General features: G+C 51.4%; 1 protein-coding gene across 2 annotated transcripts; it reads right to left on the minus strand.

Moving 5' to 3' along the window:
* Positions 1 to 11519: 11519 nt before the first annotated feature.
* On the minus strand, positions 11520 to 53843 carry HRH2 (histamine receptor H2). Of its 2 annotated transcripts, XR_002799509.2 has the most exons (4): positions 53473 to 53804; positions 34466 to 36051; positions 26312 to 26500; positions 11520 to 14348 (listed from the first exon to the last, which is right to left on the minus strand). XR_002799509.2 is itself a non-coding variant. In XM_023617200.2 (3 exons), exons 2-3 carry the CDS (start codon positions 35557 to 35559, stop codon positions 14156 to 14158), a joined length of 1287 nt encoding a protein of 428 aa, XP_023472968.1. In that variant the 5' UTR covers positions 35560 to 36051; positions 53473 to 53843; the 3' UTR covers positions 11520 to 14155. The 2 variants fall into 2 exon arrangements, 1 of the variants encoding a protein (XP_023472968.1); XM_023617200.2 differs by lacking the exon at positions 26312 to 26500 and having other exon boundaries at positions 53473 to 53843.
* Between the last annotated feature and the right edge of the window lie 17099 nt (positions 53844 to 70942).

Consider the following 70942-nt stretch of genomic DNA (forward strand, 5'->3'; position numbering starts at 1 on the left):
CCCGGTGGGCACATCCTCTTCTCCTCTGGGACTCCTGACCCTGTGAGATGGAGCCTGAGGGCCAGGGCAGGATTTTCGAAAGCTCAGGGACCACAGCAGGGGCCCCTCGTGCCTCAGTCTGAGGGTGGTCCTGAGAGACCCCTTGTTCCAACCTTCTCAGACAGGGGTGAGGCAGCCCCAGGGACTTGCCAGAACCAAAGCAACCCTGGAAAGAGAGGGAGGATAGAAGGGATTAAATAGTACCAGTGCAGAGGTCATTGGGGCCCAGTCTGTGCCAAGCACTTGCCAGGCCCTGGCCATCATGGATTGGAAGGACACAGCCCCGCTTCCCAGTTAGCAGGGGAAGACGACGCTCTAAGCAGACCTAGGCCGTCTCTCCAAGTTTGCGGTTTCTTGAATAGCAGAGGTTTTGGCTCGACGGTCTCTCATCAGTTAGAATCCGCTGAGTACCTATTACATGCCAAGAGCTGGGGATGGAGCAGGAAGGGATTTATTAGCACAGGGGCTATTAGAAAGCTCACAGATTTGTGACAGAACTGGCTGGCCAGAGCTGTGGCTGCGTCCCGCCCACCAGCCTGATGCACGGCTGCCTGAGCCCATGGCTTTCTGCACGGAGCTTATTTTTAAATCAAAGGTGCTCACTGCCTTTGATCAGGAGCTTCTAATCCAACCACGTGTCTGCACATGAGGGGCGAAGGAGGCTGGGAAAGGCAGCTGTTTAGATTCTACATTGGGCAGGAGGAATTCACAATAGGGGAAACTATGAAAAAGTGAGCGAGGGCTCGCAGATTTGGGCAGCCATGATTGACAGCTGCCTGCCACAGCAAGAAGGATGTGGAATAGCAAGCTGAGCAGGAGTAAATCCAGCAGCCTTAACTCAGCAGCATGCAGAAGTGAAGTATTTACGTTTTCTTCTAATAACATGTCACTTTTGATTTTCAGAGGCCACTGATTTGAGGAAGAAGGATGGATCTGATCTTGCCAAATAAAGGATTTTCAATCCCTTCCAATTTTTTGAAAGTCACATTCTATTTCAATTCTGGATAAATATTTAAACAACCCCACGAATGAATGCTCACTCTGGCAGTTGCCGCAGTTTATAACCTCCAGCTCAGGACTTCCTCCCCCTTCTCACTGGTTTGTCACCCTCCCCCGTCTAGCTTTTGCCTGCATATTACCATAAAAAAAAAAATTGATTCCAGAATATAAAAATAAGACTGCAAAATCAAAACCAATCAATGTTTATATTTAAACATATTCTGCAAGCAGTAACATTATGCCAGCTGGTGAATGCACTTGAATAAAGCACTAATGGAGTCATTTAAGGCTGCGTTCAAAAACATTTTAATATGTTGATGAGCTGTGGGGCAAGTCCTTCCCAATGAGTGTATCTGAACAGAAAGGACCTTCATCAGACGTCAAACTACAGGGTTTTTTAAACCTGGAAACCTTTACTATCTTGTTTGGTGACATGGGAAATAGTGATTTACTTTAAAATTGTGTGACTTTTAAAGCAAGTATTTACTAGGTACACAGAGGTGCTGGCACTTTGTATACATGACCTCATCCGATCCTGACTCGATCCTTAGACTAATGGTCCCTCACATTTTACAGATGGGGAAACTGAGGTACAGATGAATAAGTAACAGGCCCCAAAGTTCCCTTAGAACTTGAACTGGAGCCAGAATTCAGCTCTTAGGGTTTTGAGGTCGAGAGAGGAGTGAGGGTCCTTCTTGGTAAAAACCTTGAGACCTGCAGTTTGCGTATTTGTGCTTTCTTCTTACCTTGCGTTGAAATAGAATTTGGTTTGTCAACAATGGGATGGTGGGCCTGGCCACACTTTCAGAGAAGTGAAGACAGGGGCCCTAATCTTCCCCCACAGCCTTAAGAGCGATTTTGGTCTGGTTCAGTTTCTTGAGCTTGAAACAGGTCGTGCTATTTTGTATGTCACTTGCTGTCCATGGCAGACCAGAATTGATACTTCTAGGTAATCAAAATCAAAATTAGAATCTTTAAAAAAATGATTAGTGAGGCTGGCCCTGTGGCCTAGTGGTTAAGTTCAGCCTGCTCCACTCCCGCAGCTGGGGTGCGGCTCCCAGGTGCGGACATATAACACTTGTTAGCAGCCATGCTGTGGCGCCAACCCACTTACAAAGGAGAAGAAGAATGGTACAGATGTAGCTCAGGGCTAATCTCCCTTAAGCAAAAAGAGGAAGACTGGTAACAGATGTTAGCTCAGGGCGAATCTTCCTCAACCAAAAAAAAAAAATTAATTTGTGACCTTGTGGATATGGAGATATGAAATCCCTGTTGAGACATCTTCTTTGCCTCTAGGGGTTACCATGGATACCAACCTATGAATGGATTACCCAGAAGACAGCTCAAAAACAGAACATTCTTAGTATTTCTTAGTGCCAGGTCCTCACAACCTGAAGCAAAGATTTGATGAAGCCAAATCAGTGGAATTGCTGTTGTCACCGGGCAGGACACTCCTACCGGTATGCTTTCCCATAAAGTTTGGTGGGCTGTGCAGAAGGGGAGCTGGATCTCTTGTTGCCCAGATGGACTGCTGACTAGTGTCAAGACCGGGGCCCACCTCTGTGTCCCTGAAGCGTGACAAGGACCACAGAGAGATGGCAGAGCGTCTTGGTGATACAGGAAGTCAGTGAGAGCATGCATGTGCCCGCCTTCTCCCAGCACGTCCTAGCGAGCCCAGGTGGGTTCAGCCAGTGTTTTCATAATGTGGAGTCAATCTCATCTCAGAAATAGGGTGGGTGGACCGGCTGCCCCTCCAAGAGAATGTCCCAAGTGCATAGGTATTTTTATTTCCGTCTTACATTTGGTGAAATGACACACACAACATGCCTTCCTCTTTTGTCTTGACAGATTGACGAGATCAGAAGTCGTGACCACTAAGAACATCCCTTATTAAAAGTACTTTTTATATAATCTTGAGTTGAGCTGAGCCATGGTTGACAGGTTATACTTGGTAGACATTGAAAGTATTGTATTTTGTAGATATTTAACTAAGCATTTATTAATTTTTTTAATTTACATTTTTCTTTTCATATTTTGGAGGCTCTGAAATTTTTTTTCAGGTCCCAAGTATCTTTGTAGTCTTGGAAAATCTTGTGCCTTTAGCGACTGATCGAAGGGGTGGCCCTGCCAGTAGGGGGCATTCCTGCCCACGGGCTGTGGTTAGAAACTCAAGATTTTGTCCAAGTGTAATTTTCAGAAGATTAAAAACATGACTCGTAAAAATGTATGGTCAACACGTGACAGAGATTAACTTAACCCATTAATGAGGGAACAAGCAGGATGCTGGAGCCGGCTCAAAGAAACATCTGAGGGACAGCTGTATATCTGGAAAGAAAGAATTTTGAAATAAGATTGATAAACTAGACACAAAACTGGGCAGTGTCCTACAGGACAATAAACCGTCCCCTTTGGTGTTCTTTTCTACTGGACAGAGATCATTTGCATTTCTACTGGGTCCAAAGAAGATCATTTGCAACTTATCGATCTTCCACAAGTTAACATGTAACTTCCTGGCCCCTAATCACAGAAAATAGTAAATCTACAGAGAGACTTTCCCCTGGAGAATCAGATAAGCCTGGTTGGGCCTGCTAGATACCCTCCTGGATGACACTCAGTGGACATGCTGTCTCCTGTTAGCCTTATTTCCAAATTTTGGATAAATTTTTCCAACAAGAGAAAAGGGCTTTTCTGGGGCAAGTCCTTGCAGGGGTCAGGGCTGGCCCCCGAGCGAGGGTGCCTGGCAGGTACACGGTTTGGCAGCCCTTCAGATCTATGCCTCTCACGCTCTGGTCAACATTTATTCAGTGGAGTCAGGGAGAATGGATTTTCCTGTTAATAAAAACTATACATGGAAAGAAAGTCATTACTCCTTCCCATCATGGTCCCAGTGGAGTCAGTGCTGAAAATACTCAGTGAAACGTTTCTCAACTTTTTGTGGTTATTCTTCCTTCTTTAGGCTGCCTTTGAGGAGTATCCAAATCAAATAACCTAGCTGGAGGCATAGTAGAGAGTTCCAATTTTAGGTAATACATGTTTTTGGGTAAGCAGCGTGATTTTCATTGACAAGCAGCAGGGACGTCACTGTGGACGCCCAGCTCACTCTGACTGCATGTGTCTATGGCAAAATGTCCAGAAAAGGGAATCTGTGGAGACAGAAGGCAGGTTAGTGGTTGTCAGCGGCTGGGAGAGTGACTGCCAGTGGGTATGAGGGTTCTTTTCAGAATGATGAAAGTGTTTTGGAATTAGAAGTCGTGATGGTTGCACAACTTTGTGACTATACTAGAAAGTTCTGAAGTGTATACTTTAAAAAGGTGCATTTTATAGTCTGTAATTATATCTCATTTAAACAAACAAACAAACCCCGAGAGGGGATTTTAGGAACACCCCATCAGAGGGCACCATTTGCTTTGTTGTGAGTGTAGGGATCAACGAGTGTTTTGCCCACTAAGAGAGAGAAGGGCTTTGAAAGCCTCGTTAACATATTTGTGGTCTATTTCCACATTGTTTCGGGGCTCCCTACCCCACCTGGCAGGCTCAAACCACAGCTTGGCTTGGGCTGGCGTGTTTCAGCAGAGACAGTTTCCAAGAGCCGAGCTGACCCTCCCACCTCCTCTTCTCGTGGTGACATGAGTCTCAGCTATTTCAGACTGCTTGAAGCACCTGCTTAGATCTGCTCAGGGCTTTAGCATTCTACGCTGTGTGAGAGCTGATCTTCAAATCGGAGATTTCTATCATATTGTGTCTGGCATTGTGAGGCAGCCATTTTCTGGAGGATGTAACCAGGAGGAAAACCCACCTCAAATAATTGTGTCTCTAGGTGTCCATCAGATGCTTTTATTCATCAGTTAATCCTCACAGCAACCTACAGGGTAGACTTTATGAACCCTGTGTGACCAAAATCACATCTGAGGTCTCCCGACCCCTTGAGAGACGGGCAAGGTTGGTTTGATCCCATCCATTCCCTACCCTCTCGGTAGTCCAGTCTTCCCCGAGACTCTAGTGACTTCTCAAAGGGCTCGGATTCTTATGGTCTCCCCTGCCTCTTGGCACTTGCCTCCTCTAGGACACCTTCTGTTGTGTTCTATGTGGATACACATATGAAACTCTGTCTCCTTCCCAGATTCCCCACAAACGCCACTCACAAAAATATGCATGAGTGCAGTGAACTCTCCTGGAGATATTTTTGATGGAGGCGAGGTGGAGAAGGGTTTAGAGGATACAGTGCACACAACCATAAAGTGAACACTAGGCATTCGCTTTTCCTCAAATTGTCGTTTTGGGAATTTGCATGGTTAACTTCATCCTGTTCCCATCTTAGTGGCTCTTGTCTCTTTCCTCTTTTCCCATCCCTCCTCCTTACCATCTGCCACCCCAGACTGTGCCTTAGGGACTCCAAATTCTTCTCCCACCATTATGCAGATAAATGCATTTTCAGATTCATCCAGGTGCTCAACAGAACAGGGGACCCAGTTACCAGTAAAGGGTCTTTCTCTTGAAAAGGCTGTTTAGGTTATAAATAGCATTAAGGAAAATGTGCCCAGTACTACTATTTCATGGGTGAGAAAATGAGAGTCAGAGAGGACTGCGTCTGTCACTCCCACTGTCCTGTCTGGCTCAGGCCCCTAGATCAGATGCACACTGGGTCCCTGGGAGAGAGCTCGGGGTAAACTCAGAATGAGCTCTGTCTTTAGATCTCTATGAGACGTTGGGTGCCCAGGGCAGCCGACTTGGTCTCACATCCTGGACTGAGTTTTGAGGGTGGTGGGGGATCTTCCCACCTTTGGGAGAGGGGTCATCTGCCAGGTCTTGGCATTCAGAAGGCTCAGAACTGACAAAGCAGGAATGCACAGCCATTCAGAGCAGCGTGTGGACATCTCATGGCTGGAAACTACGCCCACGTGAGATCACGGGGGGATGAAGTGGCCTAGGTCAGGCAGGGCTGGAAATGCCATGCGGAGGAGCATGTGCTCACAGTTGGTGAGAGCCACGTGGGTGTTTAAGCAGAAGAGTACTTAGAATGACTTGTATTGTCTCTGTGGCAATGGTTGACATTTACAGACCCTGTACTAGGACCCAAGTTCTTTTATTGCAGTGTTGTCCTAAGCACCTTGCAGGCATATCTCATTGAATCCTCCAACAACCCTGTGAGATGCTGTAGTTATCCCCATCTTATGGATGAGGAAACCGTGTGCAAGGATGTAAAGTAACTTTCCACACAGCCAATCAGGCACTGTGACCCACTCAACTCTGGGGTGCCTTTAGTGGTGCAATGAGATGGCCAGACATGTTAGAGGAGGAGAATGGGGACTGGAAAGCTGGTGAGGAGCTCAAGAAAGCCACGGCAAGGCCTGTCCCCCAGTGCTGACCATGGAGGTGGGAGGGGGACACACTGAAGACCCTCTCTGAGGATCTGGAGGCTCGTTAGATCTTTCTGGAGCACTGCAGAGAAACCTTGGTCAAGAGAGAAGAATCCACATCCTCTCTGCACTTCTTCTCTGTTCTCCCCCCTCCCTCTCCACCTCGCCCAGAGGGATGAGGGATGCACGGAGGGCTGGCAGTGTGGAGTCTGCTCTGGGTGGCAGGCCATGTGCCACAACCCCACTCCTTCCTCCAAGGGCTCCCCCAGGTAACAGGGCACTTATCCTGTATCAGAGGCTAGGAACTCGCAGCCTTCTGGTCAAATGTGGCCTGTGAAAAGGCTTGGTTCGGTCTGTACAGTATTTTAAAAAAATTTCATCAACTTTTCAAAGATCGATCGATCTATCTGTCTATCTACCTATCTATCTATGTATCTATCTATCTGTCTCTATCATATCTATCTATCTATCTATCTATCTATCATCTATCTGTCATCTTTATCTATCATCTATCTGTCATCTATCTATCATGTATATCTATCCATTCATTCATTTATTTTAACACTTCTATAGCATTTACTATGTGATGAGCGCTTTTCTGAGAGCTTTAGAAATATTAATTCATCTAATGTTACTAAAAGAAATCCAGATTCATGGCTTCTCCTAAAGACGAGAACCTCAAACACATCCCCACGAGGCAACATCGTTGTGCAGCAGAGTTGCTGCTGCCCCTTTGGCCACCCCTTTTGGCCAGGTGATCCTCAGAATATTTACAGTAGTGTGGCAGGGGCATAGACAACAGCAGGGATGTGGGTTAGAAACCGCTGATGGTCTTTTCTGTTGTCTTTACCAGGGAACTTTGGTGGCCCCTGCAGGTGTCCAGGTCTGGGAGCCCCTGGGATGTGTGAGATGTGTCCGGTGACAGAGGCAAGCACCAGGAGGAGTGGTGAGCTATTATTAGGAAGCGGGAGGGGCAGTTTTGAAATGGAGGCGATGCCCAAGCTGGGATTTGAATGATGACTAAGGACAAACCAGGTTGGGAAGGCAATTCTGCTAGAGACACAGCCAGAGAGGGAGAGGACGTGAGAGAGCGTGGGCAGGGTGGGAGCATGGAGCAGAGGGAGAGAGGTGTGAGACGAGCCGGGATCGTTCGGCAGAGCCACACCACGGGGCAGCACTGAATGCCCTGCCCCAGTGATTATAATTTAAGGGGGCCGTGGAAATGGCGGGGGTGGGAGCATTGAAGGGCCTTCAACCAGGCGGTGCCAAGGCCCAGGTTTGAGTGCTAAAGATACTGCTGCAGGCCAGGGCAGAGGATGAACATAGAGTGTGCAGGAGACTGGAAGCAACTGTAATACTGGGGAGTGGGGAGACTTCAAGAACCCCAGGGAACTTCCAGTCGCTCTGGAGACCCAGGGCTCCTCCCCACGAGGGCCCCGCTCTGCAGAGCTCTGGAGCCAGGCAGCTTTCAGGTCCTCTCCAGGCTCCCCCTCTGTAGTGGACTAGATGGTCATGCGGGAACGTTCCCTCCCACTCCACCTCGATTCCATGGTAGGGAGATTTACTCACTCCAACCATGGCTTGGCCGTGGGATGCACTTTGGCTAATGGTGTGTTTGTAGGCCAGGTGCTCAGGAACTTGAGGTGCACTTCTGCTGCTGGGCTTGCCCTCGTGTGTCCCTGTCATTTCCACACAAAGCCTGCTGGTCCCAAGAGACGATGAGAGGCTCGTGGAGTGAAGCCCAACCGCTCTAGCAGAGCCCATCCTGGATTCACTGGCCTACAGACTAGTGAGCTAAATGAATGTTTACTGTCATATGCTGAGAGATCTTTGTGGATGTTTGTTATGCAGCACTGCTGTGGCCATCACCAGCTGATACAGCTCTCACCAGCTGTGTGTCTTGGGCAGGCAGGGCTGGCTTCCTTCAGCGAGACCCCGAGGAGAAGGCAGGGCTTGGTAGAGCTCATGGAAAGCCTGGGGTGAGCCTAGGGAAGGCTCTGAGAATTCCTTCTGCCTCCATATCCTGTCCTGCACTCACTGGAGGTAGGACACCTACAGGAGGAATATTCTCACTTCTAAGGGATAAAAGAAGCCACAGGCCATGGTAGAAAAGGCTCAGGGGATGGTTAGGCTGTGGGGAGCCAGCCCCCTCAGTATTGTTGGTGGGAGCTTGATTGAGCCGTGCCTCTTGGGGGCCTGTTGGACAGCACGTATGCCCCATGTCCAGAGGTACACTTGCAAGCATGCTAAACACATGTGCACACACACATAGCACCAACAAAGCCCACGTGCACATGTGTACAGGAAAACATTGTCAGATGATCAACGTATTGCTGTTTAAACAGCTAAAAATTAGAAAGGATTCAAATGCCAATGGGTGGGAGGACAGCTAAATGAACTGTGTGGTACCCGTCGCCTGGAACACCCTCTGGAGGTTACAAAGAGTGAAGGAGGCCTCTACGTCCTAATGTGGTTGAACCTTGAGACAAAAGATTGAGCTCAGTGCCTTAGGTGCAGCATAATTTTTATGTTTAAAACCAAACAAAACTAAACAGAACATCACACAGCAAACTGGATACAGTGGGTGCCCCGGGGGAAATTGCTAGGGGAAAAGATGGGGAAAGGTGGCCAAGGAAACTCAGGCTTTCTCTGTAATGTCACAATTTTGAAAAGAGGCTGTATCTATATATCACTTAATCTTTAAGAATTAATTTTATAGTATGAATGATAAAGAAAAGACCTGGATTTGGAGTGAACCAGCTCTGGGTTGGAACCCCAGCTAGGTCACTTACTTGAGTTTTCAACTTTGGGTCGTCGTGTCCCTCTTCAGGCCCCAGTGTGGATGTCACGTTTACCTGGTAGGGCTGCCCAGGGGAAGAAATGAGCCAGTGCCCATGGAGAGGCCGACACAACGTCTGGGTGCACTGAGGGGCTCATAAATGTCAGTTGAAAGTGAAGGACAGGTTTATCTGGAGTCACACGGCCCAGGCAGCATGTCCCGCTGGGGCCCTATTTTCTTGGGAATCCAGCCAGGCCCCCTGGACTCTTGAGAGCCTTGGCAATGCCAAGTGAGGGCTGTGGTGCAGCCAGGCTGGAGCTCCGGCTGGCACGGGGGCATCTCGGGGTGTGGGAAGCATGTCCGCTGCGTGACCCTGAATCGGGAAGCCAGAGACATGGCGCCAACATCTGTAATGACCTCCAAAATCAGGAATTCTGAGCCCCTGAGGGCAGGGTGAAGGAGGACTTCTTCTAGTGACCCTGCAAGCTGTTGGTGATGGTTGAGAGCTTCTGAGTTATCACCGGAATGCTTGGAATTCTGGTGGGATTTTGGAAATCTGGTGGGAGATGTGTGTCCTCGGCTATCATTTCCTCCTTGAGTGACCTGGAAAGAGCCCCCTCAAATGGACACTGAAGATAAACTCTCCCAACACGCTCCAGATGGAGTTGAGTCAGCAAAGTGTGAACAGCTGGCTACTTGGCTGAGATGGCATTCCAATGGGATTTCCTCAATCCAGGCTACTGAGCACTCCCCACCACCCACCACGCTTCTAACCTGAGTTTAAATGCAGCGTGGGCCAGCGTGCACCGGGTCCAGTGAATACCAGGAACGTTTCCCTTTAGAACTTGCAGGCTGCCATGGCACATGTCCTCCCACACTCCACACACTACCCCTTCCTCCTGGCCTTGGCGACCCCAGCACTTGTTCCCATGTCCCATCCCTTCCCTGATTCCCTGGTAATATTTAGGGACAAGGCCATCTCTTGGGTGAGGAAAGGAAGGACTGATTCCTTTGGGTTCCCAGCATGCAGCCCGACGTCTGCAGCAGAGTCCGGGTGGATCCTAATAAACTGTGACTGTGGGTCCCCCTGGGAGCAGGGCTGCTCACGCTCACTGTGCCTCCGCCCTGCTCCCCCAGTTCATCTTCCAAACTGGAGTCTGAATGATCTTTTCATAACACAGACTTCCTGGTCCTGATGAAGACCGTCCAAAGCCTTCCCTTCATCACAGGTTGAGACAATGGTCCTTCATGCAGCTCTCTCTGGGGCCCACTCTGCTCCAGGACTCCCCGCAGCAGCCCCTTGCAGCCTCCCTGCCTCCTCTCTCTTCTCCCAGCCCTCCCCACCTTGCCTACGTAGCAATAATGGCTTTGCTTCTCTTCCGCTTCCCACTGGTGGAATCTAAACCTGTTGGAACAGGAGTCTGGAAATTGTGGCTCCCAGGCTTCCACCCCTGGCTTGTTGCCTATAATGCACCCCAAAATTCATTGCACCCACGGTTATAGCCCAGGGGACATTTCCCTGTCATTTCTTTCCATCTACACAGAACTGCTGAACATCACCTACTGACTCAATCTTCCACTTCATCTTTCCCAAGTCTCCCTTAACACAGCTTTGTCTTTTCTGCCCTGAAATATATTTAAACCTGTTTCAGGCAGATCAGCTCCCGTAAGCTCTGCTTGCGATGACTCACAGTCTCTTCTCCGCTTCCTGTGGAAATTCACCACATATGTTTTTACGGGTTCTGCAGTGAGGCCAGAAGTTCAGAACACCGCGGTCTCCTACAGCCTCCTCCTCCCAGCCCGGGGACATACTGCGGGTATCAAAATGTGTCGTTGACTCCGGCCAGCTCCCTCCCTCCATTTTCCAAACCCTTTCCTTGGTGCCTTTGCGATCATTCCTTATACGGAATCCATGAACGTTTTCTTGACCTGGTTTCTCACTAGTGCCTCACCCACCTACTCTCTATTGCAGAATTCCTTGATTGACAAGTTTTCCATTTTTAAGATGTCTTTTTCCCCCATTTAAAAAAAGGCATGTCTGAACACGACACCTTCAGAAACATTCCATTCCGCAAACACATGCTGAGCATCTGCCATGCACCTGGCTCGCCAGATGAGCAGGATGAAGGCCTGGTCCTTTTTGTCAGCCCATCCCTCATGTCTAACATGGTGTTTTAAGATGAAACTTAGTTTCCTGAAAACTCCTTTACTTTTTAAGGTAATTTCCAAGTTGTCCTTTACCCCAGCATTTTATCATAACTTTTTCTAAATCAACACGTACCGTATGATGAAGTTTGGGGAGTATTCCCTCACCAGGGAGTTAAAAATAAAACCGTGAGGCAGCATCTGTTTCGATAGCTTTATTGGAACATCATGAGAACATGGATTTGGGGGCCCACTGCAGATGCTCCTCTCTAGACAGCATGCACCCCACTTCTGCAGCCAGCAGAGGCTCAGGCCTCTGGAAGGGTGGGGGCAGCTCAGAGTCAGAGTTGAAGGAGCCCCATGCAGTGGCAGGTGGTGAGTGGGCACCTTGACCTCAGCCCTGATCAGCTGAGCCTGTGATCAGCCAGACCAGTCTTAGGGCTCCATGGCGTAGAGGCCCGCCTGGCCTAGACTCCTGGGAAAACTTCCCAAGACGGGATTCTGGGGCTTCCGGAAGAAAGCCAGCTGGGGGCCACTGGGGCAAATCATGCCTTCAGGGGCAGTGGCAGATAAACTGCTTAAAGCTCCTACTATGTGTCAAACACTCTTCTAGGGGCTAGACATACAATGATCAACAGAAACAGGCAAGACCCACGACCTCCTGAGTGGGGCAGACAGACAGGGCTCGGGGAATCACACGTACGATTGTAAATTACAACCACGCCAGTGGCTTCCAAGGTCACTTCTGGGATGAGTGTGGGGGGCCTGGTCTAATAGGAAGAGTCAAGGCAGATTCCTCAAGCAAGTGCTGTTTCAGCTTAAATCTCGTGGCTGAAAGGTCGGGAAGAGCATTTCAAGTCATGGAAACAGCTCTGGGCATGGCCTGGTGGCTCGAAGGAGCAGTGAGATAAACGAACCAAAAGGAGAAGGCCAGGAGGGCTGGGGTGAAGAGACGGAGGGCAGTGTGGGGCAGGCAGGACACGTCGGGTGAAAGATGTTTTCCTCCAAATGTGTGACATGATGGGGTTTGCATTCTGCACAGCCCACTGTGCCTGTGGGCTGGAGAGTGGACTGTAGGAAAGCAAGTGGGGAGTGCAGAGAGCTGTCAGGAAGCTGTCTCAATTATCCCCACAGTGGGGATGCCAGTGGGACCGCGTGATGACAGGGCAGGTGGAGAGCATCAAGCAGACAGTGGATACATGTGGGAGGGCTCGAGAGGATTGACCATGAGGAGGTGGGAAAAGGGAGGTGCCAAGACCCTCAGCCTTTGAGGCCAATGGCAGGGCCTCTGTCTGAGAGGGGACCCCTGGGAGAGGAGCAGTGCAGGGACAAGATCAAGGTGTAGCTGTGGACATGCTGAAGGTGAGACGCCTTTGAAACACCCACTGGAAGGGCCGTCTGGGCAGCAGTGGGTAGAAAGCTCCCAGAAGGAGCCGGGGCTGTAGGACGAATCTGAGAGGAATCTCCTCAGAGGTAAATTCCATGGTGACTTGAGTTACAAGGGTGCAGACGAGGCCATGGAGGGAGAAAAATCTCCACGAGAAGAGAAGGCTCAGGACTGAGCCTCAGGGAAGGACCACATGTGATGGCCAGGGAGAGGACGGTGAACTGCCAGGGGGACTGGAAAGGCATAGGTGGGCAGGGAGGGGACACCAGGAGGGGGTCTTGGAACCAAGGGAAGAGTGGGCTCATGGAGGAGCAATGGCCAGAGAGGACTGTCCCTGGACACTGTCATCACTCTGGGGCTGTCACCACCCCCACCTCCTTGGGTCTCTTCAACCACCCTGTCAATAGGAAAGGTAGCCTACCCACTTGGAAGAGAAATAAAGAGCTGCTCAGAGGGGTCCCCTGACATGCCCAAGGTCATGCATCCAGCAGAGGGCGCTGTGGGGCCAACTCCCCCACTCAGGTCTGTTGTGCCCCCAACCTCCACCTCTCCTCCCTGTCACGGGGCACTTTCCCCAGCAAGTCCACGCCATGCCACTTGCTGCTGACGAAAAGCACCAGAGAGGGTCAGGACTGCAGCATGAAGGGCCCCGGGCTCCGGGCCTGAGCCTCGCTAGGAGGAGGGAAGGCTGAGTCAAGGAAGCATCTTGACTTCCCTCCGGAGAGGCAGTGAAGTGTCCTGTCAAGAGCGTGGGCTGGCGGCCTGGCTCCTCACCCATCCTCCCACCCGTTCATTTATTCATTCAACAACTATTTTCCGAGCATCTCCTATGAGCCTGGCACACGTTCTAGCGAGTGGCCTTGGGCAGGCCCCATACTTCTCTGAGCCTCAGCTTCCCCATCTGTGGAGTGGGGACAGTGACCCTTACTGCAAACGGTGTCATAAGGGTTCCGTGAGTCAGGCAGGTGAGGACCTCGCACAGGGCAGGTGCTCATTCAAGGCTTGTTTACTTCCTTCCCCTTCCCTTCTCTCTCCTGGCCGTCATCCTGCAGAGCCCACGGGGCAGTGAGAGGCTAACACTTTATTGGCAACACCCTCTGCTCAGAAGGCAGCGTGCTCCAGCACGTACACATCTGTGCACACACGTGCACGCATTCCCGAACGTCCCGCCACCCCTGCTCATGACTCAGGGCCAGCACCAACGTGAGCTTTGAACCCATGGGATTCAGCGGACCTGGACCCAGGGGGTCCTGAACATCTGTCTGGGAACGCCGAGCACAGAAGGCTGCTCTGTCTTGGGCCCGAGGACCCTGGCACCCCACTGTGTGCTCTGGGAGTCCCCAGACTCAGCCTCAGCTGTGACTTTGGGGGGGCTGCTGGCTCCTTAGTGGCTCCAGGAGTCAAATCTTGGTGGCCAGGAACAGTATCTTCAGCGTCCTGAGGCTGGGTCTAGACAGCCTCGGAGGGCAGTGTCTTCACCGCTTCCTGGGGCGGTGTCCTCAGTGGCTCCTCAAACAGTGGCTCCCCCGGCTGCTCCTCCGAGGGGCCCCCCACATGTCTCTGGAGGAACCTAAGCCCCCACAGGCTCTTGCAGCAGCTCAGAAGGTTGCTGGAGCACATGGTGCAGGAGAGTGCTGGCTTCCTGCGGAGACACAAGCACAGATCAGGGCTGAGGTGACCACTGAGCAAGGCCAGGGGGCAGGGCCTAGCCACTGGCTTTTGCTTCTTTCAAGCCAGGCCCTGGGAAGGCTGGGGTGGGAGGGGGCAGGAAACCTCCCCTGTGCTATAGAGACTTCTTCCCTCAACCCACAGTGGGAGCATCCGGGAGAGTTGCTCTCAAATCCTAAGTCAGCTTCTAACATGCTGTGCACCCTTGGTCAAGTTACTTAACCCCTCTTAACCTCAAGTGGAAGTAAAAATAACCATCTTTCCAATTCTCGAAAGGGTTAAGTGCTATAAAAATATTTCTAAAAGTATCCCACACATTGCCTGGCTCACAGCAGGGGCCCACCACATGTTTTCTATTTCTGAATCTTAATGAAATGATGCCTGAGCATCTACAGCAGGCCTTGCATGAGTTGGGGGAAGGCTGGGAGAAGACGACACAGAGATTTACTCAGCCTCGCATTAAAACCAGCTGTGAACACATCTATCTCTCCACTAGATGTGTGCTCCTCGAAGGCAAGGTGCCTGCCTTTCAAGGCCCTGCAACTGTGGCTGCACGCAGTAGTCAGTGAGTGTTGAGTCAATCTGATTGAAGGTCGCTGAAGGGGAGTGAGCCAAACACTTGGCAGGGAAGTTTTAAGCAATGTATTTGGCATACATTTTCAGAAGAAAGAGGATTTGCTCACTTCTGGGCATACAGATGTCCTCTCCCTGCCGCCTGCTAGGCCGTGGGTGTAGATCGCTTTCTCTTTCACTACTTCCCGGGAGGAGGAATTTCTTTGTCACTTTTCTTTCAAGCCTCGTGAGGTCAAAGGGGAAGGGTCGGCGTGGTGTCTCCACATGCCAGCACCTGGCACCTGCACATCTCCGCTTACTGCAGAGACAGAGCGGAGGCTGGGTTCAGTGCCTCTACCAGGCAACTAGCTCTGATCTGTGTCATTTATCTAGCTCACCAGTCTGTGCCTTTCCCACACGAGACGCTGCACTTCCATTTATGGCGATGATGTAAAGTTTTCTTATACATGCATTTCAGTGAAAACAGTGAATTGGTGTAGAGATTTAAGTGCACATAATGCTGGTGGGAGAGGACTGTGGGTGGATGGGGAAGCGATTTGCAAGCACCTGTGATTGGGGGAGTCCCCGGCCCATCCAGCTCACACTACGCCCAACACAGGGAAGCTGAGCTTTGCCTGGGTCCCCAGAGACAGTGTGCTGGACCTGCGGCCCCAGGGCAGGACGAAATCCGGCTTCGGCAATGTCTGAGGCCACGAAGGCTACCTACTTTCTTGCTTCCCTCTTAGGCTGGAATGGTAGCTTTCCTCGTCCAGTCTCAACCTGGGAGCCACCAACGGCTTGTCCTGAGACCACTGCAATTCCTCTGGATGTGCCATGAAGCTCCTACCCGGCCTCAGCTCTAGCTGTCACCCGTTAAGGTCATCTGGCCACCAGAGGAATCCAGTTCACTGCTCCTTCCCCCTTCCACACAGGGAGAGAAAAGAGCATCTTGCTTCCCTTTAGAATCTATCAGACGGGAGCCGTGGATTCAGACGCCTGACTTTGAAAGGCTTTGGGAGTAAGGACACAGCCAACAGCCGCGGCCAAACTCACACGCCCCTCAACGCGTGGTATGGTCCAGCTCAGCCTTTGCTGGGGCCCTGCGTGGCCCAAGCTCTCCCTGTAGGCCTGGCCAGCCCCTCCCTCAGCAGAACACCTGCGCTCACCTGGACCTCAAGGTCACACCCTTCAGAGGAACTTCAGAGGCTCCAGACCTGCTCTGTGCCAGCACTGCACATATTTGCCAAGCAGGCAGATAGCCGCTGTGGATTAACATTCCAGATGCAGCCTGCAGCTCCGATACAGTGACTTTCACTGAAATTGCTGACAGGAAGCTAGGTCTGGGCTAAGAATTAACCATCTCTCTTCTTCCAAATGGCTTAAAAATCACTTAAGATAGTATTATTAGGAGAGTATCACGTTCACGGTAAAAAATTCAGAGTGTAGAGATTAACAAAATGAAGAAAATAAACATCTTAGTAACTCCTCTACTCAGAGCTGTTACATGTCTATTCCATCCTGAAAGGTTTTAAAATGAAATACGTCATACATCCAAAGAGACTACATAAAAAACACATACGCAGGGTTTCAAGAACAATACGGAATATTAAAATCGACACCAGAGCGATCATCTCTCAGGTTAAGAAACAGGACTTCCTCAGCGCCTGACTTGTTTCAGCAAATATTTTTGTATCCCGAAAAGATATATTGTGTTGTTTTGCCAGCATTTTACTTGGAAATGGAATCATGTTTTATGATTTTTTCTGTAGCTACCCTTTTTTTGGTTAACATTACATTTTTGAGATTAAACTGTGCTGATCGTGTACCTGTAGTTTATTTTCACTGTTACAAAGCATTCACTGTGTGAATCACTCCCATTTCTGCATCCACTCTCCCGCTGACGGACATGGGAGTTGTCTCTCATTTTTTATGGTTTCCCTTCTCAGGCTACTTTTGAATCGACACTATGCTTTGGCCTCATCTGATGAATTGGAGAGTTTCCCTTTTCCTCTCCCCTGATAGAGTGTGTGCAGGACTGCAGCGATCTCTTCCTTGCGGGTCTGGGAGAGGTCCTTTGCAAAACCAAGTACTACTGATGTTTCATCTATTTTATTTATTTTTAATGATCATAGGACCATTCAGGTTTTCTATTTCTTCCCAAGTCAGTTTTGGCAAGTTCTGTTTTGCTAGGAAATCATTCACTGCATCTGAGTTTCCCCTGTTTGAGGCATAAAATTGATCACAATGTTCTTACTAACTTTATTAATCTCTGCAATGTATAATAGGATCTAACTTTTATTCTTAATATTGTTTACGATGTTAATGATTAACTTCTCCTTGTAGTTCTGTCCATTTTACTCGACCTATAAGTTAGTTTATGGTTACATACAAGTTTAGAATTATCATTCTGGTGAACTGAACCTTTTTTCAAAATATGGTGACCATCTTTATCTTTAGTAATACTTTTTGCTTAAAGTTCACCTTGTCTGATATCAGTGTAGCTACTCAGATTTCCTTTGGTTAGTATTTGCCTAGTATATCTTATTTTTCCTTCCTTACACTTTCAACGTCTTTGTTTCCTTAAGTCTATCTCTTGTAAAAACATTTGTTCGAATTTAAGAAGTCAAATCTGACAATCTTCATTTTTTTTTAATTGGCCAGTTTGTTCCATTTACACGGACTCTGATTACTGATATATTTTGACTAAGTTTTTCAACGTGACTTCATGTTTTATATTTGTCCCACCTTTTCTAAAATTCCTGCCTTTTCTTGCTTTGTTTTAAACTGCCTTTTTTTTCTCATTCTCTTTCCTCCTCACCATATGGAATTTCTACCCTCTTACGAAAAATGCTGTCATGCATATTTACCTTGACAAAGGCTAGGGGCATGGAGCCCTGCTCCTGCGCTGAGTTGCCTTTCATGCCAGTGTGAGTTAGGGTGCAACACGAAGCTGGATTCCCATACTGTGTAGACTCTATCACATTACACATGCCCACAGATACTAGCAGGTCTAACATCCTTGACCCCTTTCATGGCCCCATGGCCCATCTTTGCCCTGAGCCTTGGAGGGAGGGCATGTTAATGGGCTTCTAGGAGAGCACGTAGTACAGCATCTGCCACCCAGCAAGTGCTTATGGTGAACACCTGTCCTTTTCATCTTCCCGTCCTCAGCTCCCCTTCTCTTGGTAACAGCACCTTGATTCTTTGGGATCCAACCCTCCTTCTCTTTGTCCATGTGGGTCAGGTGGGTTGACCTCTTACTCTGTGCCCTGGCTCCAGGTCTGGGTACTGGACACAAGACCAAGTCCAGCCAATGAAACTCCAGCCTGAAACTTTTTGTTGAAACAGTAGGAAAGGGACATATTTTGCACTGGGGCTGCTATGGTGAGATGTAAGCTGCTGAGACGGTGAGATGGTGGAGCTGCCGGTGGCACTCTGGGAGACTGACTGAGAGTGAAGTTAACACAGTGTGAAACTGTGTTGAAAGCTGGAGAAAGACAAATTTCTGATGACTTTTGAGCATTTGGATCCAGCATGCTTGAAGCTACTCCTGGTCTCTTCATTCTATGTGCCAATTCCTTACCTCCACCCATCCCAGCCTCTTTTAACTGGGTTTCTGCTGTGGGCAGCTGACAGTGTCCTGATGGGTAATATTCCTAAGTAAACATTCTTTTGATCCGAACCTCATCTTTCCACATTGAGGGTGTTATAACACGTTCAGCCACCAAGGGTCAGGACCCAGTTTCAGTGCTAGTCTATCAGAAGCCCTGCTCAGGTCCTCTCTGAATGTCAGTTTTCTCATCCGTGAAATAAATTAATAACAGCAACCTCACAGGACTGTTGTAAGGACTACAGATAATGAATGTCAGTGCCCTTTTGCATTATCCTCTACTGCTTATAGTACAAATTATCACACAGAACAGCTACACGCACATGTTACTCTGCTATTTCTTATATCCATCCCTTTGCACACGTTGCTTCCATTGCTTGAAAATCCTTTGTTTTCTTCTTTGCTGTTCAACTTCTTCTGTTTCAAGATTCTGTTCAGGCATCACCTCCTCTGGGAAGCTGTCTCTGAGGTCTCCCAGGATTACTGATTCCTGCTGGCCCCTACGGCCCCTCTGCTGAGGGACTCACCTCCTTGAATGAAGCATCAGTTTATCCGTCTATCTTCCAGACTAAAAGCAGCCCTTGGATCTTTCATCTTCTACTCCACTGTCCAAGTTTATAGTAGATGTTCAATTATGTGTGTGAACTAACGAATGAAAACCCTAAGAGACCTCAGTTCAGACAGCGGTTCTCCGATCTCCTGACTTGGCCAGTTCACAGATGGACAGAAGCAGAAGCACTTCTCCTGGCTCCCTGGCAGTCTTCGCCCCAATGTGCCGTGTCTCATGCCGGCTTTCTTTCTCTATCTACCTTCCCACTCTGCTAGCCTGGAAGAGCCTCGTGGGCAGGGGCCCAGGAGAGACAAGGAGGGACATTTCCCATGTCAGCCAACACCTTCTGGGCACCAGCCGTGTGCCAGGACAACGGGGAGAAAGTGTGAGATTTGGAGCCAGGAGTCCTGGGTTCGGCCTGAGCCTTCTTCATTCCCCTGCCGTCAGGTCTCAGACAACTTCATCTCCTCTCTCAAGTCGCTCTCCTCATCTGTAAAATGGGCACAATTCCAGTGAAGGGCTGTTGAAGCCGTGAGACGAGATGGGAGAAGTGAAATGTTTTGAAATTCTAAGAAATTCTCCTCCTCCTCTGTTTCCTGCGCTGGCTACGGGAGAAGCTGCTTTGCCCCCTGAGGGTCACCAAGGACTGCTGGTTGAGGGACTGTGTTGAGGTTCTGGACCGATCCCTGGACGCAGGCCCTTGCCCTCCTCCAACAACACAGAAGAACCGCCAAACCCGAGGGTCAGTTTCACCGACATCCGGGGAACTGGGTCACCAGGAAGTCTCCTCTCCTGTATGAGGAAATGGAAGCGGAGGCTACCAGAAAGGGGAAATGGCTTTCCCGTCCTGGGAGCCAGCCACAACCCACCAGGGGACATCCTCCGGGCCTTGAGCTTTGGCCAAAATCAGCGGGAACCTTCTTCTCCAGGCCAGATTAATTTCTGGTTGTCCTAAAATCAGCTACGAGGTGGACATTTCAGGACACCGAATCACCCAAGAGCCAATCAGAGTGTTTTCTTCAGATGCCTTTGTTTCCTACCACAAACCAGTAGAACCCAATAGGCTGAAACGACCAAACTTCAGCCCGCTGCTCAGGAAAGAAATGACTTTTTCACGGCCTCTCATAATTTTCTGGAAGTAAACACAAAGGTCTGCCTGCGCCAGCACCTGTTTTGAAGGGCGGAGGCCAGGGCAGGACGACGGGCAGGGACGGCACCCGGTCGCAAGGCCATGGGGGAGCCCTCTTTCTGTCCTTCAGGAGCAGCGTGAGGTGCACGCAGGGCAGGCTTCCTTCAGGAGCTGTGCAAACACCCTGTGTTCACTTTCACACCAAATAAGGTGACATTTATCCAACAAAGGCACCCCCAGAGCTCCCTGGGACTTAGCTGAGATCAATAGGTAACAGCCACAAAACCTTGAATCCCCTTTTGTTTTTCCCATGACGAGGGAAATAGATGCTGAGGGTCAGGGAGCTTCAGGCTCCTACAAGGGTCATGATGAGGGACTTCCCAGGGCACGATCCCTGAACACTGGCGGGTCACAGCCTGTGACCAGCCTGGGAGGTCATCGAGGGAGGGGTTGCCTGTGACTTTAGCAGTCCGGTGGGGCCCGGCACAGAGCTGGCATCTGTGAATGAATCAATGATTGACAAGAACTAGCATTTACTGAGTGCTCACATGCTAGCTCCCGACGGGGTATTTTGCATACTTTTTCTAGTTAACCCTCTCAGTGGCAATAGGACAAGTATGGCTGTCCCCATTTCACAGACCAGGAAACTGAGGCTCCGGAGGGTAAGTGATGCCCCGGGGTCACTCAGTAGCAAAGCCCAAATTTGAACCCGCAGCTGTCAACTCCCAAGTGCCCTCTCTTCCCACTGTGGCATGCGCCTTCCTGAGGACCAGACCAAGTGACTCGACAGAACGGGACCCACAGGTAAGATGAGAGATGCGGACGATTAGGGCAGGTCACAGGTCTCAAGTAACTCATGAGTGTGAGTCGGTGTGTGGTATGTGTGTACAAACACACATGTGGGTATTGTGCACACAAAAGCGTGAGTGTGTGCCAGTGCCTGAGTGTGCGTGGGCATGTACGGGCAGGATTCTGTGGCACAGAAGCCATTTTTGGTCCTGGGGAGCAGGGGAGGCTCTGCGGAGCAGGTGGCATTAGAGTTGGGTCTGGGTGATGAGTGGGGCACCGGGGAGGGGAGGCTTCCTCAGGCCGAGGGGCAGCGAGCTGTGGGCTGTGCTCTGAGAACGGGGGATGATCCAGTCCAGCTGGAGAAGAAGGTGCCAGGGACACAGCGGGAGAGGAGACAGGAAGGGACACAGCAGCCAGAATGGTTGGGTCATGGTGGAGGAGTCTGCGTGTGACCTGGCAGGTCCTGGAGTGCTGCCGAGGGCTGGGGGAAGAGGAGTCAGGAACCGACCAGGGCGCGGTCTCAGCTGGTGGCCTGGCCTGGCCCTTCTCTAGGAACTTAGGACTACATGGGTCAGTGCGATTGCAGCTGCCTGTGCACTGAGACCCCCTGGGTGGGTGGGGAGGAGTGTGCCCCTCTGGCGAGGAGCATGCACCCAGCACCGGGGAGCCCAGGCTGCAGGCATGGGTCTGGCAGTTTTCATGGGTGTCTTCCTTAAGGCCCTCGGCCAACAGTCACAGCAAACGCTCACTGTGTGCTTGGCCTGCCAGGTGGGCACCGCCACCCTTATCTCTACAGATGAGGGGCATAGCCCTCCAGGGAGTTAAGTGACCTGACCAAGGTCACACAACTAGTAGGTAGAGGAACCAGGCTCTGTGCCACGTCTGCTATGTCCAAAGCCTGTGCTCTGAGCCCTAAGAGCAACTCAATGACAGTCACCACGTGCTGAGCTCCTCCTGAACGCTGGGCCCGACTCGAAACATTTTGTAAGTATTAGCTCAGTTAATCCACACACCAACCCCATGGGGTAGGTACTGTTATTTTCCCCATTTGATGGAGGAGGAAACTAAGGCACAGAGAGGTTAGGAAACTTGCCCAAGGTCACAGCCAGTCAGGGGAGCTGGGTATGTTACAGCACGTTGGGCTCGTTGCCTGAAGGAGACGTGGAACATGGGGAGCCTGGCCTCCACTGGACCCCTCCCCTGCCTCCATGTCTCCAGCTCCTACTGCTCACGGCCAGGCATCAACACCACTTTCACAACATCCATGTTGTGACATGTGTGACATGTGTTGTGATGTGTAACATAGTCCTTATAGCCTTATTGCTAAGAGATGAGCAAGTCTAGGCCGAAAGAGCTTTAGTCACTTGCCTAGGAACTCACAGCAAGTAAGTGCAGAGCCTCGAGAGAGCCCAGCGTGGCCCGACCTCAAAGCTCGCCATGCCCCCACCCCCATACACAGGGGATTTGGGTCACGCTCAGATCTCCCCAGTCCCGGCCTTGTGTTCCCCCTGCCCCGCTGCTCGAACCCTCCAGGAGCCCCCATCTGAGAGTGCTATGTTTCCTGACAATGAAGGAACCCCAAAGACCCTGCACACTCTCGCCAGCGGGTGCTCACGGGAAAAGAACCCACGGGGCCGAGGCACCTCTCAGTCACTTCGTATCACTCATTCCATCCCACCCCTGAGCGGCAGGTGAAGAGTCAGGCCCGTTTCATAGACGGTGGACTGGGGCTCGGGTCCTCCAGGACCCTGGGGCGCCGCATCCCGGGCTCAGCCCCCTGCAGCACCATTCTGGTCTCTGATGCAGACTTACCGGCTCTCTGGTCTCTGAACGGCTCAGGTCTTGGACGGGGACAGGGTCTCCCCTCTGACAGCCCCTCGTCAGTCCTCAGTCCCTCCACAGACTCTTCTCCTCTCCTCCCTGGCCCCTCTGCCCATCCTTATGCGCTGGTGGCCCCTCCTCCTTGCCGTCTACACCCTCTGCCCTCGTGGTCCCCTCACAACACTCCCCAGGAGCCTCCCCCTGCGCGGCCTCGAGGAAGCGACAGCTCTGACGTGGCTGGTGGCAGGGAAGCCGTGCAGCCCGCCTGGAAGACAATTAGGCCAAGTATTACAACAGGCCCAACATCCCTCCCCTCTGACTGGTAATTGTTTCTAGAAATTCAGTTTCTAGGGAAATAATCTGAAAGACAAAATGTTCTCTGCATGGAGATGTTCATCACAGGGTTGCTTATAATAGCAAAAAATGTGGAGACAACAAAGGACAACAATCAGGACACATTCCAGTCAATCACGAGGCTCCTCATGCACCTGTCCCTGCCAGCGAGCTGCCGTGGCCGGGGTGCAGCGGGCTCTCCACCTGCCGGATGCCAATCTTGGGTCTGCGTATTTATTCCCTCCTCTAACCCTTACACAACCCTGTGAAGTGAGTACTAGCAATGTCTCCATTTTACAGATGAAGAAACTGCAGCATGGGGAGGCCAGGTAAGGTCAGTCAGCTCCTAGGCAGCATCTGCCCCCGCCAGGTTCAGCCACCTTGGAGCAAAATGCTCAGAGTCCCCCTCGCCGGGGGGCTGGGTGTTAAATGCGGGCCACTGTGTAGGTGTGTGCTGCGTCTCGGGGGGTGGGATAGGACATTATTTTAGATGTCAGGGGTTGCGTGGCTTCTCACCCTTGCTTGTCCCCTCGCCAGTGTCGCCCCCGCCATTCTGGCAGCAACTGCAGGTGAGGGCAGAGACCATTTCTTAAGGCCCACAAGGAAAGAGTGGTGGGAGAGGCCAAGGTCCTGTGGGTTTCCAGAGCCTGTGAGAGTAACGCCCCACTACCCCAACAGGAGGCTGAGGGTGAGGTGCCCCGGGCCCCTCCTTTGGGGTCAGAGCTCTGACCGGAGGAGCTCTGGTCATTATAGTGGGGGCCACTGAGGGTGAGTGTGGGGCCTGAAAGCACAGGTCCACGTGTTCCTCTTTCCAGCTGGAAGCTGGGACGAGGGAGGAGCCTCTGCCCACTTGGCAGTGAGGAAGCTTCACATAGCTGCTGTACCCCAAATCCTCTGCTCCCACAGGGGTTACAGGAGGTCCCTAAAATCTCCCTGCACCCACAGTGAACCCCAGCATGTGGCTGGGCCTTGGAGCCTGCCTGCTGGGGGTGCCCCAGAGGGGCTGGGGGCCTGCAGCAGAGCCAAGGCCCATAGGAGGATGTGGCTGGTCCTCAGCAGGGCCAGAGACAGCCCAAGAGCAAGCCAGCTGTGTCCCCCTGGGCCCTGCATGGCGGGCACCATGGATGGAGAAGCTGGCCCAATAGTTCTAGACTGGTCTAGAGGATGCCAGACAGTCTCTGGGAACTTAGCTTGCCCTGGAGGGAAGGAGCTGGGGAGGGGAGAGAATCTTGTATTGGCTGCGTTCAACTTCCAAAGCTACCATGCTTACAGCTGGAAGTGACCGAGCTCCCCTGACCTAGAAAATTGTGTTTCCACCACCGGTGAAATGGTGGCCTGTAGGTGCCCTGAGCAGACTGAAACAAAGAATCTCACAGCTGGGTGGACTCGGGGCTGTGCTCCAAGCTTCTGCCCCAGGCACAGGCATTGATGCTCTTGCTCCTTTCCCAGCTCCTTTCCCCAGCTCTGGGAAGGAGGTGCTATCATGACTAGCCCAGGTTTTCAGATGGGGACAAGAGTTTTAGAGAGGAAAGGACTTGCCCAAGGGCCCCCAGGCCAGCAACACAGGGAGGTCAGCCTTCAGAGCTCTCTCAACAGCCCACCGCGCTAAAGCATGGACTGGCTTCCCACTGCCGGTGAGGGCCCGCCCGCCCCGGCCTCCACACAGGCTGCCCCTTTGCCTGGACCCGCAGCTCCCACCTCTGTCCCTCAGCTTGGGAAATTCCTGTTGTGCTCCAGGAGTCAGCTGAGACGTCACCCCTTCCAGGAGGCTTTCCCTGAGTCCCAGGCGGGGCCCCAGGCCCACGCTCTCATCACACGTGTTTGTGCCCCTCCCTGCTCATCTGGCGCCTCCCTTATTGGCCCCATCCCCCGACAAACACCTGCTGGGAACGGGCGCCAAGGGGGAGGGAATGAGTCAGCGCTACTGGCAGCCCTAGTATGGGACACACGTGGCCCATGTAGGGACACAAGGTGTGGGCCCTCCTGTGGCCATGAGGTTAAGGCCACATCTGCTTATGACAGACAGGAAGGGAGCATGGAGCCGTGACTTCAGGGGTTGCGTAAGACTGCAACAGGAAGGGGCTTGCTCTCTGACTTTCACTGTGAACGTTCCACTTCAACAAAATGTAAGTATTCATAATTATTCTGTGTCTCCCAAGTCGGTGTGGAAAGGGGAAGTTCCCTGAATGTTCCGGGCACTGGGGATAGCCCTGCCACCCACCCATTTCCGTCCCTGGGTGACGAGGGTACATGCTCAGTCCTGGAACTAGAAAGGCCTGAGCCTCGCCCACAGGCCCTCCCCTCACGCTACCACCTTCTGCACGAGAAGCAGGCCCAGTGATGCTTTGTGGAGCCATCAGCCACTTTTTGGCAGTTGGGACAAACTCCCCCACCCACCTCCCCATCTCTGGGCAGAAAGGGAGTGGTCTTCATACTGTAGGAGAGCCTCAGGGGCTGTGGGCACCCCGCAATGCCCAGCGGGTCTCAGGCATGCCCAGTCCCTGTTCCCCGACACTGCCACAAACAGCCCTTAGGGGTTTAATAAACACCAGCGTTGCCCCAAAGCAGAAAGCCCTGTGACTCACCGAGGCTTCTTTAGGAGCGGTGGCAGCCACCAGAAGGCTTAGCTGTCTTTGACAGATGAGGAAACTGGGGCTCAGAGAGGGATGTGATCTACTCAAGACCACACAGCCAGTCAGTGGCAGAGGCAGAGAGAGATGCAGGTCCCCTGTCTTGTGCCCAGCCTGCACCCCCACCTGCCCCTGGACCCCGCCCTTGAAGCTCAGGTTGTGACAAGGACACATTTCATTGCACTTGCCTCCACACTCGGAGCGATTCATTAGTATCAAAAACATGTTCCGCACCACCCTTGCCAGAAGATTCTTGACACATACAAAGTTGGGGGTTTGGCATAATTCCTCTCCCTTGTTAAGCATTTATGTATAATGAGTGCTGGAGTCGCCCCTTGAAACTGTCCAACGCCCCCCACTTTCAGAAGGCGAGGCTCAGGGTCAGGGTCAGGTTGGAGCAATTCAGTGGCACAGCGGGGACACGAGTCCACAAAGCCCGCCCTGAACTCTTCAGCTGCTCCTTTGCAGAGGGGCCATGAGGAGGAAAAAAAAAGAAAAAGAGAAAAGAAAAACTACCACTTACAAGCATCTACTCTGTGCCAGGCGCTTCACGTAAATCGGTGCTAAGCCTCCTCGTCATCCTCATGCGGAGGCATCCTTAGCCCCACTTCGCAGATGAGCTGGCTGAGGCTCAGAGAAGGCAAGCCCAAGGGCGCAGAGCTACACCAGGGGTTGGCAGCCTATAGCCTGGGGACCAAATCCAGCCCCAAACCTGTGTTTGTTGAAATGATTGGAAAAAAAAAAAAAATAGAAGAATAACATTTTGTGACTGGTGAGAATAATATGGAATTCACATTTCGGTGTCCATAAATAAAGTCTTACTGGAGCACAGCCATCCCCATTCGTTTACGCATCATCTACGGCTGCTTTAGACCCATAACAGCAGCAGGATTCAGTTGCAACAGAGAATGTATGGGCTGCAAAGTCTAAAAAATATTTACTATCTGGCCCTTTGCAGAAAAGGTTTGCGGACCCCTGTCCCATACTGTGCCATCTCCCGCGGGGTCTGGAAGGCCTGCAGGACCTCCCTGTGGCTGCGCAGACTGTTCCCAGCAGAAGGGCATCAGGGCTGACATCCAGACCTTCTGCTTGCAGCCGCGTGTCCTGGGGTTGGGTCCCCTGCAGAAGGGGCCTTCTCCGAATTTGTTCACCTGGAGTGCACTTGTTCTTACGGGGACAAGGTTACCAGCAGTGGTACCCACTCCTCTGCCCATCACCGTCCCTGGGGAGGCAGCCTCACAGCACAGCCCCAGAAGGAGCTACAAGTGAAGGTGGGGAAAGGGCAGGGGCTGGAGATGAGGAGAAGCCAGAGGGAAGGAAGGGGTGGCTGGGCACAAGCTGGGCTTCCAGCTGGCTTCAAAGGCCCAGTCACCAGGGGCGAAATGAGAATTCTCTACCTTTCAAGTGACTCCTGGTGGTGGGGGGTGGGGGGGGCAACGATTTATTCTTCTTGACTTTTGAGGCTATAAAAGGCTTCCCACCTCCTCTCCCTCTGCTCTCCTTCCCCTGACTTCCTCTCTGGGGGTGTGAGGGGGTCTCACTCCCCAAACTCTCTGAAGAGAGAAGATGAAAAGGACTGACTTCTGCTGTGGCCCCCGGGCTCTGCGGTGGTGGTGGCGGCGGCGGCTGCTCGGCGGGGCTGTGCGGCTGTGCCCTGCAGGCCTGAGAGCAGCGGAGCCCCCTCCCCTCGGGCCTGGGGGGGGGGTGGGCTGGGGGGGACTGGTGGTCCAGGACGCAGCCTCAGGCCTAGAGCTCCCTGCGCAGGACAACAAATGCTTGCTGAAGGAGAATTGGGAGCATGCGTGGAAGGAGGTGGAGAGGAGAAACAGAGGGAAGGAAAGAAAACAAAACCAAATGGAAGAAACAAAGGGAGAAGAGGCAGGAAACGAGGAACGTGGAAAACATTACACCGAGTGAGACAGCCAGGCACAAAAGAGCTGCATTACCTGGAATGTCCAGCACAGGCAATTCTATAGAGACAGAAAGTAGATTGAGTGGCTGCTTGGTTGGGGTGGAAATCAGGGACTGGGAGGTGATGGCTAAAGGCTACTGGGTATCTTCTGGGGGTGATGAGAATGTTCTAAAACTCATTGTGGTGGTGGCTGCACAACTCTGTGAATATAAAAACCAGGGAATTGTACACTTGAAATGAGTAATCGTATAGTACGTGAAGCGTATCTCAATAAAACTGTTATATAAAAGAAAGAAAATAAAAGAAAAGAGACAAAACGAGAGGAAGAAAGAGGGAAAGAGATGGATGGTGAAGGACAAAGCTTCGTGGCTGTTAAAGCACCTGCCGCATGCCAGGAATTGTGCCGAGTTCCTGCATCCCCACTCCCTTCGTTCTTACAACAACTCTGCAAAGTGAGTCTGACAGTGACCACAGCTCTATAGGTATGGAGACGCAGCTCAGACTGTCCCGTGACCTGCCTCACCTCACCCAACCCCTGACTAGTGGTGGGGCCCGGACTCACGCTGGGGCTCCCTAACCTCCACGCCCGAGGTGGGAGAACACCCCAATGGCCTTGAGGTGTGACCACCGCAGCCAGCAGGATTCCAACATGTAGGGGCAGCTGGCCCCTTAGTGAGGTGCGAGCTGCCCCGGGCGCCTGTAAGAGGAGCGCTCATGAAAGCCATTAAGAAAGGATGGAATCAATGTGCCAAAAGGTTAGACTATTTTAGACTGACAAATAGAAATGGTAAACAATAGGATATATTGGAGAATATGAGGAAGTCATTTGGTGTAAACCTAATTCGGCCTGACTTTGTTTTTCCAAAAGGGGCTGACGTGGCCGTGGCTGTTGAGCATGTGTTATATATCTGCTTAAGCATTTGCTCTGTCCCAAAGACAAGAACAAACGGCCTTAAGATAAAGGTGAAACTTCCCCTCACGTTGGCATTTCATTAAGGATAAGCATCTTTGCCTAGGCTAGGAACTGATTGCTGTGCTCACCTGTGACCACCCAGCTTGAGACAACAGACCTGCCCCCCTGCTGTGTCCACCGAGACAGCAGACCTACTACCTGCTGTGTCCATCAATCGCTGTGCTGACAGAGCAGTCTTGTGACTATTGTAAAAGGGACATTTCAATCCTATGTGGAACATCCTCTTTGAGGGTATACAACCACTCTGTACACCCCAATTCTTTGGTGCCCTTCCTTCCTTCGAGAAGGAAGGCCCCGGGCTACATGGTCCTCACATTTTGGCTCAGAATAAACTCACCCCAATTTTCATTTATAGATTGGATATGGATTATTTGTGTCAACAAGAACCACAAGTGACACAAGTCAGCAAGTCTGGGCTCCTAAAGGGGTAAGTTATGCAAAACTTCCTTTCTGAGCAACATCTTCTCCAGAAGCCTGTGTGCATTAGTCACGTCCCCTTTCACTCCGTGGTACCGCAGCCTCCTCTGCAGAGACTGGACCCTGAGCTGACAGACAGTCAGCCATGCCTCCCCTGGGCCACCGGCCTCCGGCCAAACCAAGACATGCAGTGGAGGTGGACTGGACAGCTCCACGTCGTCTGGAACTCTGGATTGCAACCCCAACTTGGAAGGGCACTTCCTGTGCTTTTGGCACGAGTCACCTCACCTTGCTGGGCTTGTCTGTAACACAGCCGGCAGGGCACGCGGCTGGGCTGCTGCCCAGGATGCTTTTCTACCCGGAGACTGTGATTCAGAGCTGGCAGTGAATTCGGCTGGGAGGCCTGCCCCAGTGCCATCATTTAAGGGAAGCCCATTGTGACAGCCAAGTTAAAAAGGGAAACATGAATTTCTGAGTCCCCGCCGGGTTCCTGGAACTTGCCTCTTTGAGACTTGTCTTCCTGATCTCTAAAGCGGGGGCAGCACTTCTCATGGCTCTTGGGAACTTAGAATGAGGTATGTGCTCATTCACTCATTCATTCATTCAACAAATATTACAAGGCCTCTCCTGAGCCAGGCACAGTGCTAGGTGTTAGAGAGACAGCAGTGAACAACAGAGGCAGGGGTCTGTCCTTGGGGAGCTTAGGCTCTGGGGGAGCAGACATGAAACAGATGCATCAAGAGGGATGAGAGGACGGCCTGGCCTGAGGGGAGGGCCCGTGGGGCGCCAGGGCCTTGGCTGTGAGGGTAAGACTCTGTACTGGGTTTTAAGAGCACCAGGAGGAGCAGGGCACGACCCCATTTCTGTTTGGAAATGCTCTCTCTGGCTGCCGAGAGAAGGAGAGCAGAAGGAGGGGCCAGGCCCAGGGCAGAGAGGTGAGCTGGCCAGAGGGGTGTGGGGCACCTGCATCCCTTTGCACCTCTTCTCCAGAGGTCTTTCTCCAGGTGCCTGGGAGCACCGCCGCCCGGGCGCAGGGCTCTGCAGGAACGAGGCGCGCCCTCCGCAGAGGGAGACTGCAGATCTCCAGGTGCTTGTGAATGTTATTTCCCTGCCATGGGAGATTACCCAGAGCAAGAGAGTGTGGAAAAGGGACCCAAGAGCCCCAGGCAGAGGTCCAGAGATAGGGGTCTATTCCCAGACTCAGATAGGTCGCTTGTCTCCCTGTGCCTTAGTTTCCCCAACTGCCATCCATGGGACTAGCACTGAGTCTGGGCTAAGTTCAAGTCCAGGCAGCACTTCACTGTGGAAGGAGCTGGGGCTTTGGGGTCACAGGGGCTTGAGCTCGACCCTAGCTCTGCACACATGAGGCCGAGGGGTCGAGGCCGGCTGCTATGCTTCTGGAAGCCTGCTGCTGGCCAGGGGCCCACACTTTGAGAGCCACTGCCCCAGAATAACATCCTTCAGGGATCAGGGCCTCTGCTTGGCTCAGTGTTGGGCCCTGAACAGTGCTGGCCCACAGCCAACCCTTGGTGAGTGCCTGTGGGTGAACAGACTCTGAGTGGCTTGTTTGACGGGGACAGAGGGGGTAGAGGGTGGGTGTGGGCCTGGGGAGGGCGGCAGAAGGTAGTCAGGGACCAAATCATGAAGGGTCTCTAATGCCAGGTTAAGGAGCTGGGACCTTGTGGCAGCTGGATGTGGTCTCCAGAGATGTCCACAGCCCCATTGCTGAACCTGAGAATGTTACCTCACATGGCAAAAAGGACTTTGCAGACGTGATTAAGTTAAGGAATTTGGGATGGGGAGGTTATCCTGGACTATCCTGGTGGGCTTTAAATGTGCCCTTATAAGAGGGAGGCAGAGGCAGCTTTGGCTATAGAAGAGGAGAAGATGTGACCATGGAGGCAAGAGGCTGGAGTGATGTGAGGAAGGGGCCGTGAGTGTGGGCGGCCCCCAGAGGCTAGAAAAGACAAGGAAATAGATCCTCCTGTGAAGCCCCAGAAGGAACCAGCGCTGCCACCACCTTGATGTCAGACTCCTGCGCTCCTGGACTATAAGAGAATACATTTGTGTTGTTTTCAGCCACCAACTTCATGGTCATTTGTTGCAGCAGCCCTAGGAAACGATCATGGGCCTATATCTAGTAGGAGCAGAGGAAGCTGCTGGGCAGGGGTGTTGGAGCAGACAGGGCGTCCAGGGGAGAGGTGATGGGGGCGGGGGGCAGAGGCAGCCAGTCGGGGTCAGGAAGGGGCAGGCAGAAAATCCTTCTTCGGAGGTGGCCGCTGGTTTGCAGCAGGGAAGGGAGGACTGGCCAGCTCAGCAGTCTCTCCTGGAGGCTCCCTTCCCCCCACCAAGGGCAGGCCCAGATCAGTCCTAGGAATTCTAGGCTCAGGCACACACTCCTGCCCCCTTGGCAACGATAGGGCTTTCGGTCAAGTCAACACTGGCTTTTGTTCCCACTGGGAGAACAGGAAAGACACGCTATCAGTCATGGGGGAAGCTGGGAGCTGACCTTATGGAGGGCCACACGAGGCCCTGAACGTCCTGACAGCCCAGTGGGAAAATTATCCTCTGGCTGTTCCTGTTTCCTGCACCCCCATGTCCCTGCCATGATCTGAAGCCCTCTGACTGGTTCCCCATCCTCCTCTGCCAAACCCCTCTGCCCACGCTCCCGGGGGGCTGGAGGAGAGAGCACGGCTGTGGACCCGAGGAACAGGTACTCCACGGCTGCTGTGTGTGACCAGGACATGGCCTTTTGGCTGGTCTTAGCTTCTCCACAGCCCCCACCCAGGGCGGCCATGAGGATCAGAGGAGAAGCGAGCAGAGGAGAAGTGTGTCCCCAGAGGACAGTCAGTGAGGGGGGTTGCTATTTCTGCTGATGCTCAGATCTTGGCTTTGGCTGACTCCCTAGCTTGTTGCTTGGGCAATTTGCTTAACTTCTCTGAGCCTCAGTGTTCCCACCCGTAAAGTGGAAACCAAACAACCACTTACTCCACAGGGTTGTGTGAAAAAAGAGATGAGGCCATGCGTCTACAGGGCCTTCACCATCTGCATTTAAAGCTCAACTCAGAGGTCTGCTCCCTGGCCCGTGCACTGCCTCATTCGGGTGCCCAGTGCCCTGGGTTTCAGTCCTTGGCACATGCTGCACTGCACCATTGCCAGCCTGCTCCTCAGCTGGACTGCGAGCCATCACAGGTAGCACGGGGTGGGGCTTTGCTTCATCTCCCTTCACACCCTTAGGACCTGGCACAGGGTTGGGGACGGGATGCCCTCCCAGAGGATTAACACAGAGAAACAAGGGCAAACAGGTAAAACTGGCACCTAGCGGGTGTTCTGTAAGTGTTAGTTATTGGTGTTAACGCTTATTGAATATGCTTCCCTAGGGATTAGGGGGAAAGGCAGCCCATTAGCCCTGGGGTCGCAAGTAGGAAGTGGTATGCATGGCTAGACTGAACCATGATAGCTGCTTTGTCCTTTGTTTGCTTCATGAACTAAATGGGCTTTGCACTGGAGGCTGCTTCCTGAATGAGGGGGTGTGGAAGGACGTGGTCAGATGGGCATCTTATCCATCAGGGCTGGGTGTGGAAGTCCCCAGATCTGCATTTTGGAGAGACACCTTTGGGTGGCTTGGAGGATGGATTTGAGAGGGAGACTCTAGAGGCAGGGAGGCCAGGAGGAGGCTGAATGTAAGAGCTTATTCCAGCAGGACAGCACTGCAAGGGTGGAGGGCCCGGGGCCCAAGGCTAGCGGGGAACACTCCGCACCTGGCTGCTGCAAGGACCAGAGGGGCCATGAGGCCCGGGTGTCTAGTTGGACAGTTTGGCCCCCACAATCCTCCACAGAGGGCAGGATCCACAGTGTGTGTGGGTCTGCAGTGTCTGCCTGTTTTTCTCGAGGCTGCTGCTCACTGCTCGAGAGGGGACGTGCATCCCAGGAGGGATCGTAGGGCCTGTTCGCATCCCTTAGCTCACGTGCTTCAGGTAACTCTGGGAGGCCAGCAGGGCCGGCTGCGTGAGGACAGACCCCACACTCTAAGACATGAGGAGACTGAGGCCCGAGAGGGGCAAGGACTTGCTCAAGCCACAGAGTGAGCGAGGGCAGAGCTGAGATCGCGGCCACGCAGTTGACTTCCCATACCTGTTCGTCACAACAAAGGCCAAAAAGATCACTTCTACATCCCCAGTGCTCAGCACAGTTCCCGGCACGTGGTGGGAAGCTGACAAATGTTTGCAAATGAATGAATGAATGAATGAATGAATGGGTCAGTCTCATAGACCAGCATTGTGGGAGGCCCAGGCATAGTCTGTTGGAAGAGAAAGGGAAGTGCCATTTACGGAGCCCTTCTCCGTGCCAGCTGTTCTGCAGCATCCTTTCATCTACTCCTCTCAACAGCTCGAGCTGACTAGACTCTACCTTCCTCTCCATGCCGGGAGCTTCCTCAGCACCACTCAAGTCTTTGGTGGGGTTTCCTATAATACCCTGCACTGGCTTCATCACCAGGGAATTTATCTAAATCTCGTTCCGATCCTGTTTATCTTTTCAGCCTGGATACCTCTTGGGGATGGAATCCCCAGGCATCCTCTCTCTTGCATCTCCTATATCCTGAACGTGCAGTGGTCTCCAACCTTATTTTTTTATGCCACCTTGATTTTGTTCTATTCTCTTCCCGTCTCTCAGGGACCAGTGCCACATCTCCCTTCACTGATGTCCTCATCTCATGTTTCTGGTTCACGTCTTAGAGGTGAACCAGAGCCCTCTTCCCAAAGCACAGATCTGCCTGGGTTGCCCTCACCCCAATTCTAATCCTTCCATCTTGGCCTAAGACCTATGAGATAATGTCCAAGCCCTCAGCCTTGCCTTCAAGGCCCCGCCTTCCCCACTCGGCCAGTCCTCTTTCTCGAGTCCTCTTTCTCCTGCGACTTGAGTGCCCCCTGGGGAATGAGCTGATGCATAGTAGGTGCTCAATGAATGCACACAAGCTAGGTTTCTCATGTGAACCCCAGGTGGCAGCATGTGTGCATGGCCATCCGAGGGCTGTCCTGGGTGGTTTGGTAGGTGGGCCTTAAACTTAGGGTTCTTGATTATAAGGACAACGTAGCTAGAAAACAGGGCCCACATGTTCTGGAGTTGGGGGACCCCTGTCCAGGTCCCAGCTGTGTGGCCCTGGCCAAGTTCTCTGAGATTTAATGTAGTCCTTTTAAAATGGAGGTGAAAAGTTCTATCTCAGGGGGCTGTTGAGAGGATGGCATAACATGAGGTTTGCAAAGTGCTCATGAAGAGCACCAGGATCTTGTGAACAGTTGCCACCTTAATGGCTACCATTAATGGGACCTCCTCCCCATGCCCCCGACCTGCATGCACACTGCGAGGGTAGTTACCTGTCTGTGGCTCCCCGGGGGACCGTGACCTCTGTCCCACTCCACACCTGGAGCTTCAGGGGCTTCTCTTCCTGCCGCCTGGGTTCTGGGCTTTGATTCCTGGACAGCTGAGAGCTGTTGGACCTCAGAAAAGTTTCACGGGCGTTGCAGCCAGCCAACCTGCAGTGGAAGAGCTGCTGGTATGCTGTGCGGAAGTCTCTGTTCAGTGCAGCGTACAGGATGGGGTTCAGGGCCGAGTTGGCATAGCCTAGCCACAGAACGACGGCTTCAATGACCTCATTGACGGCTTCATCCCCTTTCAGCCCACGGTAGACAAACACGGTGAAGTAGGGGAACCAGCAGATGATGAAGGCTCCCATCACAGCGGCCAGCGTCACTGTGGCTTTGTGCTCCTTGATGGTGGCTGCCTTCCAGGAGCCGACGTGATGGATCCTCCTGGCCTGATCCCGGGCGATCTTGAAGATGCGGTAGTAGGTGATGCACATGACCAGCAGAGGCAGGTAGAAGGTGACCAGCCCGTCCACCAAGCCGTACACCAAGTTGACCTGGACTTTGCACTTCGAGGCAGTGTGATTGACCCCTGTCAACAGCTCTGACGAGCTGTTCTCGCTCCTGCTGTTCCACCCCAGGTGGATAGACAGGAAGGACAGGGTGATGGAGATGACCCAAATTAAGACCAGGGAGATGACCACCCGGACAGGAGTGACCAGCACCGGGTAGCGCAGGGGGTCCGTGACAGCGCAGTACCGGTCGAGGCTGATCATGAAGAGGTTGAGGATAGAGGCTGTGCAGAGCATGACATCGAGGCTGGTATAGATATTGCAGAACACCTCGCCAAAGCCCCACGTGCAGGACAGCTGGTAGAAGGCCGAGAAGGGCAGCACCAGGAGGCCGAGGAGCAGGTCAGTGATGGCCAAGGATACAATGAAGCAGTTGGTCAGACTGCGGAGCCGGCGGTTCAAGCCCACGGCCAGGCAGACCACCACGTTGCCAGCAATGGTGATAAGGATGAGAACAATGAGGACCACGCTGACAGTGACCTTGCATGCGGTAGAGTCCAGACAATAAGGAGGGGCTGTGCCATTGGACGCCATCCTAGGACCCTACAGCACCTTCTTCCACACGGCCCCTGGCTACTTTTCACCCAGCTCCCCACCGCGTCAGTTCCGTCAACCCCTGGGCTCCGGGCTGAACAGAGCCAAAAGAAAGCGTCCAAACATGAGGAGGCTACAATGACCTAGGCTGTTTCTCTAGAAATAAATAAAGCAGTCTCCTAGGAGGTGTTGGGCAGGAGTATTCATGAAGAAGAGGGAAAGCAGACAGGAATTCGTGGTTCACACTCCAGTCCTCAGATGGCCCCCTGCAGAATGGGCTCCTCCGCGGACTGGAGCGGGTCTCCGCTCTCCAGGGTCTGCACAGAGACTGGGGCACTGGGGAGTGTGTCCGCAGGTGGCTTTGGCTTTATGCGGGAGGGATCATGTGGAGACATGGGCACATCCTTCTCCATAGCTGGCGGCTGCTCCCATCCATGTGACAGGGGTCAAGGACTGCTGCGTCTCCCTCTCAGGACCGCTGGAGAGCAGGAGCTGAAAACGCAAAGGTCGAGGGTAGAGCACTTTGAAACCAGATCGAGAGTTTGACCTGATTCAGGACGGGTCCTTCTAGACCTTGACCTCCCTATGAGACACCAGGAGGCATGGGGTCATCTCGTTAGGAGCAACAGAGGCAATCAGGATACACAGTGGGAGGAGGAAGGGAGGCAGGAGGCAAGGGGCTGGACCACTGTGTTACCACGCAAGATACAGGTGGAGGGGCTGGGACTGCTTATACTGGAGGAAGAGAGATCTAGACACAGATTCTAAGCTCCAGGAGAGCAGGGGCTGCATCTGCCTGCTCACTGCTGGCTCCCAGTGCCTGGCCCACAGGTAGGCATTAAGTGTCTGCTGGATAGATGATAAAATGAATGAATGACTAAGCCAGTGTAATGAATTATCTTTGAAACTGCTGAGGACAGTGTCTGACACTGTTTTACAAAACGTCATCATGCTCTAAACCAGAGGCCAACAACGTTTTCAGGAAACAGCCAGGTAGCAGATACTCTCTGCTTTATATCGCACAGGGTCTCTGTCGCAACTACTCAACTCTGTCTTTGTCGCACGAAAGCACCTACACTGACAGTGTGCAAATGAATGAGCATGCTCCAATGAGATCTTACTTATGGACACAAATGTGAATTTCACATAATTTTCAAGTGTTGCAAAATCTTCTTCTTCTTTTGATTTTCTCCCACTCTCTAAAACTATTTCCAAACTATTAAAAAATGTAAAAGCCATTCTTAGCTCATGGGCTGCACAAAACCAGGCAGAGGGCCAGATTTAGCCCACGGTCATAGTGTGCCAACCACATCCCCACCCCACATCTGCTTGCTCTAAACATCTCTCTAAATCTTACTTTTCATATTTAGCAGCACATGTGGGCCCACATCCAGGTCAGCTGGTACGGAACTCACTCAGTCTTTCTAATGACTGCATAACAGTCCCTGGGGTGGCTGGCCAAGGTTTATTCCGCCATGCCCCTATCATGGGCAGTTGGGTGGTTTCTATTTCCTCTCTCCCTCCCTCCTTTCCCTCTGCAAACATCACTTCAGTAGAATGGCTGCACACACAATGCTTCTTGGTTAAATCTCAGATCCCCTCCTAGTGGTAACATCCTACGATGCCAACTGATGCAAAACAAGCTAAGGCCCTGCTGATTCCTGGATCCTTTCACGCAAGATGATCCTGGTTTCCCAGAGAGCAGACAGCAAGCAATCTCCTGGGGTTTGGGACTGTGCAGAAATCACATCGACAGCGGAACCCCTCTCAGAAGCAAGCTAAGTGCCATGTGACATAAATTAAGCCTCTCCTAGTCTCTTGCCTGAAGCGGTTTTGCAACCCGAATATGAGAAGCCTCACTTAATCACAACCACTGTAGTGGTTGAGGGAGCACAGCTCCTGGTCACCTTCTGCTGCTCCAGCTGGCTTGGCCACGCTGCCTCACAGGCTGGGCCTCTGGGTATTATTTTTAGAAGATCTTTTCATTACATAAATAGCCCAAACAGCATGGCTCTCACCGCCACACTTAATTAACTTTGTAGGGGGTAGCAGCCAGGGTATGTTTTTTGAGAATCCCTATTTCTGATCAAAATTCTCTCTGAGTTTCCTTAACAGCCAGGTATAGGTATTTTGACATTGGACTGATGTTTTAGCTAACGTTTGGGGGGTTTCAAATCTGAAGGAACCAGCCTCATATAATTAGAAATTAATTCCTCCCTCCCTGCTTCTCTCCCTTCCTTCGTCCTCTCTGCCCCCTCCCTCTGTTCCATGTGGCAGATATTTCTTTCAGAACTTACAATGTGCCGAATGCTCTTCCAGGTGCTGAGGCACAACGATGAACAGAAAGCAGCGGTTCCTTTTTTCATAGTTTCAAAGAAGAACCACTTCTACTGTGTTTCTATTTTGCATCCCAGGTCCCAGAAGTTTCTGGACCCTTTGTGAAGGCAGGGGTCATTGCATGGAGCTCAATCCATCCTGCACCCCGTGGGTAGAACGCCTGCTGAGAGGGCCATGGCACCCAAGATTATCGCCATCACTGCCACAAGACTGTCGTCATCACAGTTAACATAAAACATACTTTGTTGAACTTTCCTTTCAAACTTCCAAAGCGATGACATGTTTATTGCAGTAAATGGAGTATCCTAAGGTACAGAGGAAGGGCCAGCTATTTGGGCTGTCACACACCCAAGCCCTCCTGCCGGTGTGAGGGGGTGACTGCTGCTGCCCGTTTGGCACGATGGGGGCTTCCACTCCTGTTCCCTGCCCCTAGGTGCACACAGGCCCCGCAGGGCACTGCTTCACACACACTCCCCACATTACTCACCTTTCCTTAACTTTAAAATTCCCATTGTATAATGGATGCTCCTTTAGGGCGCTGAGATCTAACTCATTCTTTTGGGGACCTAGGCCGTGGCAACACAACCACTATTGTGCAAAGATGTACGTCTGTGTCAGCAGGTTTGCAAGTAGCAAAAAATGAGAAACCACCTGAGTGTCCATCGGCAGGGGGATGGTTCACCAAATTACGGCCATCCGTGCTGCAGGACAGTCCTGGGCATGGTGGCGCCACGCACAGTAAATGGAGTATCGCTTCATCCTCACAATGCCCCGCGAGGGAGGGAATCACTGCCCACTGAGCAGCCGAGGAGATGGACGGTCAGGGGCAGAGTGCCGTCACACCCCATTAAGTGGCCAGAGAGCTGATGAGCGCGCAGCTCCTGCGCCTTCAGCCTGCCTTCCCACCCGTCCTGGGACCAGACCTCAGCCCGGCTTTCCAGCTGGATCTTACCTAACACCCCGCGTTCGTCCCCGGCCTCCCCATTCATGCAGCCAGGCCTCTTCCTCCTGCCCTAGCCCTGCTGTCTCCTTCCCCAAAAGTCCTGCTCCCTCTGCTCACGGCAGCTGCTCTCCTTTCAAGGCTGGGCTCCAACACCGCAGTCCCTTGGGAGCTCCCGTGGTGCCTGGAGGTGCAGGCACCCTCCCTTGTCCTTTGTACTGAGTTCTGCTGTGGGCACCTGTGGCCTTGTGTTGTTAATATGGCTCGGCATTTGTCCCAGGTAGGGACTGGATCTTGCCCACCTCTCTCCACCCCCATCTACCCATCCATCTGTCTGTCCCTCCGTCCATCCATCCAGCCAGCAAACATTTCCTGCTGTCTATATAAGGGAGAACTATGAGGCACAGGGAGCGTGTGTGTGTGCACGCATGCATGTGTGTGTGGTTTCCTCACCTTGGAAATCTAAGGGTGCTCACCATGGGATTCAGTGGGCTGGGTTAGTATGTCTGAATGGATGTGTGAGAAAAAGGCTATTTTTCCCAACATTTTACAGTGAAATTTTTCAAACACAAACAAAAAGTTGAAAAAACAGTACAACATACATTAGATCTCATGCAATGGTCCATGCACATTAGATAATTGTCTGTTCTCTCATTCTGCGCGTGTGTGTGAAAATCACATGAACTCAGTGGAAACAGAGTTCAGCACCCCATCTTGCGGGCAGCTGTACGGGTCACACTGCTCACTCTCGCATCGTCTCGTCTTTGCCTGCATGGCCTGTGAAAGGCACTTTCTGGAGATCTTGCTCATGGGTTGTGGTGCCCCACCCCCAGCCCCCAGGGAGGCTCCTGACCTCCAGCTGGTCATCACCAAGCACTGAAGCCATGAGAAAGAGCAGCGGCCAGCTTGAGCCGCCGCACGGCGCACCTCTCCGAGGCTGTGCTGGCCGGTCAGCCACAGCTCAGTATGTTGAATGCACTCAATGAGCTCGCAGATGTGTGTTAAGCCCACTATGCTGGGCTCTGCCCACAAATGCTGGGAGGTCTGCTCCAGTCTCTTCCCATGACCAGCCTTGGTTGTCTCTAAGTACAGATCCTTGGTGTGGCAATCCAGGTCATTGCTGACTGGTTCTATCTTCCCTCTTTAGTCTCAGTTCCTGCCTGCCAGTTGTCCTTTAGTGTTTGAGGACAACACTTTGAGAAACACAGCTCTGATGGCATTTAATTCCTCCTGGTTTTGGAAAGTGCCGGGCCGATTCTGACTCTGTGTCTTTGCACATGCTGTTCCCACTGCCTGGAATGCCTTTCCTCCCATCCATGCCTGGTGAGCCCTCACTCTTCCTTCAAATCCTGGCCTCCTCTATCACCTCCTCCAGGAAGTCTTCCAGAAATAGTTGCTCCAACCTCTCTCACTTCCTCCTCCCACTTGGACCACCTATGGCAGAGGCTTGTGCTTTCTGAGGGGCACAGGGTCCCCACTGGGTAGAATGCTGAGTTTTCAGGGCCCCAGGAAATCTCTCCTCCTACTGGGGTCCTGGGTGATTCACCATCAAAGTGTGTCTCCCCAGGAACTGAGTTGTAGTGGGTGGGACCCAGAATACCATTTCCCTTTTCCATCCTCCCACGCGGCAGCAGAGAAAACGGGGCTCGGAGGGTCACCCCACGAGCAGGGGTGTAGGTGGAGGCAAACCCAGGTCTGTCTGAGGCCCCAGCTTCCCTCTCACTGCTCCTCACCCACGAAATGCCAGAAAAAGTCCTGCGGGTGGTACGTTCTCTTTGCCAGCTAGAAGAGCCAGGCCACCCAGAAAAGCACGTCTGGGCCTCGGGGTCTCCTCCCCTCCAAATCTTATCAAGCCAGGTCTACCACTTTCTGTTTCCTTTTCACTGGGCAGTGAAATGAAGTTTCCCTTTCAGGATTTAAGCACCTAAACCTCAGGCGCAGCTGTGATGAGCTGGCAATTGCACAGGCAGCCAGCAATGTGGGGGAATCAGTTAAGCTCCTTTGACTGGGTTTCTCACTTGGCCTGAGAGATGAATCTGATCTCCCATGCGATCATTTACAACAGGAACAGAAAACGGTCTGCATCCAGCAACAAGCGTGTGCTGGCACCTTCTGGGGAGACAGTGGGCAATCCTGCAGAGGAGGTGGTGTGACCCTTATTCTGCAAACATCCACACTCAGAGAAGTGAAGGGCAGCCTCGGGGCTGAGGGCAAGGCCTCTGACATTGCCCGGTCTGGGTTCTAACCGCTGTGATGTCCTTTCACAGCTTGTGACCTTGGGATAATAATGTGTCCTCACTTGGTGGATGTGAAAATGCAGAGAGGAAAGGTCTGTAACACGCTTAGTGCCTGGCACCTGGTAGGTTGTATTATTTATAATAATGCTATAAAGTTATTATTTTATAATAATAAAAACGTTATTTGTATTGTTGTCTACAGCCACATGGCCAGGAAATAGCCTTCATGCGCTCTCTGTATGTTTACCGTGTGCCTTCCCGGGGCAGACACTGTGCTGGGTTCTGAGGATGGAGCGGTGAGTGCAACAGAGACAGACTTCTAGAAGCTCCTGTCGTGGCGGGGGAGAGAAACGTGAACAGGTCGCTGTGGAGCTGCTCACTGAGCTGCAGTCGTGTTAGGAGTCCTATAAAGGGGAGCATATGGCGCCTCAGGAAGCCACAAGGGCGACCGATCTGGTCTGGGGGATATCTGAGTTGAGCTCTGCACCTGCGGGAAGGAGGAAACTCAGCGAAAATGAGGGACAAGCAGGTTCCAGACAGGGAACTGTCCCTGCAGAAGCTCAGCGGCAGGAGACAGTGGATTCTAACCCAGAGCCACGGGAGCCTCAGCGGGGTCGGGGGGTGAGCGGAGTGGAAGGCAGTGGGCTACTACGCATCTTCCTCTCCGCTGCACACCAGGGCCCAGGGTGTGGCAGCTGGGGGCAGGCCTGGGTCCGACCCTGCTGACCCCCACAGTTATCACTGCAGGTCATGAGACACCGCTGTCACTGGGTCCCAGGAAGGTAGTTCCTTGTGTTTATGAGCCATAATTTCTCAGAACTTTCCCCCAAAATCGGCCATTCCAAATGTTCTGGGTACCTGTGCTGAGGGCATCAGAAATCGGCCCAGCCTCAACCCCTGAGGAGCTCTGCCCCTGCCAGGAGTCCCAGACAGCCCGAGAAGCAGGGGCTACGTCAGTGGGGCAACGTTCACTCTTTAAGGAGAGCACCGAGCCTCTGCAAGCCCCAGAGGGGCCACACTCACACGAGGCACTGAACAAAGTGCTTGAGGTCTGGAGGTGGGGCCTGAACCGGCTCTGGCTGCCAGGAAGCTCTTCTTCTCCCTTACAGATGCTGGACCCAGGTGCAGCCCCACCTGAGAAGTGCCCACAGCACCCACTGCTGGGAGCTCAGGGGCCCCTGCTCACTGCAACTCCGGAGCCTGAGGCAAGCTGTGGGGTGGGGGCCGAGGGACAAGGGGGTCCAGCATCCTGCAGTTCAGATACTGCCAAGTGATGGGTAATTGGGGCCATGGTGGGGCAACGAGGGGTTGGGGGAACTCAGAGGAACGGAGTTTGGCTCTGCAGGCGGTGGCGGCAACAGTTTTGTGTGTGTGTGTGTGTGTGAGCATGTGTGAGCACACATATGCCAAAGGCAACATTCTAATGGGCCTGGAAGACCCCATGAATGTTGAAAACACTCACAGTGCTGAGCCGGCAGGTGCACGTCTAGGAGACCGTCCTGGGATTCCCCACAACACTGTGAGCGTTAGCAGGGGCTGGAACCGGTGGGAAAGTGCACACGCAGCGTGCCATGCGGCCATCCGAAAGATGCACCAGGTTGTCTGGGTGATGAGGGATGGTGTCCAAACGTGCACCGAGTGAGACATCTGAAGGGAAGGTATGTGTGTGTCTCTCACGTGGACACACGTTGACACCGGCAGACGGCTGGGGCGGGAGGGGAAAGGTGGTGCACTTTGTACCCGCAATATCCTGAATAGGCCCATCCCGAGAGCCAGAAAGCAGGCTGGCGGTTGTTGGGGATCGGGGACGGGGATGGGCTGACTGCTTCAATGGGTGCAGCGTTTCCTTTTGGGGTGAGGAAAATAGAGGTGCTGGTTGCACGCCGTTGTGAACGTCCTGAATGCTACCGAATTGTACACTTAAAAGGGTTAATTTTATCTTATGTAACTTTCACCTTAATTGAAAAAGAAAGAAGGAATAAAGACTGTCTCAGACAAACAATAGCTAAGGGAATTTGTGGTCACCCGATGTGGCTTCAGTTTCCCACACTAACTGTGGGCAGATGCCAGGCAAACAGCGTGGGGTCTCTCACTGATGAGAAAACATCCCAGCACGAACTGGTCACACAAGTAGTCAGGGAATGATCTGGACTAGATGCGTGCCTTGGGGTGGGGTGGGGGCACCTATGGACGCTCAAAGACTATGGGACCAGGCCTGGTTCAAAGCCCTGCCCACCTCTTTACCAGCCGTGTGTCCTTAACCTGTCTGAACCTGAGTTTCACCATCTGTCAAATGGGAATAATGATAATCTCTGCCTCACAGAGATATTAAATTATCTGTACTGCTCGGCAAATGGAAGTGGTCAGTGTCCTGGCTTGTGGTCCAGGTCCCTTCCTCCTCACTGTGATGCCAAGCTGATGAGGATCTGGGGCTGGGCCAAGGGTGGGAGAAGACTTGTGCCATTGCCCTTTGGGACCTTTGGAATCTTTTTACCTCAGGTCCGTATCACCGGTTCAAAACCTGACAGCCACATAGTTTGACAGGTGGAGAAGCGAAGGGGAGGGGATGCGACAGGGAAAGGAGTGGAAGCTGGGCCTTCAGGTCACACCCAGGGGCAGGACCAGCCACGTGGCCCGTCAGGGCTCCAGGGCAGGGCTACCACTTGGTCTGCTCAGGCCAAGAGCCCTTTATAAGAAGGCCTCCACTCCACGCTCACGGCCCTCAGGGACCTCTCCTCTTCCAGGCTCATTGCGCGGTTTCAGAATCAGACTGTGCTGGTCTCTGGTCTTGCCGTGCCTCTGCAATGCTCCCCGTGCCTGGCATCAAGATGACAAAGCATGCATGATCTGGCCTCTGCCAGCCACTCCAGCTGATCCTCAGGGGAGAAGTGTGCCTGGGGAGGAGTGCTGAGGAGTTTGAACTTAGTGCCGAAGGCAAGAGGAAGCTACTGAAGGTTCAGGCAAGGCCCAGGATTTCCCAGGGAAGTGGCAGCGGATGTGGGAACCCAGGTCTCTGGATGCCAGCCAGCTGACAATCAAGGAGGATACCGTCACCAATCAGCATGTAGAAAACGGCACTTCATGGCAGGCCTGGGGCACTCTGCACATCTCATTTACTCTTTACCACAACATCCTGAGGCGAGGGACTTTTATTTCCCCCCATTTTACAATGCAAAGAGTGAGGCTCAGAAAAGGTGAGGAATTTGCCCAAAGTCTCAACACCATTAGGCGGAAAGGTCAGGATTTGAACCCGGTCCGTCTGACTCCAGAATCCCTGTTCACCACCATGTATTTAGCTTCTCCTACAAAGAAAAAAAGAAACAAAAACCCTCTGGCCTTTTCAAAGGGACCCAGTGACTGCCTGCGCTTTGGCACCCATCCTCCTCCTTCGAGGTACCCCTCCTGCAACGGCATCCGTGCCGCTTGGACTTCTCGCTCCTTACTGCCATGGGCTAGATGGTCGCTCAACACCTCTTCAAGGTGGTAAAAGACTTCTGAGGGAGGCTGGGCATTAGAGAGAAAGGCCTGGTCTCCGGGGCCTGCAGCCACTGGGGCCCAAAACCAGGCACGGTCTTTCTCCGTCTTCCAGGCGCCTCGTCCCAAGCACTGCAGCCCCTAGGCGGGCCCTCCGCACAGGCTGAGAGGGGAATGGATCTGAATGTCGTCTGGAATGTGGGGCAGGTTCTGTAACCACCACTGTTGGCGCAGGTCGTGTGAGCCCCACCCGCCCTTTGGACATGCCTCCACCAGCCCAGAACGGGATGGTGGGATCAAAGTGGACATTTTCTTAAAGGAATGCAATCAGCTTGGCATCACAGTGAGGAGGAAGGGACCTGGACCACAAGCCAGGACACTGACCACTTCCATTTGCCGAGCAGTACAGATAATTTAATATCTCTGTGAGGCAGAGATTATCATTATTCCCATTTGACAGATGGTGAAACTCAGGTTCAGACAGGTTAAGGACACACGGCTGGTAGAGAGGTGGGCAGGGCTTTGAACCAGGCCTGGTCCCATAGTCTTTGAGCGTCCATAGGTGCCCCCACCCCACCCCAAGGCACGCATCTAGTCCAGATCATTCCCTGACTACTTGTGTGACCAGTTCGTGCTGGGATGTTTTCTCATCAGTGAGAGACCCCACGCTGTTTGCCTGGCATCTGCCCACAGTTAGTGTGGGAAACTGAAGCCACATCGGGTGACCACAAATTCCCTTAGCTATTGTTTGTCTGAGACAGTCTTTATTCCTTCTTTCTTTTTCAATTAAGGTGAAAGTTACATAAGATAAAATTAACCCTTTTAAGTGTACAATTCGGTAGCATTCAGGACGTTCACAACGGCGTGCAACCAGCACCTCTATTTTCCTCACCCCAAAAGGAAACGCTGCACCCATTGAAGCAGTCAGCCCATCCCCCGTCCCCGATCCCCAACAACCGCCAGCCTGCTTTCTGGCTCTCAGGATGGGCCTATTCAGGATATTGCGGGCACAAAGTCCATGTAAATTGGGAAGTGTGGGACTTGGGGAGAACCCTGGTTCTCTTTTCACTCTCTGCCTCCCCTTCATCCACCTGGGTCCTCAGGCTAGACACTTAGCATCATCTTGACTCCTGTCTTTCCTTCATCCTCAACAGCCAACTCATGAGCAAGCCTGGTGCATTTGCCTCTGAAACTCACACCCCCAGGGTGTGTTCGCCTTCCCTGGCCGCAGCCACCACGCTGGTCTCATCCAAGTCAGCACCATGTCCCGCCTGGACTTTCGTGACGGCTCTTGACTGGCCTCCCTGCTGCTCCCTTTACCCACCAACACCACCACCGGCTTATGTCTCGCCTGTGTGTCCCATTGCACCCTCTGCTCAGCTCACAAGGCCCCACAGATGTGCACCCACCTCTCTGATCTCCTACCTCACCCCCGGGCCTCAGTGGATACCTGGCCGCACTGACCTTGTTCCGGTGCCCTGGACGTGCTGCTCACTCCACCCTGGAGCTCTGCTGTGATCCACGCCGACATGGACAGTCACATCAGGCTGCAAAATCAGCTCCACAGCGGGCCCTCCTTGACCCCCGCAGCTGCTCCCTCACCTCTGTCCTAGCCCCCTTCATTTGGCTTCCGCAGCACCATTTTTCCCTGGCATTTTCCTGGCTTCCCTATTTGTTCATTATTTCTCTCTCCCCACTGAAAGTGAGCGCTGCTGAGGGCCAGGATCCCTGCTGCCTTGTTCCCCGACAGGCACTTCAGGGCGGCTCAATTAATACCTACTGGATTGCCTAAAGGCAGATTGAAAACAACCATCGTAACAACATCATATCCCATTTATCGGGCACTTTGGAAGCGCCAATCTTTACATGCTTTATCACGTTTAATCTCTGCAACACATACTACACGTACGCCGTTACTCATCTCTGTTTGACAGAGGAGGAAATCAAGGTTTATGGTGCTGTGTGACTTGGCAAAAGTCCCCAGCCGGCAGCAGGCCGGCAGATGTGGGAAGGCCTGCGGAGGGCGGTCTCAGGGCAGGAGTTGGACTGTGCCAAACGAAGATCTGCCTTGTCCTTCTGGGGGAGGCGACGTTGCAGTGTTGCAGCGAGGCCCAAACCTCTGCCATCCAGCGGCAGAACTGGCCGGGGAGGCAGGGACCGGGTGGAGAGGGCATGGGCTGGGAATCTGGACCCTGCGGGTGAGTCCCTGTGGGAGTCTGACTTGCTGTGTTACCTCTGGCGAGTTTCACACCCCAGGTTCCTCCGCAGAAAGCTGGGAACATGTGCTTTGGATGGCAAAGGCCTCTTCCAGCAACTTTTGTTTGTGTGTGTGGGAGGGAAGGAATCCGAGCCCCGCAGATGACAAAATTGGAGGGCTCTGGGTGGAAACAAGACACAGGGGTCACCCGGTGTTTAGGAACTGCTTTTACAGCATCCCAGAGAGGCATACCTCCAACGACAGGGGGCTTACTATCTTACAACTTATTTGTCAGTCAGTCATGGCCATTTAAAGACATTTATGGAGACCTACATATTCTTTTTTTTTTGGAGGCCATACCCTACGGCATAACAAATATATTGTGATATATGCACATTCCATAGAAGATATAATTTGCATATAACTACTTTTGGGTTTTTTTGGTGAAGGAGATTGTCCCTGAGCTAATATCTCTTGCCAATCGTCCTCTCTTTGCTTGAGGAAGATTGTCACTGAGCTAACATCTGTGCCAATCTTCCTCTTTCTTATGGGGGCTGCTGTAAGAGAGGGGCTTGACAAGCGGTGCTAGGTCTGCGCCCGGGATCCAAACCTGTGAACCCTGGGCCACTGAAGTAGAGCGTGCAAACTTAACCGCTGCGCCACCAGGCCAGCCCCACATATAGCTACTTAATATAAACTGCCACGGCCTAGCTGCCACAGTATTACATTTGCAGATGTCTGATTAAACATTTATTACTTGCAAGTTTGTGGTTTTCTTTTTATGTTTTAGATCTGGTACGTGTGTGCGTGTGTGTGAGAAAGAGAGAGTTTGTAGATATTTTGTAGGTTCCTGAAAAGCTCAGAGGCCCCGGAGAACAAGCCTAAGTCCCTTTTTCCAGGCAGCCCTAGAGAGGTCCATGTTCTCTGAGTTTTTGCTTCTCTATGACTGAACAGCCCTCAGGTCCTTAAACTTGACCCATCAGCATCACCATTGCCATCATGGCTACTACTGTCCTCACCATCATCCCACCATCATCACCATCCCATTCACCACCATCTGCACCAGCAGCAGCCGCTGCCTCATGAGCTGGGCACCAGAATGTCCCCCCCAACACTGCATCTTCCTTCCTCTGTTCTGCTTTCCGCGGGCCTCACTCCAGGAAGGTCTTGCCCTCCAGCAGGGTGCAGCTTGCTCTCACAGGCAGCAGTCCTGCAGCCAGCTGGGCCACCTTAACGCTATCAGCAGCCCACAGTCAAAACTTGCCAGGCACATTCGCACACACCGGTTACCTCACATAATTCTCTCGGCCCTTCCCTGCTTTCCACCGCCCCTCCGCCTGCCCCGGGGCTCATTTTGAGTCCTGTAGGAGAACTCTGTGGAGTGCCAGGGCAGACACTGTTACCCCATTTTGCAAGTGTGGCACAGATAGGCTGAATGCCTAGGCCGAGGCCACACAGCTGGTCGCAGTCGGGAAGACCCTCTTGGCTTCTAACTCCCGACAGCCTATCCCGTCCCACACCTCCTGGGTTTCTCAAACCTCATCTGTTCACGTTCCACCTCCACAATTTTTGCCAAACCCGTAAAATACTAGTTCCATTTTTTACCTAACATTTTTCTTTAAAGTGACTAAATTTATTGCAAAAGGAATTTTTTTTATCATTTTAATAACCACCAGGATCACTTCCCTTCAAATAAGTCACCCTGAAAATAAATGCAGTGAAAACACACCCAATGTTGTTATATTCCATGTAGCTGCTGCTGCCCAAGAGCCAGCCCAGCCCCGTGCTGGGCAGGCAGATGGACGGACGGACAGACGGACGGACAGACAGAAACCTCACTGACATTTTTCTGTGATGTGAGAGAAGGCTTGAAGGAGAACGGAACAGGCATCTTCTCACCGTATGATGGGAGGTTTGTGGCTCTCTATGCCACGACCCCCTGAGTCCACCTCGGGATCCCAGGCGGCCTGCCCCACAGTGGAGGAAGCAGTTCACTCACCCCAGGAGGCCAAGGCCGTGGAGGGGAAAGGAGCCGGGATCCTCTCTGAGGCTTCGTTTTCCCCCCACAGCACGGGGTGCTGGGAAGAGGAAGGTAAAGGTGGAGAGATGGTGCCAGAAGCTTTGTGGCTCCCCGGCAAACATTACTCCCCTCCCCACGGCCATCCTCTGGGCTTCATGTCCCACCTTTCCTTCGAGAGAAGGCACCCAAGGTCGCCAGATGAAGAAGGAGCCAGGAGAAGAAATGAGCCGCGAGGAAACACGGGTCTGCATTTGGGAGCGTCCGAGTGCAGGCGGCTGGGTGAGGCTAGAGCGGCTGTTTGGGTGCGAAGGCTGCCCCTCACCCCACCCCCAGAGCAGCCCCCAGGACCCTGGTGAGAAAAAGGGTCTTCACAGCAGCACAGCGTGTCCTAATCCCAGCTCTGCCGCTCAGTGAGGAGAGCTAGCCAGGTGGCTTTGCCTAGGGCCCGCTTTCCCTTCTGCAACCAATGCAAATGAAACCCAGGGTGATACCACTGCACACCCACTGGGATGGCTAGAATCCAGAAGTCAGATAAGAAGTGTTGGTGAGGATGTGGAGAAACCGGACCCCTCACGCACGGCTGGTGGGAATGTAACCGGACGCAGCTGCCGTGGAAAACGCTCTGGCAGTTCCTTCAGAGGCTAAAGAGCATGATCACAGGACCCAGCAATTCCACTCCTGGGTATGTACCCAAAAGAAATGGAAATACACATCCTCACAAAAACCTGTACACAAACGTTCACAGCAGCGTTATTCATAACAGCCCCAAAAGTAGAAACAACCCAAATGCCCACCAACTGATGAATGGATAAACAAAATGCAGTATATCCATAAAATGGAATATTATTTTGGCCATAAAAAGGAATGAAGTACTGACACATGCTACCACATGGATGAACATTGAAAACATTACGCTGGGTGAAATAAGCCAGTCACAAAAGGTCATATATTGTTCCACTAATCATATGTTATATGATTCCACTGATATAACATGTCCAGAATAGGCACATCCACAGACACAGAGAATAGACTAGTGGTTGCCTAGCCTTGGGCGGGAGTGGGGGTGGATAGAGAGTGACAGTTTTGTGTACAAAGTTTCTCTTTGGGGAGACGAAAATGTTCTGGAATTAGATAGTGGTGATGGTTGCATAACCGTGAATATACTAAAAATCACTGACTTATGCACTTTAAATGGGTGAATTTCACGGGATGGGAATTATACCTTTATAAAGCTTTAACTTTTTTTTTTTAAAGACCAGTCTGGTTGCTGGTGGGGGCAGAGTGGCAGCAGGGAGGCCAGCGGCCAACAGTGCAGTCACAGGCTCTGGTGCCCAGCACATCGGTGAATCCCCGTGGGTGCCTTGTTGGGCTGAGCCCATCGGGAAACGCCCTTCTCTAATTGGATTTCTCAGCCCGGCACTGGGGACACACTGGACAGGACAGCCTTCCGTTGCGGGGGCTGTCCTGTGCCTTGTGGGATATTTAGCAGCATCCCTTCCCCCTACCCACTATATGTCAGCACCCCCCGACATGTGACAATCGAAACTATCTCCAGACATTGACAGATGTCCCCTGGGGATGAAACTGCTCCCAGGTGAGAACCCTGCTCTAACTTCTCTTGCTCATCTAGTGAATTCTTGCTTATCCTTCCAGAACCATTTCAGACATCTTCTCTTCTGGGGAGCCTTCACCTTTTCTCCTCTGAAGCCCCACAGTTTCCTAAACTACCCCCTCCCCCTGTCAGAGCCCCGAGGACACTGTTTACACACCACTCTCACCCCAGCCCTCTGTAGAGATGGCAGCTTGTGTCCCTTTGGGTCCCTAGCATCTGGCACAGAGCCTGGCACTTCAGAGGTTCCTGCTGAGCCATTCTTCACCTGTAAAGTGTGGAGATGCACTGCTTTCCCCAGGGTCTCTGCGACAGGTGCACACATGTTGGCAGTGGAATCTGTCACCCTCCTGACTCTGGGTAGGACCGTAGGCTCTGGGTTTAGACAGCCTGCGTTTGAAACCCAGGTGATGCTGGGCAAGTGACTGAATTATCTGACTCTTGGTTCCTTTTCTGTAAAATGAGGATATTGATAAGACCTACCTCATAGGATTCTTGTGAGCACATAGTAAGAATACAACAAATGTCAGACGTTATTGGTATTAGTAATTTAGTGTTCCTTCTTTCTTCTAAGGGGCCTTCCAGGTAGCCCTATCATTGACAAGCATCCACATGCCAGCCCTGTCCTGGGTGCTGGCCAGGAGGAGGTGGGGTTGGGTGGGTTATATTGTCACTAGAAGCCAGACAGTTCTATGTCCACTAATTACTACAGTATACGCTAATTGCATAAAATCTAGAAAGTTCAGAAATTATAAAGAGGGAACAAATCTCCTATAATTTCACAGCCCACTGGCAAACATTGTTAACACTCTGGCTTACTCCCTTCCAGTCTTTTTTCTAAGTGCTTGCCACAAACTTGTGACCATGTCATACATATGCATATGCACAAGTGTGCCCCCATTTATTAAAAACTGTCCATTTTTAGTAGCCACATAGCTGTCCTGTAATTTACATAATTGATCCCCTATTGTTGGACATTTAGGTGCTCTCTGACTATTAACGAATATCGTTGCATTGGAAAGTGCCTTCGCTCATATTCCCATCATTCATTTGGATGTTCTCCTCTTCTTTTAAAACATTTTTGGCAAAGGAACCTCTCTAGCCTGCTGGGACGTCCATTTTCCCATCATCAGGGATTTCCTGCTCAAGGGTGTGCTAAATCATTGTTATTGGGACTTAATCCTATTTCTCCTTCTTTGGGACTTTGGTGGAGATGGACCACAGCTGGCCTTGTTTTCCCGTCAGACACACCGCCTGGCAGGGTCAGTTCAGTTAGTCATCAGTGGAGGATGGAGAACTGAAGGTGCCTGTGAAGCCAGGAGAAGGGTCCCCGGCCAAGGTTAAGGGAAGTGAGGGTAACCAGGACAAGGCGGCAGAGGAAGGAAGAGAAGTCGGCAGGCTGGGGGAATTAGCCTGATTTCTGCTTCCTATGAGATGCCGAGGAGCGACCTTCCTTCCATCCAGACCCCTAGAGAAGTCCCTCGGCAGAGGTCTCCAGCCCCACGGCCAGCCTGCAGACTCACTTTCTCCTGGGATGAGGCAGCAGCTCTTCTTACTACACATGGAACAAGAAACCAACGCTGATCAGGCACCCACAGGTGCCGGGTCCTGGGCTAGGCACCTTTCACAGTCCTATTTTGGGGCCGGTGTGGTACTGTCAGAAGCACTCCGGAGTCAGGCAGACCTGGGGCCAATCCCAGTGCAGCCACTTCCTTCCAAAGTGCCCTGTGGGGTCGCTGAGTCCTGGGAGCCTTGGTTTTCTCATCTGTAAATCGGGTGTGATGACACGGGCTTCCCATGATTATTGTGAGGATGATAGCCAACGTTGTAGACATAAGGCACAGAGGACCAGGCATGCACAGGACAGGTGCCAGAGAAATGTGCTTTTCTCATTCTATTCAATTCCTGTCGTGTCTCAGGGTCAGAGATGTCAATAAAAATAATCTACCTAGTTGCCTTTCATAACCTCCAGCAACAGGGACCTGATTAGTAGGTAGGAATTCATAACTTTCTGTTACAAATAAGGAAACAGACTCTGAGAGATTCAGCCAGGAGTCTTCACAGGACATAAACTGTCATTCCACAGAATTCACATCTTAGAGAACCATCAAGATGTGTGTCTGGGTTGGGGGGTGGAGCTCCCTGGTCCCCCAAATTCCCTGGGCCCTGCTTCAGGCCCAGCCAGGACACCGACCATCTCTGGCAAAGGAGACCAGAGAGGACCCGGCGCATACAAATGAGGTCCCAGGAGGCAACCAGTGCCAGCATTCTGACCACCCAAGTGAAGGCGTGACAACTGCCATTGGGGACACCACAACCCGCAGGTGCAGGTGCTTTCTTGCCACCTCCTTATCCTCACAGCCACCACAAAGGGGGCATTAGCATGCCCCTGTTCACAGGGAGGTAACTGAGGCTCGCATTTTCAAGGTCAACTGCACCACTTCAGCGGCGCAGAACTGGGTTTCCGAGCCCAGGGCATTGCTGGGCTCATCCCCTTATCTCGGAGGCGAATGGCTGTCCAGATGTGCCCAGAGGACTCCTGCCGAGCGGAGCGCTGCCCTGTCCTCGCTCCCGGGCATCGGGCATCGGGGCAGCAGCCCGGGAGGACGACGGCTCCCGAGGGGCTAGCAGCCCCCTCCCCGCCCGTCCAGGCCCTCTATCGGCTTTCCTTAAGCAAAATCCTCCATGCTCCGACAGACACATCTCCCAGCTAAAACGCGACCGCCCACACCCGGGACACACCAGGGACTGTTTCGGCGCAAGTGGACTTTCTAAACCCACCCCCATGCAAGCAGAGGGGACGTACACCCGACCCCGCTCCCGAGCACTGCAGCGGACCTGGGCTGCATCCCGCGCTCGCAACGCCCCCTCGGCGCGGGCACGACCCGGCGGGTCACAGAGAAGGAAACTGAGGCTCGCAGGTGGAGGGACCTGCCCAAGGTCAGGCACCGCCAGCGAGCGGCGGGGCCGTGGCTCGAAGCCGGGGTCAGGGTGACGACGGCCGCGGGAACCCGCAGCAACCGCCGGGCGCGGTCCCGCCAGCGCCCGCCGGGCATCCCACCCCGAGCCGAGGCCCCGCGGAGGCGGCGGCCGCGTTACCTGGAGCTGCAGCCGCCGAGCGTGGCTCCGCTCTGGCTCGCCTCGGTCCTGCGCCGCGCCAGCTGCGCTCCGGGCAGGGATGGAGCGGGCGGCGCTGCCCGCCCGCGCCCCGCACCCACTTCCTCGTCTCCGCCCCCGACTCGCTCCTCCTCGCTCTCAACTGCTCCTTCCCTTCCTTCCCTTCCTTCCCTCTCCGTCTCTCTGTCTCCCCTTCTCTCTCTCTCCCTCTCCTCTCCTTCCCCCTCGCTCCATGCACGGCGCGCGCACACATTTTCTCTTCGTTGGCTTTTCTCCCTCTCTGCACTGCCTCTCCCACACTCTCACCCACTTTCTCTTCTGCTTTCTCCCAGACCTTCTTTCCTTCCCTCTCTGGCTCTGACACTTCTCCCTTCCTCTTTCTTTCTGTTACACTGCCCCCTCTTTCTCTCACTTTTTTCCCTTGTTCTCCCCCCACTCCCCCCTCAGCCTGGCCTGGGACCCAGCATCCCTCCACCTGTTCCGTAATTGGTGGAGTGGAAGGGGCTCCCAGCTGTGGCCCAGCTGGGGATCAGGTGGGCCCCACACCTTGAGTGCCCAGCACCCAGCTACTTCAAACCAGGCTAGAAGTGAGAGAAAGAAGTAGTTTGTGGGGGAAAACCCTGGCTAATTCTGGGATCTGTGGAACTTCAGAAAGCCCCAGAGTGGATTTGTTCTAGTTGAAGAAAGGAATGGTGAGAGAGAAGAGGTAGGGAGGAAGTCCTCGGGAAAAGGAACTTTTTGGGTAGGGAAAATAACGTCCACATTCTAGATAAGAAAATAGAGGCTCAGATGGGAAAAGCTGTCTCTTAAATATCAAGATGTCAAGGCTGCTGTGCTAACCACGCAGACCTCAGTGGAGGGAACCTGGGTGGGCAGGATGGCCAAGGGCGTTGTGCCAGGCCTGGAATGGTCAGCCAAGTGTACAGGAGGCAGGTGGTCAGATGGGCTGCTCCTGGTTGCTTGGGGAACCTGATACCTGGAGGTTATCAGAGACACTGTCCCTGTGTCTCCCCAGGACCTGGAGGGGTGTTTTTGCAGAAGTTTGGCAAAGGAGAACGAAAGGATGCTGGTTCAGCTGAACGTAAATTTCAGACGTGCTGAGGATGATTGACACACCACCCTAGGCCATTCTGTCCCTGTGGGCCTGGCCCTGTGCCATGTGCTAAGATGCAGAGACTAAGGTCACAGTCCCTAAAGCTCTGAGGTCACAGCTTCTGGGGAAGGCTGTTGCAGGCCAGGCATCCATGTCACCAGCATCTTGGAATGACAGCAGGAGCCTCCAAGCTGGTCTTATGGATTCCACTCCTGTTCACCTGCAATTCACAAAGCAATGTAGATAATCTCTAAAAAGTGTAAATCAGATCATGTCTCTCTGCCCCCCTGCTGAAACCCTCCAATGACTTCCTGCCGTGTTAGAATAAAATCCAAGCTCCTTACGACCATCGACGTGATCCGGCCATGGCCCTCCTCTGTGATCTCATTTCTCACCACTCTCCACCTACCTCCATGGGCCTCAGCCACAGCAGCTTCCTGCTTGTGCCCAGAAAGGGCCAAGCTATATCATACCGCAGACCCTTTGCGCTGGCTCTTCCCTCTGCTGAGAATGCTCTTCTCCACATCTTCCCATGGCTGCTCAAAGTCAGAGAGGCCGTGAGGCCTGATCATCTCACCTAAAGCAGCCACCTCCTTGCTACAGTGTTTTTCGTATCACCCCTTTCTATTATAACAAAAACACTTATGACTATCTAAAATGATTTCATTTATTCATTTGTTTCTATGCATATTGTCTGCTTTACCTCACCAGAATATACCAGCGAAGGAGCAGGAACCTCGTTTGTGTCTGTCCCTGTTTCTCCCCAGGACCTGGAACAACACTCAGCACTTAGTGATACATGCTCCATAAATGGTGGTTGAATGAGTGAATGAATAGATGTTGTAATGAAGAGGCTTAGGAAAAGGAAGAGATGACTGACCTCACCAAGTGAGAAAAGCTTGTCATCAGAAAGGAGTGGTTTTAGAGCCAGATCTTAAAAGGAAAGCAACATTTCACAACATGGAGAAGAGCAGAGGCCGGTGAGGCAGAGGAAAAGGCGTGGAGACAGGCACAGAGCGTGAACAGCGTGGGGCATCAGGGAAGGCAGAGCAGACGGGTGGCAGGCAGGTGCGGACCGTGAAGGGCTTTATGGACATGACTTGGGTGGGAATCTGGACTTGATCTTGTGAGCCAGGTGAGGCTATGGCGGGTTTTCTGGCTGCGAGGCTGGTAAGGCTGGGATGTGTGTCCTGGAGAAGAGAAGGCTGCAGTGACCTTTGTCTGTATGAAGGGCTATCCGGGCAGCGGGAGCAGGTGCAAGGGCAGCACTTGGATCAATGATAGAAGTGGAGTGAGATGGATTTTGGCTCTGTAGAATGCTTTCTTTAAGGATCCGAAGAGGAAAATGGGGTCAGTGTGGCTGGGATTACTGTCCACTCACATTCAGTGCCCCTCCCAAAGAGAGGAAGGTATGTCTGTGACGTGGTTGGCCACCAGTGTATTGCTGGGGGTGATCTGCATCACTTCTCTGCAGAGGCTCTGGGCCAGCCAGTGTCCGCCACGTCCATTACCTCACCTTGGGTCCCAGAGTGAAGTCCCAGAACCCCTGCCAACCCCCAGTGGACACTATTGAGAATGAGAGATAAATTTGTTGTAGGCATTCAGGTTTCTGGAGTCGTTTGATATTGGCGGATAATCACAGTCCCTTGGTTCTCTTTACTGAGTTAGAGGTTCAGGCAAGCTGGTTCCAGCACTACTAGCCGTGATAGATTTCCAGAGATGGCCACAACAGTTTGGCCCAAGCTCCTTTGCAGTACGACAGCACCTCCCATCAAGACGTGGCGTCCAAGTCCCTTCTCCTAGTCTGGATCTGCCTTGTGACTTGCTTTAACTGATGGAACCCACTGGAAATGATGCTGTTCCACTTCCAAGGCTAGGCCTTAAGAGGCATTGGTGCTTCAGCTCTCACTCTCTTGGAATAATGCTCTGAGACCATCAGGCTGTGAAGACACCTGGGACGAAGGGCCACGTGGAGGGAGATGGCCAGCTGTCCCAGCTCCCACAGCCACATGGGTGAGCCACAGGCAAGACCAGCAGAAGAACCACCCAGCCACCCTGCAGAACTGAACATCCTTGTTGCACTAAGCCAGTAAGCCAGTACGTTTTGGAGTGGCTTGTTACAAAGCAATGAATAGCTAGATAAGGGGCCTTCGGAGGAATCAGTTCCTATCTCTGAGGCTATTTCCTTGACTATTAAATAAGCATAACAGTGATGTCTGCCTCAAAGAGTTTGGATGAGGCTCAAATGAAAAAGGAAGTTGATGTTAAATTCATTCAACACCTGTCTATTGGACCTACTACGTGTCAGACACTGGGTAAACCCTGTGTTATAGCAATGAACAAGGTAGACGAGGATCTGACATGCTAGAGGGAGGAGATAGATGATAAACAAGCCAGATAATTTCAGCTCAAAAGAATTGCTATGAGGAAAGCAAAGCAGGGTGATATAATTGAAAGTGACTGGGGGCGGTAGTTTAAGATAGTTGGGGAAGGTTTTTCTGAGCGCATGACATTTGAGCTGAGCCAGGCACAGGAAGATGGGGGAACAGTGCCCCATGTGGAAGGAGCAATAAGTGCAAATGCCCCAAGGTAGGGACAAGCTTGGCCCTAGCAAGGAACATGGAGAAGGTCATCATGGCTGAGTGTACGAGGGGAGACAGACAGTAGTTGGAGATGCTGTTGGTGCAAGGCTGTGGTGAAGCATGTGGGTTTTATCCCAAATGCAATGGAGCCGCTGGAGGGTTTTAATAGGGAAGTGACACCCTTCATATGCTGTAAAGTGAGTTATTACTAGAAGAGGTTTGTGGCTGGCCACAAGAGACTGAGATGACATTCGCAATCGCTTCCAGCTCCAAAAGTTTCCAGTTCTGCACTAGATCTGAAAACCTTTGGAAACTGCCTTCGCAGTTTAATCATCTAAGAAGTCATCGTTATCACTAATAGGCTTCCCACCTTGCAATAGGGCTTTGAGATGTGGTGGCCCCAAGTTCCTCCCTACTCTGAATATGTAGTAAGAGCCATCTTTCAAAAGAAGCCGGAAGAAGCGTGTCATTCCGAGGAAACTCAAACCACTACTTGACCAAAATAGAAAAAACCGTGGTTTCTTTAGATAAGTAATCTCTGCTGAGTGTGATAGCTTAAAATTGAAAAAAAGAATTTGCAACAATTAAGGTTATGAATGACATAGCATAGCAGTAACATTTACTGAAGTGTTCTGCGGAAAATTTTAACAAGACCCACTGGTTTCTGTCATCAGTTATTTCTTGTCTCCATCCTGGGATGACTCGGGTTGTGGCAGGGCTCCTGAGACTGTGGTAGGGGTGTGCGCAGTGCAGAGTTTCTTCGCCACCGTGTGCTCTAAGTCTTGAGAGAGGTGTTGGAAATGGCACAGGGCTGGGAGTTCCAGCCGATGCAGCTGTTCCTGCCCCACCGGGGCTGCTCCAAGGAGGCCAGACTCGGCAGTATTTCCAATGTCTCTAAGATCACATGACGCCCCAGTGCCGGCTCACGAGAGAGGAAGGAACACAATCTGTTGAATATCTACCAACTTCTGTAGACTGTGCTGGGTTCTTTGCACACATCATCTCAAATAATTCTCACCACCACCCTGTGAGGTAAATGCTATTACTCCTCCAAGGTTACAGATGAGGAAACTGAGGTTCAGAAAGTCAGAGTTTTCTCCAACGTCCCATAGCTAGCTGGGGGATTCATTTAACCAGCTCCAAAGCCCCTGCTTTTAACTACTCTGCTCTCCTGGTTCAGGCCACTAGCAAAATAGACTGTTCTGTGGGAACCCAGAGTCAGAAATTATGTGTTTAGCCTGAGTCTCCAGCTGGCTAGCCCACGCTGCAGATTTTGGACTTGTTAGCCTCCATAATGGCATAAGCCAATTCCTCAGAGTAAATCTCTTTCTCTCTATGTCCACATCCTGTTGGTTCTGTTTTTCTGGAGAACGCTGATTAATATACAGAGTAGGAACTATTAGCCGTCTCCTAAAGCAAGGATGGGAGAGAAGATTCAGAGCAGCTGGAGGACGTGCTGGCTGACACAGGCAGCTCCAAACTGGGACTCAGATAGGAGAACCACAGCCCGGAATGAAGGAAAAGCCAGATCCGGGAATCACGCGAGGCTGCCCCTGGGAGCCTGGCTGGGTGGCTAACGAAGAATCCCAGGAGGCAAGGAGTTTGGAGGTGAGGGTCAAGAGGTGAGCCTGGGGCCCGGCTGAAGGAGACTTGAGCAGCTTGTCCCCAGACCGAGTGAGGGTTCTTGTCTACCCCAGTGATTTCTACCCCTCTTCATCCTTGACTTTTACCTTCCGTAAAGACTGGAAATTCATATACTTGCTTTCCCATTCTCCGTTACAGCTAGAGATTGTCACGTGACTCAGTTTGACCAACGAGACAAAGGGGACGTCTTTAGGGGATGTAGAAAATATCCCTCCTTTAATAGGAAAGAGGGACATGAGAAGGCACTCTCCTGTGCTCTGCCCACTTTTTCCACTACTGCCTTCTTTTGATCCTGCACCTGAGACAGCCATGTTGTGACCATGAGGGAAAAACCATGAGAACTGCAAAGAAGCTCAGAATACAGATATTGTAGGGCTTCCAGAGCGACTCTGGGAACACCAACTTCTCAGCTCTTTCGATTCTGAGATAATGAATTGTGAAAATGATTTACAGCTGTCACATCCTGATTCAAGGAGGAAATATACGGATGTGCAGAAAATACGGCCCATCCCCAGTTTGCTGCCCTTTGAGAAGATGGTGACTCCATTTTCCTCTGTTGGGACAGTCTTCCTCTCTAGTTTCCACCTGCCCCCCCCACCCCCGCCAAGCTTATGTGCTACTTCCTCTGGAAGTTCAACTTCAGGTTCCCAGGCTGGGTCATGTGCCCATCCTCAGAGCCTTCTTAGCCTGGTGCACCTTCGCTTTCATTGCACATGTCATGTCGTGTAATGGCTTCTTCCCCACAAGATGCTTCTCCTGGGTGCTCTGTGAGGGCAGGAAGAAAGGGGGAAGGGAGGGAGCCAGTGATATGCATCTCTCTCAGCCCACTTCCCCTTATGTCTCATTTGCCCAGACCTGCCGCATGGCCATGTCCAGCCACGAGGGAGGCTAGCGAAGTGACAGCCTTCCATCCTCCATGGGGGGAAGCAAGCAAAGGAGAAGAGGGCTGGGAAGGGATGTGTTGGGTTGGCCACTAAGCAACCTCTGCCACAAACGACAAAATATTTTATTAAGTTCTTTGATGTTTTAACAGTAACTGTTTTTCTAAATGAAAAGACTTTTGTTATTTATTACTGATTCTAAAAGTAAAAAAGCTTGTTGTAAAAATTCAGACCGTATAGGTTGTGAGTTTCTTGAAATCTTATTTCCCTAGAGAAAAGCCTATGAATAATTTGATCTACATCTCATCCCAGATTTTTATCTATGCGCGAAAATATCTTTAGGCATTTGTTTGTAAAAATGGGATCATATCACACATACAATTCTGCCATCGACTTTTTTTAAACATAAGAGTAGCATGAACATTTCCCCATATTTATACAGATAGAGCTAACTTAACCCTACTGAACAGAGACACAGTTCTGTATTAGTGATCTATTTCTACAAAACTAATTAGCACAAATTAGTGGCTCGAAACAACATGCATCTATTACCTCACACTTTCTGTGAGTCAGGAACCTGGGGACCACAGCAGCCAAGATGTCAGCAGGGTCACGTCCTCCTCTGAAGGCTCAAGTGCGGAAGGGTCTGCTTCCCAGCTCACTTACATGTTTGTTGACAGGATTGACTTCCTTTGGGTTGAGGGCCTGAGTTCCTCAGCAGCTGCTGGCTAGAAGCCACCCTCAGTTCCTCGCCACGTGGCCCTCCCCAACATGGCAACTTGCTCCCTCCAACAAAGCCAGCAAGGCACAGAGTTGGCTAGCAGGACAGCAGTCTTTTGTCACCTAACCACAGAAGTGATACCCACTCAACCTTGAGGTATTCGGCTGGTTAGAAGCGAGTTATAGGTCCCACGCACTCTCAAGGGGAGGGCACCACACAATGATGTGAACATCAAGAGCCAGGGGGCATGGCCACCGTCTGACATTGTGTTTTCTCATCAAGATAAACAATGTCATCATCCTTGAACTTGTATCTTCATGAATTGGTGCAAGATTTTTTTTGGAAAATTCTTCAAGGTGGAATTTCCAGAGCTAAGGGCACATAGACTCATAGCTAAGTGCTTCCCCGAAGGCTGACCGAATGAATACGTTCAGCAGCGGTGCGCAAATGTTCACTCTTCACCCCACACCACACTGAGCATTCACCAATCTGTTAAATGTTTTTCAGTATGATAAGTGCAAATGGATATCGCTGTGTTCCAGTTTGCAATTCTTTGTTTCTCAGAAGGGTTGAGTATATTTTTATATGATATCAGCTACTTGTTTTGGTCAGGATGTTTTGGTTACCAGGAATAAAAAGTTGTTTGAACTAGCTTCCGGTTTTTTAAAAACTGGAAGAGGGCATTTTCTCTTGGAACACAGAGCAGCTCCGTGAACAGATCCCTGCCTTGCCTGATGAGAAGGGGAGGGCCACCCATCCAATGCCCCGCAGCCGCATCCCCCTGCCGCTTGCTCTCTGGGGACCCCAGGGGTCTCTGTTCTCTCAGCCCGTCAGCTCCACTCCCTTCTCCTTCTTTATTGATCAGCTCCTCCACTTAGAGGAGAAAGCTTCCTCGCAGCTTTTGTTTGTTTTAGTTTTCAAACTAAAACATATCCATTATGAAAATGTTAACTAATGTGGATGTGTATGAAGCCAAATGTAATAACACCATCCCCACCCCAATCCTTCTCTCAGTGGTGGGGCAGTTAACAGTGTGGTGTGCATCCTGCTAGGCTGTTTTGTTCTGCGGATGATGATGATGACAGTTACCAGTTACCAAGAGTTTAGCGTGTTTCTAGCATTGTTCTAAGATAACGCATGTTTTAATCTTCGTCACAATAACCATTTGAAGATCATGCAGTTATTCCTCTCTGTATAGATGAGGAAACTGAGGTTATATCATTTGCCCAAAGCCATATGGCGGATAACATCAGAACCAGGATTCCAGCCCAGGCAATTTGAATCTTAAACACATACCCCCATCTATAAAATTACGACGTTGAAACATAGTTTTGTTAAAAACCAAAAAATAATATCACAGTTAATTTTGTGCATTTGTTCCTGTATATACAGATTTACCTCTTTCTTTTTAATTCCAACATGATATTCCATTTACAGATGAACTATAACTTTTTAGCCAGTCTCTTACTGATGGATGTTTAGTTATTTCCAATTTGTCACTTTGCAGCGTCCCTCGTGATTACATCTGGCTTGAGGCTTCGGCTTGATGGCAATGACTCTGGCCTTGCCCTAAAATGACCAGTCAGCTCGACTCCCCACCAGCTGACCACAAGCTCTGTGACTCATCTCTCCGTTCAGAGCTTCAAGAGAGAAGGTCCGATGGGTCCCAGGCCAGCAGGGGAGCACATGCGGCGGCCACTTCCAGAGACCAGAGGGGAACAGGTGCTTCGTAAGGCACTGAACGCGGGCGCAGCAGCCTGCCCTGCAGCCGCTGATCTCCTTCCCTGGCTGCATTTGTGTCCTTTGCCCATATTTCTATCAGACTGCTTTCTTGTCCTTATGGACTTATAAGAGCTCCTTGAACATCAACCTTTGTCTATCATCTATGTTGTGAATATATTTTCTCATTTTCTTTTTTGTGGCCATGTCTTGTGCCATAAAGAAGTTTTAAATCACCAAGTAGTTAGATCTATTGATCTTTTCTTTTGTCATTACTCACCCCCATGTCAAGCTGAAAAAGTTTCTGAGTTTCTCAACTCAAAATTATAAATCTTTTTTCCCTTTATTTACTCTATGACTTTTATAGTTTTTGTCTTACATTTAAGTGTCTAATCCATTTCAAATTTGTTTTTAAAAGCAAAGTAATCGTCTTTCAAATGAGTATCTCAACATGACTGATGGACTAAGCTACCTTTCCCTACTCATCTGGGATCTGACATCCTATCATCTCACTGCCTGAGGTGCTTACACACGGGACATGGAGTTGGACAGACTTGGATTCTGGGCCCTGCTCTGCTACTCATTGCTGTGTGACCTTGAGCACGTGCATGTCCTGAGGCTTATGTTTCTTCATGTGTTAGGTGGGGGTCATCAGGTCTCCTGACTCACAGGATTGCTGGGGGGTGCGATGAGGTGGCACATGCACAGCGCTCAGTAACCCTCCGCATGATTATTATTTGGTAACCTCCTCCCCCTTTTCAAGCTTCTGTGCCTGGGCTTTCCCTGTTTCCTCTGCCCCAGCTTCCCCATGTACCGGCCCCTGGTTCCACAGCAGAGTTAGTAGTCACTACACCGTAAGCTTCTCGAGGAGAGGGTTGGTGTCTGTATCTTCAGCACCTGGTATATAATAGGTGCTCAATAAATATCCACTGAAAGAATGAATGAGTAGTGCGAGCTCCTCTCTTTATTCCATTTCTTGCACGTTTTCTTGGCTGCTCTTGAGCATTTTTTTCTTCCAAATTAATTTTAGTTAATTTGCCAAGATCATCTCTCAAGCACTAATGGGATTTTTATTGGCGTGACAACCTTACGACCCCAGGAACGTGGCCTGCGCTCCTTCACCCAGCCGTCCTCCTTGTTGTGCTTTGCAAGGCTGCATCGTTTCCTGGCTACTGGCCTTGTCTGCTTGCCTGTAAGTCTATTCCTGGGTATTTTGCTGTTTCTCTTGCTCTTTTGAAGGCATCTCTTCTCCGTTAGAGTGACTGAGACTTAGGATCCTGGGTTGGATGTCTCTCGCTGGCATCTGTGGTTCAGATGACTGGCTGTGGAGCCCAGCAGATCTGGGTGCGAATCCACTTAAGGCATGTGACCTGGGGAACTCCCCCAACCCCCCAAGTCTCAGTTCCCGGTCTGTAATGGAGAGGAGGTAGCATGTGCTCCGCGGGCGTGTAGTAAAAGGTGCTGCAGTACAGCTTTCAGGATGTTGCCTGGTACTGTGCACATAAGCGAAAAATGTCTGCTATTATGATTACTTAGCAACATTGCTGACATAAATATTTGATAACTCTAAGCAATGTACCATCATGCTGGGTGTTTGTCATTACTCTATACAAAAATGTTTCTTACCCTCTTCCCCGAATCTCTTTGACAGCAGGGGGACATTTCTGTTCGCTAAGCACACGTCTCGAGTACTCTAATGACTTTTCAGATTCTTGAAAGTGATGCTGTTGGGTGTGGAAATGCTGGAAGAGAGTAAAATTGCTCTGCCTAAGACCAGGTGGAGAGTGGAGCTGGGGACCAGGGAATCTTGGGAGGGATGGGAGGGGTGTGGGCAAAGGTTCTGGGCAGTGAGAGAGACAGAGAGAGAGACACACACACACACACACACACACACACACACACAGACACGAGGTGATGGGAGGGGAGGGCAGAGCAGAAGTGTCAAGTGTCATGGGGATTTGGAAGGGAGATCCCACCCCTCCCTAGCTGCTCTACCCCTGCTCACTGTAGTGGCTACCATGTGTGTTTTTTTCTGACACCATAAGGCAATTTTCCGACACCAGCTGGGTGTCCTACAGGTCAATTCAATTCCGACACTATCTACCTGGAGATAGCATCAGGTCCCACAGGTTAAGGGCTCAGTCCTCCAAGACTGTCCCCACTTCTGATGCCAATCACAAGTCCAGGTTGTCACCTGTGCTTTTGACCGACCAGCTATAGATTGGAGGTTCCGGTGACTCCCCACTCGGGTTCAATTAATTTGCTACAGTGGCTCACAGAACTCAAACAGTTTACTTACTAGATCACCAGTTTCTTATAAAAGGATATAACTCAGGAACAGCCAGACGGAAGAGATTCATAGGGCAAGGTGTGGAGAAAGGGCGTGGAGCTTCCATGCTCTCTAAGCGCCACTCTCCCAGTCGGCATGTGGTCTCTGGCCTGGAAAGAATCAGATCCTTTTGGGGTTTTATGGAGGCCTCATTACGTAGGCATGAGTGATTAAGTCATTGGCCACTGGTGACTGAACTCCGTCTCTGCAGAGGTCAGGCAGGGGCTGAAAGTTCCAACTTTCTAATCACAAGGTTGGTTTCCCTGGCAACCAGCCCCCACCTTAGGGGCTTTCCAAAAGTCACCTCATTAGCATAAATTCAGGTGTGGTTGAAAGGAGTTTGTTATGAATTTCAAGACACCTTTATTGCTCAGGAAATTCCAAGGGTTTTAGGAGCTCTGTGCCAGAAATAGGAACAAAGATCAAATATATATTTCTTATTATAAATCGCAGTATCACAACGGCCAAGTAAGAAAGCTCTGAGCATCCCCGCCCTGATCCAGACCTCTCCGTGGTCTTTCCACGGGCCCTTGAGCCTCAAGGCAGAGCAGCGGGCCCTGCCTCTGAGCTGCACCTGCTGCAGTAAGGCCACGGAGGCTCCCAGGCCCTGCGGAAGCAGAAGCCCACCTGGAAGCCGAGCGGCTCCCTCCCACTCCTGGGGAGGCTGGCAAAGCGAGTGGGGAACTGGGCCACTGGTGCGGGGCCTGGCCTGGCCTGGCCTGGTCGCAGAGTCCGGGCTCTGGGGAACTTGCAGCCCTGCAAGCCTGGGTGTGGGGAGGGAGGCGGGAGCCTGGCTCTCTGTCCCAGGGCCCTCCTCAGCTGGCTGCTCCCGCTGGCCGGAACCATTCAGAGTTGAATGGAAGACCTTAACATACACACACCCGTGTCTGAAAGTCGGCCCCAAGCCCCTCTGAGGACACAGTTCACTGCCTCTTAACACTGTGTTAACAAGGGCATTCTCTCATCCCTGGCGCCCAAGCTAGTTTCCTGACAGCCCCTACAGGGCACATGCGTGAGACAGTGCCCTGGCAGGAAACTGATGGCACCCTCCAATTGGGTAATTTGAGGAGGGTATCAGAGGGACTTTTTTGCAAAGGGGCAGGCAGGGTGAAGGGAAGCCACGAAAGATGGTGCGGCACCCTGGCTGGCCGCGGCTGGGCACCACTACTCCTAGGGCTGGAGGGGCAAGAGAGCTAGCAGGTTCCAGCACCTAGACACAGAGAGGGCTGGGCAGAGAGAACTGCCTGGAAGGAGCTATGACCTTTGGTGGAGGGAGATGGCCACACTCCTGGGTCCCGCAGGGAGAAGTGGAGGACACTGACCCAGCCCCACTCTCCCCAGCCCTCCTGACAGCTCTGCCCATTGGCGGCACACGACGGGGAGCCAGGGGCAAGGGAGCTGTTTGGTAGAGTGGGCCTCTGGGGTGGAGAGAAGGGCTGGAGGGACAGAGAGAGGTCATCCACCACAGCGGGGAGCCGCACGTTGGTCTCCAGGAGAGTAAGGGCGAGTACATGTAACACTGACCGCGTGCCAGGCTCTTTGTCAGCACTTCACTTGCATTATTTAATCCCCCCACAGCCCTCTGAGGTGGGTGCTGTTATTGTTAGCATCCGTATTTTTCTCATAGTGAAACTGAGGCTCAGAGAGGTTAGGCACTTGTGCCAGGTCACCCAGCTACAGAGAGGCAGAGCTGGGATCTGGAGGTCTGGGGCCCTATACTGCACTGCCTCCCAACCCTCGTTCAGGGGTGCCCGGGAAGCTGCCTCCTGAGCCGCTGCATGTGGCTGCCTTCCAGGGTGGCTCCGCACTGGGAAATGCACTAGGGTTGGGATGGATGCAAATGCTGAGACTCCTAGTAGGGTAGGATTGTACTCAGGAGCTTTACTTGGAGTGAGTCAATGGCAAAGCGTCAAGCCAGCAGACGATGAGCAGAGCAATCAGGTCGCCTGCATCAGTTGACAGCCCGCGGTACTGTGTGCATGCTTACAGCAGCATTTCGGCTCCCACGTCCCAGCCAGAGCCCTGGACCCCAGTGCTCCTCTTGTGGAGTCATCCTGTATCCTGGGAACAGAGAGGCAGCCGGGTGTGAGTCTCCACTCCGTCGCTTACCCGCCGGGTCCGGGCTGCCATAGCAAAGTGCCACAGACTGCGTGGCTTAATAGCAGACACTGGTTTGTCACCGTTCTGGAGGCTGCTGCCAGCGTGGTTGGCTCTGTCGAAAGCTCTCTTCCCGGCTTGTAGACGGCACTTTCTCACTGTGTCACTGCAGTGTGAGCTCCGGTCTCTCCCTCTTCCTATAGAGCGCTGTCCCATCCTAAGGGCCCACCCTCGGCGCCTCATCTTACCCTAATCACCTCCCAAACCCCGCTTCCACATGCTAGTGCATTGGGGCTTAGGGCTTCAAACTAGGAGTTTGGGGGGGACACAAACATTCCGTCCATTGCACTCATCTCACTTTTCTCGTTTGCAATGGGGATAATAATAGTATCCACCTCATGGTACTGTTGTGAGGCTTAACAGAGTGAATATGAGTGGTTAGATCCATTCCGGGCACATCGTAAGCACTATGTAAGTGCTAGCTATTGTTGCTGTTTATTATTATTATTATTATCATAGATCAGCTCTCTGACCACAGGCCTCCAGTCCAGGACTTCTCAACCCTGGCTGCACATTAGGAGCCCCCTGGGAGGTTTAAAATGATACCCACACCTGGGTTCCTGGCAGACCACTCAGTCCGAATCTCTGGGTGGGGTCCAGCCAGGGGAGCTTCAGCCTAGCAGGCGGACAGGAGGATTGGAGGGCCGGTGGGTGTCTGTGTTTGAATGTGAAGGGCAAGGAGAGTTGAGGCCAAGGGCACATTTCACAAGGGAAGGGGGTGAATTGGGGAGGGTCTAAGGACTTGTTTTGGACCGTGGAAAGGAGGTGGGCAAACAATTGACAGAACAGCAACAGGAAAGCTGGATGCACGTGCCTGTGTGCCACAGCCACTGCCTGGAGGAGGGCTGGGCACGTGGGTGGAGCTCAGTCAGTATTTGTGTAATGAAAGAGCACATGCATGCTTTAAACACTGCATTCGTAACTCTGAGATTTCTGTGTTTTCTGTCTGTATTAGTTTCCTATGGCTGCACAACAAAAAAAATACAAACTGGCAGCTTAAACAACAGATGTGTATTATCTCACAGCTCTGGAGGCTGGAAGTGAGATCAAGGTGTCGGCAGGGCTGGTCCCTTCCGAGGGCTGTGAGGGAGGATCTGTTCCAGGCCCCTCTCCTTAAGAGGGGAGTATAACAGCTGTCATATTGGATTGGGTCCCACTCTAATGAGCTCCTCTTGGTCATCTGCAAAGACCCTATTTCCAAATAATGTCACTCTCAAGGTACTGGGGGTTAGGCCTTCGACATCTTTTGGGAGGACACGATTTTAGGCCCCTGAGAGCTGAGACATTTACTCATTCTCATTCACTCCCTCCTTACATTTATTGAGCACCAAATGTGTACCGAGCCCTGGATACCGGAGAGGCAAAGACACTGAGGATGGGTGCCCTGGTGCCAAGAGCTCAGCCCAGAGAGTCAGGCCATAACCAGGTAACGGAGGGAGGGGTCCGAGGGGTGGATGGTGGAGGTGGGCAGGGGTGGTGGGGGGAGGAGGGAATGCTGAGAACAGGTCTGGCTGATGTGTGACAACAGGTCTCGGCCCCGTGTAAACAAGCCCTCAGTGAATCTATTTGCATTTATTATCCAAGTCACTAGCCTCAAGTTCCCCAGACATTTGCTGGGTTTGGTGGTGGTGGTAGGGGGGGTTGTTCTTCCATTTTCCTTAGTGAACAGGAAGTTTAAAAAAAAATGACATACTTCCAAACATATTCCAAACTGATTCTTTTTTTTTTATTGTTTTTTTTTTTTTTATTAATGTTATGATAGATTACAACCTTGTGAGATTTCAGTTGTGCATTTTTGTTAGTCATGTTGTGGGTACACCACTTCCCCCTCTGTGCCCTCCCCCCACCCCCCCCTTTGCCCTGGTAACCACCGATCAGATCTCCATATCAATATACTAAATTCCACCTATGAGTGGAGTCATATAGAGTTCGTCTTTCTCTGACTGGCTTATTTCGCTTAACATAATACCCTCGAGGTCCATCCACGTTGTTGTGAATGGGCCAATTTTGTCTTTTTTTATGGCTGAGTAGTATTCCATTGTGTATATATACCACATCTTCTTTATCCAATCATCAGTTTCTGGGCATGTAGGCTGGTTCCACGTCTTGGCTATTGTAAATAATGCTGCGATGAACATAGGGGTGCAACGGACTCTTGAGATTTCTGATATCAGGTTCTTAGGATAGATACCCAGTAATGGGATGGCTGGGTCATAGGGTATTTCTATTTTTAACTTTTTGAGAAATCTCCATACTGTTTTCCATAGTGGTTGTACCAGTTTGCATTCCCACCAACAGTGTATGAGGGTTCCTCTTTCTCCAAAACCTCTCCAACATTTGTCACTCTTGGTTTTGGATGTTTTTGCCAATCTAACGGGTGTAAGGTGATATCTTAGTGTAGTTTTGATTTGCATTTCCCTGATGATTAGCGATGACGAACATCTTTTCATGTGTCTATTGGCCATATTCATATCTTCTTTTGAGAAATGTCTGTTCATGTCCTCTGCCCATTTTTTGATCGGGTTGTTCGTTTTTTTGTTGTTAAGCCGTGTGAGTTCTTTGTATATTATGGAGATTAACCCTTTGTCGGATAAGTGGCTTGTGAATATTTTTTCCCAATTAGTGAGCTGTTTTTTTGTTTCAATCCTGTTTTCCCTTGCCTTGAAGAAGCTCTTTAGTCTGATGAAGTCCCATTTGTTTATTCTTTCTATTGTTTCCCTCAACTGAGGAGTTACAGTGTCCGAAAAGATTCTTTTGAAACTGATGTCAAAGAGTGTACTGCCTATATTCTCTTCCAAAAGACTTATTGTCTCAGGCCTAATCTTTAGGTCTTTGATCCATTTTGAGTTTATTTTGGTGTGTGGTGAAAAAGACTGGTCAATTTTCAATCTTTTGCATGTGGCTGTCCAGTTTTCCCAGCACCATTTGTTGAAGAGACTTTCTTTTCTCCATTGTAGGCCCTCTGCTCCTTTGTCGAAGATTAGCTGTCCATAGATGTGTGGTTTTATCTCTGGGCTTTCAATTCTGTTCCATTGATCTGTGCACCTGTTTTTGTACCAGTACCATGCTGTTTTGATCACTGTAGCTTTGTAGTATGTTTTGAAATCGGGGATTGTGATTCCGCCGGCTTTGTTTTTCTTGCTCAGGATTGCTTTAGCAATTTGCGGTCTTTTGTTGCCCCATATGAATTTTAGGATTGTTTGTTCAATATCTGTGAAGAATGTTCTTGGGATTCTGATTGGGATAGCATTGAATCTGTATATTGCTTTAGGTAGTATGGACATTTTAACTATGTTTATTCTTCCAATCCATGTGCAAGGAATGTCTTTCCATCTCTTTATGTCATCGTCAATTTCTTTCAAGAAAGTCTTGTAGTTTTCATTGTATAGATCCTTCACTTCCTTGGTTAAGTTTATTCTTTTCGTTGTGATTGTGAATGGGATTGAGTTCTTGAGTTCTTTTTCTGTTAGTTCATTGTTAGTGTATAGAAATGCTACTGATTTATGCACGTTAATTTTATACCCTGCTACTTTGCTGTAGTTGTTGATTATTTCTAATAGTTTTTCTGTGGATTCTTTGGGGTTTTCTATATATAAGATCATGTCGTCTGCAAACAACGAGAGTTTTACTTCTTCGTTACCTATTTGGATTCCTTTTATTTCTTTTTCCTGCCGAATTGCTCTGGCCAGCACCTCCAGTACTATGTTGAATAGGAGTGGTGAAAGTGGGCACCCTTGTCTTGTTCCTGTCCTCAGAGGGATGGCTTTCAGCTTTTGTCCATTGAGTATGATGTTGGCTGTGGGTCTATCATATATGGCCTTTATTATGTTGAGGTACTTTCCTTCTATACCCATTTTACTGAGGGTTTTTATCATAAATGGGTGTTGGATCTTGTCGAATGCTTTCTCTGCATCTATTGAGATGATCATGTGGTTTTTGTTTTTCATTTTGTTGATGTAGTGTATCACGTTGATTGACTTGCGGATGTTGAACCATCCCTGTGTCCCTGGTATAAATCCCACTTGATCATGGTGTATAATCTTTTTGATGTATTGCTGTAATCGGTTTGCCAAAATTTTGTTGAGGATTTTTGCATCTATGTTCATCAGTGATATCGGCCTGTAGTTCTCCTTCTTTGTGTTGTCCTTGTCAGGTTTGGGGATCAGGGTGATGTTGGCTTCATAGAATGTGTTAGGGAGTTCTCCATCTTTCTCAATTTTCTGGAACAGTTTGAGGAGAATAGGTATTAAGTCTTCTTTGAATGTTTGGTAGAATTCTCCAGAGAAGCCGTCTGGTCCTGGACTCTTATTTTTGGGGAGGTTTTTG

The sequence above is a fragment of the Equus caballus genome, chromosome 14, assembly GCF_041296265.1.
Source record: "Equus caballus isolate H_3958 breed thoroughbred chromosome 14, TB-T2T, whole genome shotgun sequence".
NCBI lineage: Eukaryota > Metazoa > Chordata > Mammalia > Perissodactyla > Equidae > Equus > Equus caballus.

Excerpts from the sequence above, each read along its gene's own strand:
- HRH2 (XM_023617200.2), bottom strand. The coding sequence starts at position 35,559 with ATGGCGTCCAATGGCACAGCCCCTCCTTATTGTCTGGACTCTACCGCA. Across the intron at positions 14,349-34,465 it reads CCCCGGGGAGCCACAGACAG|GAAGCCAGCACTCTCCTGCA; the intron begins GTAACTACCCTC and ends GTGTCTCCGCAG.